This window comes from Schistocerca serialis, chromosome 12, assembly GCF_023864345.2.
Source record: "Schistocerca serialis cubense isolate TAMUIC-IGC-003099 chromosome 12, iqSchSeri2.2, whole genome shotgun sequence".
NCBI classification, from domain to species: domain Eukaryota; kingdom Metazoa; phylum Arthropoda; class Insecta; order Orthoptera; family Acrididae; genus Schistocerca; species Schistocerca serialis.
The window spans coordinates 119,644,740-119,716,828 of record NC_064649.1 but is presented as its reverse complement, the minus strand read 5'-3'; the positions used below and the strand labels follow the sequence as shown (position 1 = coordinate 119,716,828).

Below are 72,089 nucleotides of genomic sequence, written 5' to 3'. Positions count from 1 at the left end.
AATAAAATCCTGTCGTTGCCGTAGAAACGCCCTAGAGTTGGGAAAGAGAATGCATGGAACACAGAGTATTTCATTACGACGCAATTTCTGTGTTAATTCGTCAATGTGAGGTTGCAAGGGATACAGTAAAGATGAAATAGTTCATCGAAAAGGAGATACTCGACCCCAAAAGACAATCCTGTCGGTGCCATGGAAACTTTCATAGATTGGGAAAGAGAAGGCATGGAAACCAGAGTATTACATTTCGACGCAATTTCTGTATTGATTCGTAAATGTGAGGGTGCAAGGGATACAGTAAAGATGAAATAGTTCAACGTAAAAGAGATACTCGACCCCAAAAGACAATCCTGTCGGTGCCATAGAAACTTTCGTAGATTGGGAAAGAGAAAACATGGAACCCAGAGTATTTCATTTCGACGCAATTTCTGTGTTAATTCGTCTATGTGAGGTTGCAAGGGATACAGTAAAGATGAAATAGTGCATCCGAAAGGAGACACTCGACCCCAAAAGACAATCCTGTCGGTGGCATAGAAACTTTCATACATTGGGAAAGAGAAGGCATGGAACCCAGAGTATTTCATTTCAACGCAATTTCTGTGTTAATTCGTCAATGTGAGGTAGCAAGGGATACAGTAAAGATGAAATAGTGCATCGGAAAGGAGATACTCGACCCCAAAAGACAATCCTGTTATTGCCGTACTAACGTTCTTACATTGGGAAAGAGAATGGATGGAACGCAGAGTATTTCATTGCGACGCGATTTCTGTGTTAATTAGTAAATTTGAGGGTGCAAGGGATACAGTAAAGAAGAAATAGTGCATCGGAATGGAGATACTCGACCCCAAAAAAAAATCCTGTCGTTGCCGTAGAAATGCCCTAGATTGGGAAAGAGAATGCATGGAACACAGAGTATTTCATTACGACGCAAGTTCTGTGTAAATTCGTCAATGTGAGTGTGCGAGGGATACAGTAAAGAAGAAATAGTGCATCGGAAAGGAGATACTCGACCCCAAAAGAAAATCCTGTCGGTGCCATGGAAACTTTCATAGATTGGGAAAGAGAAGGCATGGAAACCAGAGTATTTCATTTCGACGCAATTTCTGTGTTAATTCGTCAATGTGAGGGTGCAAGGGATACAGTAAAGATGAAATAGTTCATCAAAAAGGAGATACTCGCCCCAAAAGACAATCCTGTCGGTGGCATAGAAACTTTCATAGATTGGAAAAGGGAAAGCATGGAACACAGAGTATTTCATTTCGACGCAATTTCTGTGTTAATTCGTCAATGTGAGGGTGCAAGGGATACAGTAAAGATGAAATAGTGCATCCGAAAGGAGATACTCGACCCCAAAAGAAAATCCTTGCGGTGCCATAGAAACTTTCATACATTTTGAAAGAGAATGCAAGGAACCCAGAGTATTTCATTTCGACGTAATTTCTGTGTTAATTCGTCAATGTGAGGTAGCAAGGGATACAGTAAAGATGAAATAGTGCATCGGAAAGGAGATACTCGACCCCAAAAAAAAATCATGTCGTTGCCGTAGCAACGCCCTAGATTGGGAAAGAGAATGCATGGAACACAGAGTATTTCATTACGACGCAATTTCTGTGTAAATTCGTCAATGTGTTGTGCGAAGGATACAGTAAAGAAGAAATAGTGCATCGGAAAGGAGATAATCGACCCCAAAAGACAATCTTGTCGGTGCCATGGAAACTTACATAGATTGGGAAAGAGAAGGCATGGAAACCAGAGTATTACATTTCGACGCAATTTCTGTGTTAATTCGTCAATGTGAGGGTGCAAGGGATACAGTAAAGAAGAAATAGTGCATCGGAAAGGAGATACTCGACCCCAAAAGAAAATCCTGTCGGTGCCATAGAAACTTTCATACATTGGGAAAGAGAAGGCATGGAACCCAGAGTATTTCACTTCGACGCAATTTCTGTTTTAATTCGTCAATGTGAGGTAGCAAGGGATACAGTAAAGATGAAATAGTGCATCGAAAATGAGATACTCGCCCCAAAAGACAATCCTGTCGGTGGCATAGAAACTTTCATAGATTGGAAAAGAGAAAGCATGGAACACAGAGTATTTCATTTCGACGCAATTTCTGTGGTAATTAGTCAATGTGAGGGTGCAAGGGATACAGTAAAGATGAAATAGTGCATCCGAAAGGAGATACTCGACCCCAAAAGGTAATCCTTGCGGTGCCATAGAAACTTTCATACATTGGGAATGAGATTGCAAGGAAACCAGAGTATTTCATTTCGACGCAACTTCTGTGTTAATTCGTCAATGTGAGGTAGCAAGGGATACAGTAAAGATGAAATAGTTCATCGGAAAGGAGATATTCGACCCCAAAAGACAATCCTGTCTTTGCCGTACTAACGTTCTTACATTGGGAAAGAGAATGGATGGAACGCAGAAATTTCATTGCGAGGCGTTTTTGTGTTAATTCGTAAATTTGAGGGTGCAAGGGATACAGTAAAGATGAAATAGTGCATCGGAATGGAGATACTCGACCCCAAAAAAAAATCCTGTCGTTGCCGTAGAAACGCCCTAGATTGGGAAAGAGAATGCATGGAACACAGAGTATTTCATTACGACGCAATTTCTGTGTAAATTCGTCAATGTGAGTGTGCGAGGGATACAGTAAAGAAGAAATAGTGCATCGGAAAGGAGATACTCGACCCCAAAAGACAATCCTGTCGGTGCCATGGAAACTTTCATAGATTGGGAAAGAGAAGGCATGGAAACCAGAGTATTACATCTCGACGCAATTTCTGTATTAATTCGTCAATGTGAGGGTGCAAGGGATACAGTAAAGGTGAAATAGTTCATCGAAAAGGAGATACTCGACCCCAAAAGACAATCCTGTCGGTGCCATAGAAACTTTCATAGATTGGGAAAGAGAAGGCATGGAAACCAGAGTATTTCATTTCGACGCAATTTCTGTGTTAATTCGTCAATGTGAGGTTGCAAGGGATACAGTAAAGATGAAATAGTTCATCGAAAAGGAGATACTCGCCCCAAAAGACAATCCTGTCGGTGGCATAGAAACTTTCATAGATTGGAAAAGGGAAAGCATGGAACACAGAGTATTTCATTTCGACGCAATTTCTGTGTTAATTCGTCAATGTGAGGGTGCAAGGGATACAGTAAAGATGAAATAGTTCATCGGAAAGCAGATCCTCGACCCCAAAAGGCAATCCTGTCATTGCCGTACTAACGTTCTTACATTGGGAAAGAGAATGGATGATACGCAGAGTATTTCATTGCGACGCGATTTTTGTGCTAATTCGTAAATTTGAGAGTGCAAGGGATACAGTAAAGATGAAATAGTGCATCGGAATGGATATACTCGACCCCAAAAAAAAATCCTGTCGTTGCCGTAGAAACGCCCTAGGTTGGGAAAGAGAATGCATGGAACACAGAGTATTTCATTACGACGCAATTTCTGTGTAAATTCGTCAATGTGAGGGTGCGAGGGATACAGTAAAGAAGAAATAGTGCATCGGAAAGGAGTTACTCGACCCCAAAAGAAAATCCTGTCGGTGCCATGGAAACTTTCATAGATTGGTAAAGAGAAGGCATGGAAACCAGAGTATTACATTTCGACGCATTTTCTGTATTAATTCGTCAATGTGAGGGTGCAAGGGATACAGTAAAGATGAAATAGTTCATCGGAGAGCAGATCCTCGACCCCAAAAGACAATCCTGTCGGTGCCATAGAAACTTTCATAGATTGGGAAAGAGAAGGCATGGAACCCAGAGTATTTCATTTCGACGCAATTTCTGTGTTAATTCGTCAATGTGAGCTCGCAAGGGATACAGTAAAGATGAAATAGTTCATCGAAAAGGAGATACTCGCCCCAAAAGACAATCCTGTCTGTGGCATAGAAACTTTCATACATTGGGAAAGAGAATGCAAGGAACCCAGACTATTTCATTTCGACGTAATTTCTGTGTTAATTCGTCAATGTGAGGTAGCAAGGGATACAGTAAAGATGAAATAGTGCATCGGAAAGGAGATACTCGACCCCAAAAGACAATCCTGTCATTGCCGTACTAACGTTCTTACATTAGGAAAGAGAACGGATGGAACGCAGAGTATTTCATTGCGACGCGATTTTTGTGTTAATTCGTAAATTTGAGGGTGCAAGGGATACAGTAAAGATGAAATAGTGCATCGGAATGGAGATACTCGACCCCAAAAAAAATTCCTTTCGTTGCCGTAGAAACACCCTAGATTGGGAAAGAGAATGCATGGAAAACAGAGTATTTCATTACGACGCAATTTCCGCGTAAATTTGTCAATGTGAGTGTGCGAGGGATGCAGTAAAGAAGAAATAGTGCATCGGAAAGGAGATACTCGACCCCAAAAGAAAATCCTGTCGGTGCCATAAAAACTTTCCGAGATTGGGAAAGGGAAGGCATGGAACCGATAGTATTTCATTTCGACGCAATTTCTGAGTTAATTCGTCAATGTGAGGGTGCAAGGGATACGGTAAAGAGGAAATAGTGCATATAAAGGAGATACTCGATGCCAAAAGAAAATCCTGTCGGTGCCATAGAAACTTTCCTAGATTGGGAAAGGGAAGGCATGGAACCGAGAGTATTTCATTGCGACACAATTTCTGTGTTAATACGTCAATGTAAGGGTGCGAGGGATACAGTAGAGAAGAAATAGTGAATCGGAAAGGATATACTCGACACCAAAAGAAAATCTTGGCATTGCCTTACAAACGTTCTTACATTGAGGAAGAGAATGGATGGAACGCCGAGTATTTCATTGCGACGCGGATTTTGTGTTAATTCGTTAATTTGAGGGTGCAAGGGTTACAGTAAAGATGAAATAGTGCATCGGGAAGGAGATACTCGACCCCCAAAGAATATCTTGTCATTGCCGTACAAATTTTCTTACATTGGGAAAGAGAATGGATGGAACGCAGAGTATTTCATTGCGACGCGATTTTTCTGTTAATTCGTCAATTTGAGGGAGCAAGGGATACTGTAAAGATGAAATAGTGCGTCGGAAGCGATATACTCGAGCCCAAAAGGAAATCCTTTTGTTGCCGCAGAAACGTTCCTAGATTGAGAAAGAGAAGGCATGGAACCCAGAATATTTTATTTCGACGCAATTTCTGTGTTAATTCGTCAATTTGAGGAAGCAAGGGATACAGTAAATATGAAATAGTGCGTCGGAAAGGAGATACTCGACCCCAAAAGAAAATCCTGGCATTGCCGTACAAACGTTCTTACATTGGAAAGAGAATGAATGGAAAGCAGATATATTTCATTGCGACTCGATTTTTGTGTCTATTCGTCAATTTGAGGGTCCGATGGACACAGTAAAGAAGAAATAGTGCATTGGAATGGAGATACTCGACCCCTAAAGAAAATCCTGTTGTTGCTGCAGAAACGTTCCTAGATTGAGAAACTGAAGGCATGACACACAGAGTATTTCATTTCGACGCAATTTCTGTGTTAAATCGTCAATTTGAGGGTGCAAGGGATACAGTAAAGATGAAATTGTGAATCGGAAAGGAGATACTTGACCCCAAAAGAAATTCCTGTCGTTGCCGTAGAAACGTTCATGAATTGGGAAAGAGAAGGCATGGATCACAGAGTATATCATTCCGACGCGATTTTTGTGTTAATTCGTCGATTTGAGGGTGCAAGGGATACAGGAAAGATGAAATAGTGCATCGGAAATGATAAACTCGACCCCAAGAGAAAATCCTGTTGTTGCTGTAGAAACGTACCTAGATTCGGAAAGAGAAGGCATGGATCCCAGAGTATTTCATTGCGACACAACTACTGTATTAATTCGTCAATGTGAGGGTGCGAGGGGTACAGTAAAGAAGAAATAGTGCATCGTGATTTAGTTACTCGACCCCAGAACAAAATCTTATTGTTGCTATAGAAACATTCCTAGATATAGAAAGAGACGGCATGGAACCCTGAGTATGTCATTGAAACGCTATTTCATTGTTAATTCATTAATGTGAGTGTGCGAGGGAAACAGTAAAGAAGAAGTAGTGCTTCGGAAAGGAGATACTCGACCCCAAAAGAAAATTCTGTCATTGCCATAGAAACGTTCCTAGATTGGGAAAGAGAAGGCATGGAACCGAGAGTAATCCATTGCGACACAATTTCTGTGTTAAAACATCAATTTCAGGGTGCGAGGGATACAGTAAAGAAGAAATGGTGAATCGGAAAGGAGATACTCGACCGCAAAAGAAAATCCTGTCGTTGCCATAGAAACGTTCCTGGATTGGGAAATAGAAGGCATGGAACCCAGAGTATTTGATTTCGATGCAAGTTCTGTGTTAATTCGTCAATTTTATTGTGCAAGGGATACAGTAAAGATGAAATAGTGAATCGGAAAGGACATACTCGATCCCTAAAAGAAAATCATGTCGTTGCCGTAGAAACGTTCCTGGTTTCGGAAAGAGAAGGCATGGAAGGCAGAGTTTTTCATTTCGACGCAATTTCTGTGTTAATTCGTCAATGTGAGGGTGCAAGGGATACAGTAAAGAAGAAATAGAGCATCGGAAAGGAGACACTCGACCCCAAAAGAAAATAATGTCGTTGCCGTAGAAACGTTCATAGTTTGCGAAAGAGAAGGCATGGAACCCAGAGTATTTCATTCCGTCGCAATTTCTGTGTTATTTCGACAATGTGATGGTGCGGGGGATATAGTAAAGCAGAAATACTGCATGGCAAATTAGATACTCGACGCCAAAACAAAATCTTGTCGTTACTGTGGAAACGTTCATCAATTGGGAAAGAGAGGGCATGGAACCCAACGTACGTCATTGACCGCAATATCTGTTTTAATTCGTCAATGTGAGTGTGCGAGGGATACAGCAAAGAAGAAATAGTGCATCGGAAAGGAGATACTCGACCCCAAAAGAAAATCCTGTCATTGCCATAGAAACGTTCCTAGATTGGGAAAGAGAAGGCATGGAACCGAGAGTAATCCATTGCGACACAATTTCTGTGTTAAAACTTCAATTTCAGGGTGCGAGGGATACAGTAAAGAAGAAATGGTGAATCGGAAAGGAGATACTCGACCGCAAAAGAAAATCCTGTCGTTGCCGTAGAAACGTTCCTGGATTGGGAAATAGAAGGCATGGAACACAGAGTATTTCATTTCGATGCAATTTCTGTGTTAATTCGTCATTGTGAGGGTGCGATGGATACAGTAAAGAAGAAATAGTGCATCAGAAAGTATATACTCGACCCAAATAGAAAATCCTGTCGTTGCCATACTAACGTTCCTAGATTGGGAAATAGAAGGCATGGAACCGAGAGTAATCCATTGCGACACAATTTCTGTGTTAAAACATCAATTTCAGGGTGCGAGGGATACAGTAAAGAAGAAATGGTGAATCGGAAAGGAGATACTCAACCGCAAAAGAAAATCCTGTCGTTGCCGTAGAAACGTTCCTAGATTGGGAAAGAGAAGGCATGGAACGCCGAGTATTTCATTGCGAAGCAATTTCTGTGTTAATTCGACAATGTGAGGGTCCTAGGGATACAGTAAAGAAGAAATAGTGCATCGGAAAGGAGAAACTCGACCCCAAAAGAAACAGTTATCGTTGCTGTAGAAACGTTACTCTATTGGGAAAGAGAATGCATGGAACACAGAGTATTCCATTGCGTCACAATTTCTGTGTTAATTCGTCAATGTGTATGTGCGAGGGATACAGTAAAGGAGAAATAGTGCATCGGACAGGAGATACTCGACCCGAAAAGAAAATCCTGTCGTTGCCACAGAAACGTTCCTAGACTGGGAATGAGGAGGCATGGAACCCAGAGTACTTCATTTCTACGCAATTTCTGTGTTAATTCGACAAATGTTAAGGTGCAAGGGATACAGTATAGAAGTAATAGTGAACCGAAAAGGAGATACTCGACCCCAAAAGAAAATTCTGTCGTTGCCGTACAAACGTTCCAAAATTGGGAAAGAAAAGCATGGAACCAAGAGTATTTCATTGCGACGCAATTTCTGTGTTAAATCGTCAATGCGACGGTGCGAGGGATACAGTAAAGAAGAAATAGTGCATCGGAAAGGAGATCCGTGACCCCGCAAGAAAATCCTGTCGGTGCCATAGAAACTTCCTAGATTGGGAAAGAGAATTCATGGAACGCAGAGTGGTAAATTGCGACGTAATTTCTGTGTTAAATCGTCAATGAAAGGATGCGAGGGATACAGTAAAGAAGAAATAGGGGATCGGAATGGAGATACTCAAACCCAAAACAAATCTGATTGGTAATGTAGATACGTTCCTAGATTGGGAAAGAGTAGGCATGGAAAGCAGAGTATGTGATTTCGACACAATTTCTGTGTTAATTCGTCAATGTAAGTGTGCGAGGGATACAGTAAAGAAGAAATAGTACATCGGAAAGGAGATTCGTGACCACAAAACAAAATCTTGTCGATGCTGTAGAAACGTTCCTAGATTGGGAAAGAGTAGGAATGGAACGCTGAGTAATCCGTTGCGACGCAATTTCTGCGTTTACTCATCAATGTGAGGGTTTGCGGGATACAGTAAAGAAGAAATAGTGCATCCAAAAGGAGATACGTGAACCCAAAGGAAAATCTTGTCGTTGCTGTAGAAACGTTCATATATTGGGAAAGAGAAGGCATGGAACCCAGAGTATTTTATTGCGACGCTATTTCTGTGTTAATTCGTCAATGTGAGGGTGCGAGGTATACAGTAATGAAAGTGCATCGGAAAGGAGATACTCGACCCCAATGGAAAATCCTGTCAGTGCCGTAGAAACGCTCCAAGATTGGGAAAGAAAAAGCATGGAAATCAGAGTATTTCATTGCGACGCTATTTCTGTGATAATTCGTCAATGTGAGGGTGCGCGGGATACAGTAAAGAAGAAATAGTGCACCGGAAAGGAGACACTCGTCCCCAAAAGAAAATCCTGTCGTTGCCGTAGAAACGTTCCACAATTGGGAAAGAGAAGGCTTGGAACCAAGAGTATTTCATTGCGACGCAATTTCTGTGTTAAATCGTCAATGCGAGCGTGCGAGGGATACAGTAAAGAAGACAAAGTGCATCGGAAAGGAGATACTCGACCCTAAAAGAAAATCCTTTCGTTGCTGTAGAAACGTTCCTAGATTGGGAATGATTAGGCATGGAACCCAGAGTATTTCATTGTGACACAATTTCTGTGTTAATTCGTCAATGTGGTGGTTCAAGGGATTCACTAAAGCAGAATAGTACATCGGAAAAGAGATACACGACCCCAAAAGAAATTCTTGTCGTTGTGGTAGAAACGTTCCTACATTGGGAAAGAGAAGGCACGGTAACCAGAGTATTTCTTTGCGATGCAATTTCTTTGTTAATTCGGCAATGTGAGGGTGCGAGGGATACATTAAAGTAGAAATAGTGCGTCGGAAAGGAGATACTCGTTCCCAAAAGAATATCTTATCGTGTCCGTAGAAACGTTCCTAGTTTGGAAAAGAGAAGGCATGGAATCCAAATTATTTCATTGCGACGCAATTTCTGTGTTAATTCACAAATGTGAGGGTGCGAGGGATACAGTAATGAATGTGCATCAGAAAGGAGATACTCGACTCCAAAAGAAAATCTTGTCGTTGCTGTAGAAACGTTCATATATTGCTAAAGACAAGGCATGGAACCCAGAGTATTTCATTGCGACCCAATTTCTGTGTTAATTCGTCAATGTGAGGGTGCGAGGGATACAGTAAAGAAGAAATAGAGCATCAGAAAAGAGATACTCGACCCCAAAAGAAAATTCTCTCGTAGGCGTAGAAACGTTCGTAGATTGGGAAAGAGAAGGCATGGAACCCAGGCTATTTCATTGCGACGCAATTTCTGTGTTAATTCGTCAATGTGACGGTTTGGATAAATAAAAAAGAAATAGTGCATCGGAAATGAGGGACTCGACCCCAAAAGAGAAACTTGCCGTTCCTATATTGGAAAGAGAAGGCATGGAACACAGACAATTTAATAGCGACGCAATTTCTGTGTTAAGTCGTCAATGTGAGGGTGCGAGGGATACAGTAAAGAAGAAATAGTGCATCGGAAAGGAGATAGTCTACCCCAAAGGAAAATCCTGTCGTTGCCGTAGAAACGTTCCTAGATTGGGAAACAGACGGCATGGAACCTAGAGTATTTCATTGCGACGCAATTTCTGTGTTAATTAGGCAATGTAAGGGTTCGAGGGAAAGAAGAAATAGTGCATCGGAAAGGAGATGATCGACCCCAAAAGAAGTTACTGTTGTAGCCGTAGAAACGTTCGTAGATTGGGAAAGAGAAGCCATGGAACGCATAGTATTTCATGTCGACGCAATTTCTGTGTTAATTCTTCAATGTGAGGTTGCGAGGGATACAGTAAAGAAGAAATAGGGCATCGGAAAGGTGATACTCAACCCCAAATGAAAATACTGTCGTTGCGGTAGAAACGTTCCTAGATTGGGAAATAGAAGTCGTGTAACCCATAGTATTTAATTTTGTCGCAATTTCTGTGTTCATTCGTCAATGTGAGGGTGTGTGATTTGCTGTAAAGAAGAAATAGTGCATCGGAAAGGAGATACGTGACCCTAAAAGAAAGTCCTGTCGTTTCCATTATAATTATCCGGGCTGTTATGCCGTGGTCGGTTGACGAATTCTGGGTCGATTCCCAACGTTTCGTCTGCGACTGCAGAGGACATCTTCAAGGGGGTCCGTAGCTCATTGGAAGGTCCAACACACACACTGGCTCGCTACTGACTGCCGCTAAATTCCGTGTCCGTGCGCCCCCGCGCCGCGGCGTGACGTCACGTGTTTTGAAAACGTCAGTGCAATTGGCCGCTGTCCGTCGCCGTCAATCGCCGTTGCCATCACCCAGTAGTGGGCGGGTGGTACACATCTTCTCTAACACTGGCATCCATATACCGTTTAATTTCAATCCCTCTTCCTTTCGGTTGAAATTATTAGGGTGTTTGGCGATTTCGATTGCCTCCCTGTAGAGCCTTTCGTAATATCCGCTTGTCGCCGCTAGTACTTGCGTCTCCTCGAAACGAATATTGTGGTTCCCTGGCTGGAAAGCATGCTCCGCAACAGCTGATCGTTCCGTTTCTCCTCTTCTGCAATTGCCCTTGTGCTCTTCCAAACGTTTAGAAACCGTTCTTTTAGTGGTACCCACATAAACACCACCACAGCCGCATGGGATCTTATACACACCAGCTTTTTCCAGTGTTTTGCGAGCGTCCTTGTTAGGCTTAAGGTATTCCTGTATCTTCCTGGTGAGCTTGTAAGTTACGGTAATATTCCGCTTCGTCAATATCCTCCGTATTCTTTCCGTTACATTTTTAACAAACGGCAGGTAAACCTTAGATCTTGCAGTAGCGTGTACGTCAGTTTGATTTCTGCGTGGGTGCCTCAACAACGTTTTATTTCGGTGGACGAATATCCGTTCTTCATTAGTGCATTGTGGAGATGTTCCATCTCAGCGTCGAGCAACTCAGGATCACAAATATTTCTAGCGCTGTCCGCTAACGTCTTGATAACACCCCGCTTCTGTTGTGGGTGGTGGTTCGAATCCCGGTGCAAATAACGGTCCGTGTGCGTGGGTTTGCGGTATACTGAGTGGCCCAAACTACCATTTTCGTTTCTAAAAACAATCACATCGAGGAAATGTAACTTGCCGTCTACCTCCTCCTCCATTGTAAACTGAATTCTCGAGTTTATACTGTTCAGATGGTCGTGGAACCAGCTTAATTCCTCCCTACCATGTCTCCACAGCACAAACGTGTCATCCACGTATCGGAACCATACATTTGGTTTTTTGCTGGCAGTACCTAAGGCCTGTTCTTCGAATTTCTCCATAAAGAAGTTTGCAATTACGGGACTTAGGGGGCTTCCCATAGCCACGCCATCCGTTTGCTCATAAAACTGTTCATTCCACTTGAAGAATGTGGTCGTCAAACAACACTTAAACAGTTCCGAAATATCGGCAGGAAAAATTCGATCCAGCTGTTCCAATACATCATTAAGTGGAACCATGGTAAACAGCGATACCACATCGAAGCTGGCCAATATGTCCTCCGGCTGGACCACTATGCCATTCAATACGCTGATGAAATGTGTCGAATTCTTTATATAAGAGTCCGAACGGCACACATGTGGATTTAGCAGCGTAGTCAAAAACTTGGCTAACGAGTAGGTGGGCGAACCAATGGCACTCAGTATCGGTCTTAACGGCACATTTTCTTTATGAATTTTGGGCAATCCATAAAGCCTCGGTGGTAGCGCAACCGAATTGCAGACACTTTTCTGTACACTCTCTTCAATGGAGGAGTTTTTTATTAACCGCGACACAGTTCTGAGAACGTTGTTAGTGGGGTCCTTATTCAGCTTCCTATATGCTTGCGGATCCAGTAGATCCGTAATTTTTCTCTGATAGTCGGCCACATCCATAACCACCGTTGCGCTTCCTTTGTCAGCTGGGAGAACCAAAATCCTATCGTCGTCATTCAGGAGTTTTAAAGCTCTTCCCTTACCCACAGTTATATTACTTTTCGGCGGTTTTGCATTGGCTAATATTCTTACTGTTTCTATACGGATTTCTTGCGACGCAATTTCTGAGTTAATTCGTCAATGTGAGGGTGAGAGGGATACAGTAAAGAAGAAATAGTGCATCGGAAAGGAGATACTCGACCCCAACAGAAAATCCGGTCGTTGCCATAGGAACGTTCCTAGATTGGGAATGAGAAGTCATGGAACCCAGAGTATTTTATTGGGGTCGCAATTTCTGTGTTAATTCGTTAATGTGAGGGTTCGAGGGATACAGTAAGGAAGAAATAGAGCATCGGAAAGGAGATACCCGACCCCAAAACGAAATCTTGTCGGTGCTATAGAAACGTTCCTATAATGTGAAAGAGAAGGCATGGAACCCAGCGTATTTCATTGCGACACAATTTCTGTGTTAAATCGTCAATGTGAGGGTGAGAGGGATACAGTAAAGAAGAAATAGTGCATCGCAAAGGAGATACTCGACCCCAACAGAAAATCCGGTCGTTGCCATAGGAACGTTCCTAGATTGGGAATGAGAAGTCATGGAACCCAGAGTATTTTATTGGGGTCGCAATTTCTGTGTTAATTCGTGAATGTGATGTTGCAAGGGATACAGTATTGATGTAATAGTGAATCGCAAAAGGAGATACTCGAACCCGAAAGAAAATTCGGTCGTTGCCGTAGAAACGTTCCTAGATTGGGAAAGAGTAGCCATGGAACCAAGAGTATTTCTTTGCGACACAATTCCTGTGTTAATTCGTCAATGTGAGGGTTCGAGGGATACACTAAAGAAGAAATAGTGCATCGGAAAGGAGATACTCGACGCCAAAGAAAATCCTGTCGTTGCTGTAGTAACGTTCCTAGATTGGGAAAGAGAAGGCATGAACCACAGAATATTTCATTGCGACGCCATTTCTGTGTTAATTCGTCAATGGTAGGGTGCGAGGGATACAGTAAAGAAGAAATAGTGCATCTGAAAGGAGATACTCGACCCCCAAAGATAATCCATTCATTGCCGTAGAAACGTTACTAGTTTGGGATTGAGATGGCATGGAACCCAGAGTATTTCATAGCGACGAAATCTCCGTGTTAATTCGTCAATTTGAGGGTGTGAGGGATACAGTAAAGAAGAAATAGTGCATCAGAAAGGAGATACTCGACCCCAAAAGAAGTTACTGTTGTAGCCGTAGAAACGTTCGTAGATTGGGAAAGAGAAGCCATGGAACGCATAGTATTTCATGTCGACGCAATTTCTGTGTTAATTCTTCAATGTGAGGTTGCGAGGGATACAGTAAAGAAGAAATAGGGCATCGGAAAGGTGATACTCAACCCCAAATGAAAATACTGTCGTTGCGGTAGAAACGTTCCTAGATTGGGAAATAGAAGTCGTGTAACCCATAGTATTTAATTTTGTCGCGATTTCTGTGTTCATTCGTCAATGTGAGGGTGCGTGATTTTCAGTAAAGAAGAAATAGTGCATCGGAAAGGAGATACTTGACCCCAAAAGAAAGTCCTGTCGTTTCCATTATAATTATCCGGGCTGTTATGCCGTGGTCGGTTGACGAATTCTGGGTCGATTCCCAACGTTTCGTCTGCGACTGCAGAGGACATCTTCAAGGGGGTCCGTAGCTCATTGGAAGGTCAAACACACACACTGGCTCGCTACTGACTGCCGCTAAATTCCGTGTCCGCGCGCTCCCGCGCCGCGGCGTGACGTCACGTGTTTTGAAAACGTCAGTGCAATTGGCCGCTGTCCGTCGCCGTCGATCGCCGTTGCCATCACCCAGTAGTGGGCGGGTGGTACACATCTTCTTTAACACCGGCATCCATATACCGTTTAATTTCAATCCCTCTTCCTTACAGTTGAAATTATTAGGCTGTTTAGCGATTTCGATTGCCTCCCTGTAGAGCCTTTCGTAATATCCGCTTGTGGCCGCTAGTACTTGCGTCTCCTCGAAACGAATATTGTGGTTCCCTGGCTGGAAAGCATGCTCCGCAATAGCTGATCGTTCCGTTTCTCCTCTTCTGCAATTGCCCTTGTGCTCTTCCAAACGTTTAGAAACAGTTCTTTTAGTGGTACCCACATAAACACCACCACAGCCGCATGGGATCCTATACACTCCAGCTTTTTCCAGTGGTTTGCTAGCGTCCTTGGCAGGCTTAAGGTATTCCTGTATCTTCCTGGTGAGCTTGTAAGTTACGGTAATATTCCGCTCCGTCAAGATCCTGCGTATTCTTTCCGTTACATTTTTAACAAACGGCAGGAAAACCTTAGATCTTGCAGTAGCGTGTACGTCAGTTTGATTTCTGCGTGGGTGCCTCAACACACGTTTTATTCCAGTGGACGAATATCCGTTCTTCTTTAGTGCATTGTGGAGATCTTCCATCTCAGCGTCGAGCAACACGGGTTCACAAATATTTCTAGCGCTGTCCGCTAACGTCTTGATAACACCCCGCTTCTGTTGTGGGTGGTGGTTCGAATCCCGGTGCAAATAACGGTCCGTGTGCGTGGGTTTGCGGTATACTGAGTGGCCCAAACTACCATTTTCGTTTCTAAAAACAATCACATCGAGGAAATGTAACTTGCCGTCTACCTCCTCCTCCATTGTAAACTGAATTCTCGAGTTTATACTGTTCAGATGGTCGTGGAACCAGCTTAATTCCTCCCTACCATGTCTCCACAGCACAAACGTGTCATCCACGTATCGGAACCATACATTTGGTTTTTTGCTGGCAGTACCTAAGGCCTGTTCTTCGAATTTCTCCATGAAGAAGTTTGCAATTACGGGACTTAGGGGGCTTCCCATTGCCACACCATCCGTTTGCTCATAAAACTGTTCATTCCACTTGAAGTATGTGGTCGTCAAACAACACTTAAACAGTTCTGAAATATCGGCAGGAAAAATTCGATCCAGCTGTTCCAATACATCATTAAGTGGAACCATGGTAAACAGCGATACCACATCGAAGCTGACCAATATGTCCTCCGGCTGGACCACTATGCCATTCAATCTGCTGATGAAATGTGTCGAATTCTTTATATAAGAGTCTGAACGGCCCACATGTGGATTTAGCAGCGTTGTCAAAAACTTGGCTAACGAGTAGGTGGGCGAACCAATGGCACTTAGTATCGGTCTTAACGGCACATTTTCTTTATGAATTTTGGGCAATCCAACAAGCCTCGGTGGTAGCGCAACCGAATTGCAGAGACTTTTCTGTACACTCTCTTCAATAGAGGACTTTCTTATTAACCGCGACACAGTTCTGAGAACGCTGTTAGTGGCGTCCTTATTCAGCTTCCTATATGCATGCGGATCCAGCAGATCTGTAATTTTACTCCGATAGTCGGCCACATCCATAACCACCGTTGCGCTTCCTTTGTCAGCTGGGAGAACCAAAATACTACCGTGGTCATTCAGGAGTTTTAAAGCTCTTCTCTCACCCACAGTTATATTACATTCGGCGGTTTTGCATTGGCTAATATTCTTACTGTTTCTATACGGATTACTTGCGACGCAATTTCTGGATTAATTCGTCAATGTGAGGGTGAGAGGGATACAGTAAAGAAGAAACAGTGCATCGGAAACGAGATCCTCGACCACAAAAGAAAATCCTGTCGCTGATGTAGCAACGTTCCTAGATTGGGAAAGAGAAGCCATGAAACCCATAGCACTTTATCGGGACCCAATATCTGTGTTAAATCGTCAATGTGAGGGTGCGAGATTTACAGTAAAGAAGGAATAGTGCATCGGAAAGGAGATACTCGACCCCAACGGAAAATCCTGTCGTACCCGTAGAAACGTTCGTAGATTTGGAAAGAGAAGGCACGGATCCCAGAGTATTTCATTGCGACGCAATTTGTGTCTTAAATCGTCAATGTTAGGGTGCGAGGGATACCGTAGAGAAGAAATAGTGCATCGGAAAGAAGATACTCGACCTCAAACCAAATTCTTGTCGTTGCCGTAGAAAAGTTCCTAGATTGGGAGTGAGAAGACACGGAACCCAGAGTATTTCGTTGCGACACAATTTCTGTGTTAATTCGTCAATGTGAGGTTGCGAGGGATACAGCAAAGAAGAAATAGTGCATCGCAAAGGAGATACACGACCCCAAAAGAAAATACTGTCGTTGACGTAGAAACGTTCCTAGATTGGGAAATTGAAGGGTGGGAACTCAGAGCATTTCATTGCGACGCAATTTCTGTGCTAATTCGACAATGTGAGGATGCGAGGGATACAGTAAAGAAGATACAGTGCATCGGAAAGGTGATACTCGACACCAAAAGATAATCATGTCGGTGCCGCAGAAACGTTCCTAGATTGGGAAAGAGAAGGCATGGAGCACACAGTATTTCATTGCGACACAATTTCTGTCTAAATTCGTCAATGTGAGGGTGCGAGGGATACAGTAAAGAAGAAATAGTGCATCGGAAAGGAGATACTCTACCCCAAAAGAATAACCTGTCGTTGCCGTAGTAACGTTCCTAGATTGGGAAAAAGAAGGCATGGAAACCAGAGTGTTTCATTGCGACGCAATCGCCGTGTCAATTCGTCAATCTAAGGGTGCGAGGGATACAGTAAAGAAAAAATAGTGCATCAGAAAGGAGATACTCGACCCCAAAAGAACATCTTGTCGTTGGCGTAGAAACGTTACTAGATTAGGAAAGAGAAGGCATGGAACACAGAGTATTCCATTGCGACGCAATTTCTGTGTTAATTCGTCAATGTGTGGGTGCAAGGGATACAGTAAAAAAGAAATAGTGCATCGGAAGGGAGATACTCGACCCGTAAAGAAAATCCAGTTGTTGCCGTAGAAAAGATTCTAGATTGGGAAATAGAAGACATGGAAGCGAGAGCATTTCATTGCGACGCAATTTCTGTGTTAATTCGTCAATGTGAGGGTGCGAGGGATACACTACAGAAGAAATAGTACATCGGAAAGGAAACATTCGACCCCAAAAGAAAATCCTGTCATTGCCGTAGAAACGTTCCTAGATTGGGGAAGAGAAGGCATGGAAGCCAGAGTATTTCATTGCGACGCAATTTCTGTATTTCTTCGTCAATGTGAGGGTCTGAGGGATACTGTAAAAAAGAAATAGTGCATCGGAAGGGAGATACTCGACCCCAAAATAAAATTCTGTCGTTCCCATTGAAACGTTCCTAGATTGGGAAAGAGAATGCATGGAACACAGGGCATATCCTTGCGTCGCAATTGTTGTGTTAATACGTCAGTGTGAGGGTGCGAGGGATACAGAAATGAAGATATAGTGCATCGGCAAGGAGATACTCGACCCCAAAAGAAAAACCTGTCGTTGCCGCAGAAACGTTCCTAGATCTGGAAATAGAGGGCATTCAAGCCTGAGTATTTCATTGCGACGCAATCTCTGTGTTAATTCGCCAATGTGAGGGTGTGAGGGATACAGTAAAGAAGAAATAGTACATCGGAAAGGAGATATTCAGCCCCAAAACAAAATCCTGTCGTTGCCGCAGAAATGTTCCTAAATTGGGAAAGAGAATGCATGGAAGCCATAGTCTTTCATTGCTGCGCAATTTCTGTATTTATTCGTCAATGTAAGGATGAGAGGGATACGGTAAAAAAGAAATAGAGCATCAGAAAGGAGATACTCGACCCCAAAAGATGATCATGTCGTTTCCTTAGAAACGTTCCTAGATTGGAAAAGAGAAGGCATGAAACCAGCCTAGTTCATTGCGCCGGAATTTCTGTGATAATTCATCAATGTGAGGGTGCCAGGGAGCTAGTAGAAAAGAAATAGTGGATCGGAAAGGAGATACTCCACCACAAAAGAAAATTCTGTCGTTGCCGGAGAAACGCTCGTAAATTGGGAAAGAGAAGTCATCAATCCCAGAGTATTTCATTGCGGCGCAATTGTTGTATTAATTCGTCGGTGTGAGAGTGGGAGGGATACATTAATGAGGAAATAGTGCATCGGAAAGGAGATACTCGACCCCAATAGTAAATGCTGTCGTTGCCGTAGAAACGTTCCTAGATTGGGAAAGAGAAGGCATGGAACCCAGAGAATTTAATTGCGCAGCAATGTCTGTGTTAATTCGTCAATGTGAGGGTGCGAGAGATACAGTAAAAAAGAAATAGTGCATCGGAAAGCTGATATTCGACCCCAACAGGAAATCTTGTTGTTGCCGTAGAAACGTTCTTAGATTGAGAAAGAGACGGCATGGAACCCAGAGTATTTCATTGTGGCGCGATGTCTGTGTTAATCCGGCAATGTGAGGGTGTGAAAGATACAGTAAAAAAAGAAATAATACATCAGAAAGGAGATAACAACTGAAAAGAAAATCCTGTCATTGGCCTAGATACGTTGCCGTGGAAACGTTCCGAGATTGGAAAACAGAAGGCATATAACCCATAGTAAATCATTGCGGCGCAATTTCTGTGTTAATTCCTGAATGTGAGGGTGTGAAGGATACAGTAAAAAAAAAAAATAGTGCATTGGAAAGGAGATACTCGACCCCAAAAGAAAATCCTGTCGTTGTCGTAGAAACGTTCCACAATTTAGGAAAGAGAAGGCATGGAACCCAGACTATTTCATTGCGACGCAATTTCCGTGTTAATTCGTCAATGTGAGGATGTGAGAGATACAGTAAAGAAGAAATATTGCAACAGAAAGGAGATACACGCCTCCAAAAGAAGATCCTGTTGTTGCCGTAGAAATATTCATAGATTGGGAAAGAGAAGCCATGGAACTTGTAGTATTTCATTGCGACGCAATTTCTGTGTTAATTCGTCAATATGAGGGTGCAAGGGATACAGTAAAGAAGAAATAGTGCATCGGAAGGAGATTCTCGACCACAAAAGAAAATTCTGTCTTTGCTGTAGTAACATACCTGGTTTGGGAAAGAGAAGGCATGGAACGCAGAGTATTTCCTTGCGACGCAATTTCTGTGGTAATTCGTCAATGTGAGGTTGCGAGGGATACAGTAAAGAAGAAATAGTGCATCGGAAAGGAGACAGTCGACCCCAAAAGAAAATTCTGTCGTTGCCGTAGAAACTTTCCTACATTGGGGAAGTGAAATCATGGAAGCCACAGTATTTTATTGCGACGCAATTTCTGTGTTAATTCGTGAATGTGAGGGTGCGAGAGATACAGTAAAGAAGAAATAGTGCATCGGAATGGAGATACTCGACCCCAAAATAAAATCCTGCCATTGTCATAGATACATTCCTAGATTGGGAAAGAGAAGGCATGGAACACATACTATTTCATTGCGACGCTATATCTGATTTAATTCGTCAATGTGAGTGTGCGAGGGATACAGTGAAGAAGGAATAGTGCTCGGAAAGGAGATACTCGACCCCAAAAGAAAATCCTGTCGTTGCCGTAGAAAGGTTCCTAGATTGGGAAAGAGAAGACATGGAACACATTGTATTTCATTGCGACGCAATTTCTGTGTTAATTCATCAATGTAAGGATGCCAGGGATACAGTAAAAAAGATATTGGGCACCGGAAAGGAGATACTCGACCCCAAAAGGAAATCCTTTCAGTGCCGTAGAAAGGTTCCTAGATTGGGAAAGAGAAGACATGGAGCCCAGAGTATTTCATTGCGACGCAATTGTTGTGTTAATTCGTCAGTGTGAGGGTGCGAGGGATAGAGTAATGTAGAAATAGTGCATCTAAAATGAGATACTCGACCCAAAAAGGAAATCCTGTCGTTGCCGTAGGAACGTTCCTAGATTGGGAAAGAGAAGGCATGGAACACAGAGTATATCATTGCGAAGTAACTTTTGTGTTCTTTCGTCTATGTGAGGGTGCGAGGGATACAGTAAAAAAGAAATAGTGCATCGGAAAGGCGATAAGCAAACCCAATAGAAAATCCTGTCGTTGCCGTAGAAACGTTCCTAGATTGGGAAAGAGGAGGCATGGAACCCAGGGTATTTCATTGCGACGCAACTTCAGTGTTATTTCGTCAATTTGAGGGTGCGAGGGATACAGTAAAGAAGAAGTAGTTCATCGGAAAGGAGATACTCGACCCCAAAAGAAAATCCTGTCTTTGCCGTAGAAACATTCCTAGATTGAGAAAGAGTGGCATGGAACCCAGACTATTTCATTGCGACGCAATGTCTGTGTTAATTCGTCATTGTGAGTCCGTGAAGGATACAGTAAAAAAGAAATGTGCACTGGAAAGGAGATACCCGACCCCAATAGAAAATCCTGTCATTGCCATAGAAACGTTCCTAGATTGGGAACGAAAATGCATGGAACCCATAGTATTTCATCGTGACGTAATTTCTGTTTAATTCGTCAATGTGAGGATGCGAGGGATGCAGTAAATGTGGTGTCACCGCCAGACACCACACTTGCTAGGTGGTAGCCGTTAAATCGGCCGCGGTCCTTTAGTATACATCGGACCCGCGAGTCGCCACTATCAGTGGTGGTGGTGGTTAGTGTTTAACGTCCCGTCGACAACTAGGTCATTAGAGACAGAGCTGATGCTCGGGTTAGGGAAGGACTGGGAAGGAAATCGGCCGTGCCCTTTCAAAGGAACCATCCCGGCATTTGCCTGAAACGATTTAGGGAACTCACAGAAAACCTACAGCAGGATGGCTGGAGACGGGATTGAACCGTCGTCCTCCCGAATGCGTGTCGCCCCTATCAGTGATTGCAGACCGAGCGCCGCCACACGGCAGGTCTAGAGAGACTTCCTAGCACTCGCCCCAGGTGTACAGCCGACTTTGCTAGCGATGGTTTACTGACAAATTACGCTCTCATTTGCCGAGACGATTGTTAGCATAGCCTTCAGCTACGTCATTTGCTACGACCTAGCAAGGCGCCATTATCATTTGCTATTTATCTTGTGATGCATGTACCATCAGACCGATGTTCACCAATTATGGATTAAAGTTAAGTATTCCGTAAATCACTTACTATTTTCGCTACTATAAGACCTTGACCTGTTCCAGACCTCACGCCAGCCTGCGTGAGCTAAACGCGTGCCTTTCGGTTACCCGTCACTGTGGATTGACTGTCTTGCCAGTCTACAACAAACGACGATGAGGATTTTGCGTTCGTATTGATATATTGATTTACCTTTCATGGCTTCGCCACAATCTCCAGATGTACTGTCCGAATTTTATCGCTTACAGAATCAGCAGACACAATCCTTATTGGATGCCCTTGGACAGCTCGTCCAGGGTCAACACGCACTGCAAAACGATGCGGCCGCCGCCGACCCACCGCTACCGCAGCCACAACACGCAGTTGCACCACCTTTTCGTCCTTTTGATGCTGCACTGGAAAGCTGGACTGAGTGGTCACGCCAATTTGGATTCCATCTCGCCGCCTACAGAATTCAAGGTAACCAGCGGCAGCCTTTTTTGTTGGCGTGCGTCGGCGTCCAAACGTACCGTGTGATAGTCAAATTGTTTCCCCGACGCAATGTAGCAACTCTGTCCTACGAAGAAATTTCGTCTCCATTAGATGCATATTTCCAAGAATCAGTCAATGTAGTTGCAAAAAGGTATACGTTCTTTCGTACAAAACGTACGGCTGGTCAAACTAATCGGGAGTGGGTTGCAACTTTGCAAGGCCTTACTAGGGATTGTTCTTTTGAGTGTCAATGTGGACTCCCTTATTCAGATACTATGGTACGTGATGCAATTGCACAGAACGTTTCTGATGTTCGTATACGAGAACATATTTTGAAACTAGTCAATCCCTCCCTTCAACAAGTGATGGACATATTGGATCGGCAGGACACACTTGACTTTGCTCAGGAATCATTTCAAAACTTCGCCAGCCGTGTGTCAGGTTAACCGGCCCGCCGGGCGAGCTGCACAGAACAGTAAACAGTCCTCGCGCCCGGCCGCGCCAAAGCCGCCTGGCTCTCAGCCACGTGTACCACGCCAGCAAGCAAATGCAGTGAAATCATGCCCGTGGTGTGCTACTAGACATTCGCGTGGGAATTGCCCGTCACGCCAGGCTATTTGCTTTTTCTGTAATAAAAAAGGACATGTTCTAAGTGTTTGCCAGAAAAAGCTCTGATCGGAAGCTCAAAATCATTCCAGGCCCTTTGCTTCACGCCGGAATCGGAATCGAACCAAGGATACTCCCGCTCGTGAAACTTCGCCCATGGAAATTCATGTAGTTCATTCCACTTCGCCCAATGGCACTCTCTCTAACAGTGACTGTGTTCGTCCCACAAATAGTGTGCGTCGACGTCGCCGGAAATCACGTCAAGTCGCAAGTGCTTCTGTACCAGTGTCTGTTCACGTTGCACGAGACAGTCGCTCTTGTCGTCAGCAGGACAATAAACTTTTTGTAGACTTGGACATTAACGGCAACGTGATAACATTCCAGCTCGATACCGGAGCTGCAGTTTCACTGATCAATCAAGACATGTACAAACGGCTGGGCACACCTCCGCTGCATGCCGCAAATGTTAAGCTAACTGCATATTCAGGTCACGGGCTCCCTGTGTTAGGACAGTGCAGCCTTCTTGCAACATACAAGGGACAAACAAAACTTGTGTCATTGTACGTCCTTCGTTCTTCTTCTGCAGTGAACTTGTTTGGTTTCGATTTGTTTCAGTTGTTTAACTTGTCTATAGTCAGTCAGGTCCTATCAGTGAACCAGACTGTGCCTTCAGACAGTGTTTCTCGTCTATGTGAAGAGTTTGCAGACATTTTTGCACCGGGCCTTGGTTGCGCTAAGAACTATAAAGCACATTTGGAACTGAAAGTAAATGCGCAGCCGAAATTTTTCAGAGCGCGCAATGTTCCCCACGCATTGCGTGATGAGGTAGCAAGAACATTACACGATTTGGAATCACAAGGTGTGATTGAACGTGTGCAGGCTTCTCTCTGGGCATCACCCTTAGTAATTTTGTCAAAACATTCCGGAAAATTGTGTGGACTTCAAAGCTACAGTGAATCCACAACTAGTGACTGCAACTTTTCCTTTACCCCACCCGGAAGATCTTTTTGACAAAATGTGACCGGGTAAATATTTTTCGATGTTGGACATAGCAGATGCGTACTTGCAAATACAGGTGGACGAAGAATCCCAGCGCGTTTTGGTGGTTAACACGCATCTCGGTTTGTATCGCTTCAAACGACTGCCATTCGAGTGTGCATCCGCCCCTGCATTGTTTCAGCAATATCGACAAACCTTTTGTGCGTCGGTCCCTACTGCAGCAAACTATCTGGACGATATTGTGATCTCTGGAAAGATGGACGAAGAACATTTAGCCAATCTCAGAACATTATTTCAGGTCTTGCGACAAAATGGTCTTCGCTTGCGGAAGGACAAATGTGTGTTTTTTGCTCGTGACTTACCCTACCTGGGACATGTACTCAATGCCCAAGGCATACATCCCAGTCCAGAGCACCTCCGTGCCATACAAGACTTGCCTTCGCCGCAGAATGTGAAGCAGCTACAGAGTGTGCAGGGTAAAATTAATTATTACAACCGATATATGCGCCACGCCTCTTCCATTTCAGCTCCGCTTCATCGCTTACGCCGTAAGGGTGTTCTGTTCGTCTGGACGACGGAATGCGAACGCGCCTTTCGCCAGTTGAAATCGGCGTTGCTTTCCAATACTTGCCTTACGCCATTCGATCCCCAGAAACCCCTTTTGTTGATGGTGGATGCATCGGATTTCGGGATCGGTGCTGTGCTTGCGCACAAAGATGGTTCGCACGATCGCCCTATTGCCTTTGCGTCCAAATTGCTCTCGTCTGCGCAAAGAAATTATTCACAGGTCGAGAAAGAAGCATTGGCTCTCGTATTTGGTGTTACAAAGTTTCATGATTTCTTGTATGGTCGTCACTTTACCATCATCACAGACCACAAACCTTTGACATCGCTTTTTCATCTGAACAAGCCTGTACCTCCACGTACAGCACAGAAATTCATTCGCTGGTCTATTTTCCTCTCGCAGTACCGCTACGATATCTCGTATCGGTCCACTGCTAAGCACGGAAACGCCGATGCGTTGCCCTCTTTGCCTGTTGCTGAGGATAGAGCATTCGATTCCTCCGAACTTGCTTGCATGTTCATTGATTCGGAAACCGATGACGTGGTCGAATCGTTTCCGATTGATTTTCGTCGTGTAGCTACAGCCACAGCTGCAGACCCTGTCCTTGCTCCCGTTCTGCGTTTTGTTGCTACTCAATGGCCCTTGTCAAAGTCACGGATCGCGGATCCGTTGGTTCGCCGATTTTTTGCTCACAAGGAGAGACTTTTTGTACGCCGTGGTGTTTTGCTGTTGCGTTGAGATAATTATCAGTCCAGGGCCGTGGTCCCACGTTCGTTACAGTCCTCTGTCTTACAGCTTCTCCACCAAGGACACTGGGGTATAGTGAGAACGGAACAACTTGCTCGTCAGCACTGTACTTGGTTCGGAATCGATGCCGCGATTACGAATATGTGCTCTTCTTGCATGACGTGTGCCGGACAACAATCCGCACCACCGCGGACGTTCTTTGCATGGCCAAAAGCCACTTCCCCTTGGCAACGCTTACACATCGATTTTGCTGGTCCATTCTGGAATGCTCTATGGTTGGTTGTGGTAGATTCATTCAGTAATTTTCCTTTTGTTCTCCGGATGTCTTCCACAACGTCATCTGCCACCATCCAAGCGTTATCCGCTATCTTTTGCATTGAAGGTCTTCCACAGACTATTGTTTCCAACAATGGCCCACAATTCATGTCCACAGAATTTCAGTCATTCTGCAAGGCCAATGGTATTCAACATCTGACATCCGCGCGGTTTTCGCCACAGTCAAACGGTGCCGCTGAACGTTTGGTCAGGACTTTCAAGTCACAGATGTTGAAGTTGAAAGAGTCTAATTCTCGGGAGGACGCGTTATTGCTCTTATTGTCCTCGTATCGCTCTCAGCCCCGAGATGGTCGCTCGCTGGCTGAGTTGCTTCACGGTCGCCCTCATCGAACCTTGATGTCTTTGCTACATCCGCCGCATCAGGTTCCTGTGCAGCGGCAGACACCTGCTTTTGCCCCAGGCGACGTTGTCTACTACCGCAACTATCGAGGTTCACGGCGTTGGCACGAAGGGCGCATTCTTCGCTGCCTCGGCCGCGCTATGTATTTGGTTTTGGGGGCCTCTGGTGAGGTGCGTCGGCATCTCAATCAGCTGCGCCTCTGTCGTCGCACGGAATCTGCCGCTCCCCATCTGCTTTCAGCGACGTTGCCGTCCGGTCAGCGCCCTGGGGATCCATCTACTGGCTCGCCTCAGCCCCAGGTGTTACCGACGCTGCCTTCCATTTTGCCCCATGGCGGCGCGCCGCCGTCGCCGCCGCCGCCTGTTCTCCCGCCGGCGACGCCCGCAGTGGACGCGTCGCTGCAACCGCCGGGCGCCTCTCTGGGTCACGCGCCGCCAATCGCTTCCCGTGACCAGTTGTCTTCCGCCTACGGGCGCATACACCGCATGTTGGCGTGCACCCTGGACTAGGTTTTCAGGTGTTTCCTAGCTCCCCTCGGACCGAATGGCAGGGTGCGGGTGGCACAGCCTCGCCTGTTGTTAGGCTCCCCACCTCGTCGCATACGCCAACATGGGGTCCTCTCCACGGCGGGCGGAAGCCTTATGCCACAACCGTCCGCCGATTTGCGGGGGAGGAATGTGGTGCCACCGCCAGACACCACACTTGCTAGGTGGTACCCTTTAAATCGGCCGCGGTCCATTAGTATACGTCGGACCCGCGTGTCGCCACTATCAGTGATTACAGACCGAGCGCCGCCACACGGCAGGTCTAGAGACACTTCCTAGCACTCGCCCCAGTTGTACAGCCGACTTTGCTAGCTATGGTTCACTGACAAATTACGCTCTCATTTGCCGAGACGATAGTTAGCATAGCCTTCAGCTACGTCATTTGCTACGACCTGGCAAGGCGCCATTACCAGTTACTATTGATGCTGTAAAACATGTACCGTCAAGAGCGATGTTCACCAGTTATGGATTAAAGTTAAGTATTCTAGAAGATACGTACGTTTTTTGCTAGTCTCAATTCCTTGTCCTGTTCCAGACCTCACGCCAGCCTGCATGAGTTTAAACGCGTGCCTTTCGGCTTCCTTATAGTGGATTGGCTGTCTTGCCAATCCACAACATGGTGCTACAGAAGAATGCTGAAGATTTGATGGGCAGGTCACTTAACTAATTAGGAGGTACTGAACAGAATTGGGGAGAAGGGGAATTTGTGGCACAATTTAACTAGAAGAAGGGATCGGTTGGTAGGATATGTACTGAGGCTTCAAGGGATCACCAATTTAGTACTGGAGGGCTGTGTGGAGGGTAAAAATCGTAGCAGGTTCAGAAGGCTGTAGGTTGCAGCAGTTACTTGGAGATGAAGAATCTTGTACAGGATACAGTAGCATGGAGAGCTGCACCAAACCAGGCTCTGGACTGAAGACAACAACAATTGAAAACCGTCCTGAGTACGAAATTCGTACAGTGATTCGTCTTCTCTCTGCGAAAGACGTTACAGTGCAGATTATCACCGGCAGACAAATGAAGTTTATGGGGAAAACTGCGTGACCTGTGCATTGGTAAGAAGGGCGTTTAGAGACGGCAATGCTGATGTTTGACGTATTCTGAAGTGGGCAACCATCTGTTCAAATCTTCGTATATCCGTAATTGAAACGGGTGACTTGGGACGTCAGCTAGTATAACATACCGGGTGATCAAAAAGTCAGTATAAATTTGAAAACTGAATAAATCACGGAATAATGTAGATATAGAGGTAAAAATTGACACACATGCTTGGAATGAGATGGGGTTTTATTACAACCAAAAAAAGTATTGCTAGACGCGTGAAAGATCTCTTGCGCGCGTCGTTTGGTGATGATCGTGTGCTCAGCCGCCACTTTCGTCATGCTTGGCCTCCCAGGTCCCCAGACCTCAGTCTGTGCGATATCTGGGGTTACCTGAAGTCGCAATTGTATCGTGATCGACTGACATCTCTAGGGATGCTCAAAGACAACATCCGACGCCAATGCCTCACCATAACTCCGGACACGCTTTACAGTGCTGTTCACAACATTATTCCTCGACTACAGCTATTGTTGAGGAATGATGGTGGGCATATTGAGCATTTCCTGTAAAGAACATCATCTTTGCTTTGTCTTACTTTGTTATGCTAATTATTGCTATTCTGATCGGATGAAGCGTCATCTGTCGGAAATTTTTTTGAACTTTTGTATTTTTTTTTTTTTGTTCTAATAAAACCCCATGTCATTCCAAGCATGTGTGTCACTTTGTACCTCTCTATCTACATTATTTATTCAGTTTTCAAATTTATACTGACTTTTTGATCACCCGGTATGTTAAAAAATGACGAAATTCCTCCAGCTGTATTAAGGTGTTGCTTTTATTGGCAACTAGTTTATGTGTTGTTACAACATCATCTTCAGGTGCATACTTGTTGACAGCAACCGTATGTGTCTACACTAGTAGTCACTGGTGACATAGGTATGTTGCATGCGGAAGCCAGGTAGTAACCGTAGCGGTCGCGCGGTTCCAGACTGAAGCGCCTAGAAGCGGTCGGCCACACCGGCCGGGGAAAACATATGTCATTACCAATATTTTGTGCAGGAAGTCGACGGCGAAGCACAACGGTGCATTTCGTCCACGTCTAGTGAGTTTTCTGCAGGTTCAAGGTGTGTTCGTTTTATCTCAAGAAAATGACGATAACCTCACAACGGTCATTCAGTGCTGCTCGAGAAGTACGGTCGCAGATTTCTATAAGGAAGAATTTCGGGTGCCTTTGTTTGTAGTCATAAGTGCCTTCATACAAGTGAAAAATTTTATTGAAATTTAAATTACAGTACAAGCTTTGGTGCAAGTATAAAATGTTTTAAAATACACATGTGTTTTTTTGTAAACAAAGGACACATACTTGAAAAAGTCATGCCTCCTATATATAGGAAAGCAATAAAGAAACAGAATCTGTTTGCTAGCAATAAGGCTAATATTTCCATATTTCATGTCATGGAAAAATGTTTTTTTTTTTTCACTGTAAAGTGACACTATGTTTAACACGTATGCGCCTTCTGCCTGTGTTGTGAGACAGGCGGTGTTGTTTGTTAGTCTGGAGTCTGGTGCAGGGTGCAGGGTGCACCTATCGGGCCTGGAACTCGACCCACAGGGCGGGCGGCGTCTCGACCACCCCCGGGATGTTGCTGATGCACGGGGGCGGCACCCCGTCCGACCGGATGAAGAAGTTCTGCAGGATCGTCGCCAGCATCAGGAACATGTTCTGCCGCGCGAACGTCTCCCCGGGGCACACGCGCTTGCCTGCCAACACCAAGACCCGTCAGTGCAGTGACTTTCCTTAGAGGTCCCAAAACAGTAGCCGACAGATGTAATCACACATGTGTGACAAAAAGAGACGATAACAAAATGGTTCAAATGGCTCTGAGCACTATTGGACTTAACTGCTGTGATCATATGTCCCCTAGAACTACTTGAACCTAAATAACCTAAGGACATCACACACATCAATTCCCGAGGCTGGATTCGAACCTGCGACCGTAGCGGTCACGCGGTTCCAGACTGCAGCGGCTAGAACCTCTCGGCCGCTCCGGCCGGCAGACGATAACACATTAATATGGAAAAGTGTGGCATAAATGTTACATTCCTAGCAGGTGTTTGCTTGCTGAACTTCATGTAAAGACATGTCACTCTAAAGTTACTGCTCAGTGCAAGCCACTATGGAAAACACCCAATGTCGATGTTATGAAGTGCTGTGACTACAAAAAAATGGAGGAAGACGGGGAGATTCATTATCCTATCATTTGTTTAATATACAGGGTGAGTCACCTAACGTAATCACTGGATATATTTCGTAAGCCACGTCAAATACTGACGAAACGATTCCACAGACCGAACGTGAGGAGAGGGGCTAGTGTAATTGATTAATACAAACCATACAAAAATGCACGGAAGTATGTTTTTTAACACAAACCTACGTTTTTTAAAATGTAACCACGTTAGTTTTGTTAGCACATCTGAACATATAAACAAATACGTAATCAGTGCCGTTTCTTGCATTGTAAAATGTTAATTACATCCGGAGATATTGTAACCTAAAGTTGACGCTTGAAACCTCTGACGTTCAGTTGCGTGTTGTAACAAACACGGGCCACGGTCGGGGAGCAGCATCTGCAGGGACATGTTTACGATGACGACCGAGTTTACGAGTGTGGCTGTAGTGCACTGTTGTGGTTTGGTCTAGCTGTCGCAGTGTCCGCATGTAGCGCTTGCTGCTATTGTTATTCTGCATTCGTCTCCGCACGCAGACTAACTGTAGTACACCGTGTTACCAGACGTCTGTGATAGTGTAGTGTTGTAGGAACTGTGACCATGGTGTAAGGCGGAGAAGATACTCATCTATGGCGAGTGTCGACGAAATGCAGCTGAAGCCTGCAGGGTGTATGCAGAACGGTACCCGTACAAAGAGCCGCCCTTTGCAAAACATCTACCGCCAACTGTATGCAACAGGTATGGTCGTAGCACGCAAACGGGTCCGTAACAGGCCCGTCACAGGAGAAGCGGGTGCAGTTGGTGTGTTAGCTGCTGTTGCCATGAACCCACACATGAGTACACGGGACATTGCGAGAGCCGGTGGACTGAGTCAAAGTAGTGTCATGCGCATACTGCATCGTCACCGCTTTCACCCCTTTCATGTGTCGCTACATCAGCAATTACATGGTGATGACTTTAATCATCGAGTGCAATTCTGTCAATGGGCATTAACGGAGAATGCGTTGCAGTTCTACCTGTTTACCGATGCAGTGGGTTTCACAAACCACGGGGCAGTGAATCTACGGAACATGCGTTACTGGCCCGTGGACAATCCTCTCTGGGTCAGACAGGTAGAGCGACAGCGACCGTGGACTGTAAATGTATGGTGCGGAATCATTGGCGACCACCTCATTGGTCCTCACTTCATTGCAGGGGTCCAAACAGCTGCAACATACATCGCGTTTCTACAGAATGATCTGCCAACGTTGCTCGAAAATGTCCCACTGGAAACGCGTCGACGTATGTGGTATCAGCATGATGGTGCACCTGCACATTCCCTGCACATTCCGCAATTAACACTAGGCTGACCCTTGACAGGATGTTCGACGGGCGTTTCATAGGACGTGGAGAACGCATAAATTGGCCAGCCCGTTCTCCTGATCTTAGACCTCTCGGCGTCTTTCTGTGGGGTACGTTAAAGGAGAATGTGTACCGTGATGTGCCTACAACCCCAGAGGATATGAAACAACGTATTGTGGCAGCCTGCGGCGACATTACACCAGATGTACTGTGGCGTGTACGACATTCATTACGCCAGAGATTGCAGTTGTGTGCAGCATATAAGGGCCACCACATTGAACATCTATTGGCCTGACATGTCGGGGCACACTCTATTCCACTCCGTAATTGAAAACGGAAACCACGTGTGTACGTGTACCTCACCCCTCATGGTAATGTTCATGTGCGTCAGTGAAAAAGATCAATAAAAAGGTGTTAGGATGTGGACGTAATGTGCTGTTCCAGTCTCTTCTGTACCTAAGGTCCATCACCGTTCCCTTTGGATCCGTACGTAATTCGGTGCTCTCCGATACACACGATCGAACAGCGGAGGAGTGGTACTCAAGATTCAACTTTAGATTACAATATCTCCGGATGTAATTAACATTTTACAATGCAACAAACGGCGCTGATTACGTATTTGTTTATTTGTTTATATGTTCAGATGTGCTAACAAAACTAACGGGGTTCCATTTAAAAAAACGTAGGTTTGTGTTAAAAAACATATTTCCGTGCATTTGTTTATGGTTTGTATTAGCCAATTACACTAACCCCTCTCCTCACGTTCGGTCTGTGGAATCGTTTCGTCAGTATTTGATGTGGTTTACGAAATATATCCAGCGGTAATGTTAGGTGACTCACCCTGTATACACAAAGCCATGTCAGTGCAGTGACTTTCTCTCGACGTCCCAAAACAGTGGCTGAGAGATGTAATCGCACGTGTGACAAAAAGCGACGATAACAAATTAATATGGACAACCGTGGCATAAGTGTCTCGTCCCTAGCAGGTGTTTGTTTGCTGAGTTTCATGTAAAGAGATGTCGCTTTAAAGTTATGATTATTCCACTGCTACCGTTACTGAGGACTGCTGAGTGCAAACCACTATGGAAAATACCCAGTGTCAATGATACAAAATATGTTGTGATGTGCTGTGACTACAAAAAATGGAGGAAGGTGGGGAGATTCATTATCCTGCCTTGTGTTTAATATTAACGTTGGGAAACGTCATAAGAGGTACAGACATCAACAGGAGGGAAACTGCCCTGGGCACATCAGTTCAGGGGTTGCTATAGCAGTTGCAATTGATATAATTACAACAAAAAAAAGTACACTCTAGAAGTCTCGAAAGAACTGCTAGAAAGATAAGCCTACATATAAAGCAAAGGAAAACTTTGTACGAGGGACATTCAATAACTAGGGGTCAATTGATGTAGAAAAAAACAGTGTTTTTGTACGAAACATGATCCCCACCCATATTAATACGTTTCTCCCAACGATGAACTATTTTTTTCGTACTACCTGACGCAAAGAAGTCCCTGTCTTGTTGTTTGAACAACTTCCCCACAGATTCTTTTACCTTCTCGTCGTTGCCGAACTTTTCCTCAACGTAATGCTCCTTGAGTGGACCAAACAAATGAAAATTATGTTTGCAGAAAAAAACCCTTCGTTTTCATAGCGTTTTTCCAAGTCTGTGCACGCTCTGAATCTTGTTTCCTTGTGTCGTTGCGTTAACTCTTTCGGCACCCACTTTGCACTTGTTCTGTTGTACTTGAGCTTGTTATAGATTGCGTTATGAACTGTGCCAACACTTCCTGCAACTGTCTTTGCTATACGTTAAACTGTTATACATCGGTCCTTAGCAATAATGTCGTCATTGAAGCTTTCTAGCGAGGCAATTGACATTACAACTGGCTGTCAGTCACTGAGGATCGACCGTTTTTGAACTGTTCCACTTGCTTAGAAAAGTTTCCGTTGCTCATATAGCTTTCACCATACTGTAAAATCATTCGAGAAAAGACTTTAGGCGGTTTTTCGTCTTCAGTAAGCAAAGTACTGATCACTGAACACTGTTCGACTAATGCGGAGACTTCAAGGATGAGTGGGTTTACCTCAGAATCCTATTTTCTATGTTTCACAGTACCTGCAACTTAGTATAATTCAGCAGGTGACATATTTACAAATACTGTCGAGAATCGCTGCTGTGTGACATTTATTTTTGTCTATCTTTAACTATAGGTTTGTTTCAGATGAACTGCCATTATCGAATGAACTGCAGTACAGTGTGGGTGACGTTATTTTCATTATACATACTCATTATACATATTTATGTTATGGTACGACATTGAGCATGGATTACTACTTACATATATATTGTCTAGATAGATTGACATGTATATATAACATCGTTCTTAGCTGTATTTTTACTGTCGTTCTATATTTGTTGAAGTAACGCAGTAAATACTTTTATTATGAGAGTAATTTGACAGTTTTGGAGCTATGATGTCATATGTTTACAAAGTATAAGCACTTTTATACAGGTGATTATGGTTCTAGATGTAGGATGTGCATTCAAGTTCTAAGGCCTCCGATTTTTTTTTCTCCAGACTGGAAAGAGATAGAAACATGCGCATTGTTTTAAAATGAGGCCGCGTTCATTGTCAATACGTCCCAGAGATGGCAGCACCGTACGGCAGATGGAATTTTACCGCCAGCGGCGAGAATGAGAACTGTTTTAACTTAAAATGGCGATGTTTTCCTTACTTGAACAACGTGCAATCATTCGTTTTCTGAATTTGCGTGGTGTGAAACCAATTGAAATTCATCGACATTTGAAGGAGACATCTGGTGACGGAGTTATGGATGTGTCGAAAGTGCGTTCGTGGGTGCGACAGTTTAATGATGGCAGAACATCGTGTGACAACAAACCGAAACAACCTCGGGCTCGCACAAGCCGGTCTGACGACATGATCGAGAAAGTGGAGAGAATTGTTTTGGGGGATCGCCGAATGACTGTTGAACAGATCGCCTCCAGAGTTGGCATTTCTGTGGGTTCTGTACACACAATCCCGCATGACGACCTGAAAATGCGAAAAGTGTCATCCAGGTGGGTGCCACAAATGCTGACGGACGACCACACGGCTGCCCGTGTGGCACGTTGCCGAGCAATGTTGACGCACAACGACAGCACGAATGGGACTTTCTTTTCGTCGGTTGTGACAATGGATGAGACGTGGATGCCATTTTTCAATCCAGAAACAAAGCGCCAGTCAGCTCAATGGAAGCACACAGATTCACCGCCACCAAAATAATTTCGGGTAACTGCCAGTGCTCAAAAAATGATGGTGTCCATGTTCTGGGACAACGAGGGCGTAATCCTTACCCATTGCGTTCCAAAGGGCAGTACGGTAACAGGTGCATCCTACGAAAATGTTTTGAAGAACAAAGTCCTTCCTGCACTCCAACAAAAACGTCCAGGAAGGGCTGCGCATGTGCTGTTTCACCAAGACAACGCAGCTGCACATGGAGCTAACGTTACGCAACAGTTTCTTCGTGATAACAGCTTTGAAGTGATTCCTCATGCTCCCTACTCACCTGACCTGGCTCCTAGTGACTTTTGGCTTGTTCCAACAATGAAAGACACTCTCTGTGGCCGCACATTCACCAGCCGTGCTGCTATTGCCTCGGCGATTTTCGAGTGGTCAAAACAGACTCCTAAAGAAGCCTTCCCCGCTGCCATGGAATCATGGCGTCAGCGTTGTGAAAAATGTGTACGTCTGCAGGGCGATTACGTCGAGAAGTAACGCCAGTTTCATCGATTTCGGGTGAGTAGTTAATTAGAAAAAAAAATCAGAGGCCTTAGAACTTTAATGCACCTCGTATCTATGGTTGCCGCATTGACGAAGTAGTCTGTTTATATGATATCGTAGCTCCAAAATTGGAAATACTGGAAGAAGGAGTACGTACCAGTGCTAAATGGCAGAGTGTAGTCCTTGTTGGTGATCTTCCCATCTGGGCCAAGGAACCTGTCTGGCCTGAACCTATCTGGGTCTCCCCACACGTCCTTGTCCATGTGCATGCTCCACAGGTTGGTCACCACTACAGTTCCCTGTAACACAGAACTACTCTGTCATTTATTGCATTACCCAGGGTTACCACTTAAAAATACCAACATTGAGAGACTTGGCAATTTGAAGAAAACATGTTTTGTTATGAAATAAAAGTTCTTACCATCGTCTTGCCATCCTTTTAGTGACGCCATTTCTTTGTTAAGCTAGTAATATCTGACGATTACATGACGCAGTTAGTTTCCTCGGAATTGACGTTTATGTTCCGGTTTCCGTCCTAAGACTGGTTTAATGCTGTAATGCATGCTAATCAATCCTGTGCAAGCCTCTTCATCTCTGCATACCTATTGCGACCTACATTCGTTTGAGTCTCCATACAGTCTTCACGCCTCCCCCTTCAAACGTAAGTCCTCCCTCCCACTCCCCCCACTTCAACACACACACACACACACACACACACACACACACACACACAATTCACTGCATTATCAGACTAATCTCCGAAGCCTGACGATGTGTTCTGTCAATCGATTCCGTCTTTTAGTCAAAATGCCCATAAATTTCTTTTTTCCCCAATTTTGTCCTGTAACTCCCTATTATTTACTCGATCTACCCATCTAATCTTCAGCATTCTTCTGTGGCACCACACTACAAAAGCTTCTGTTCTCGTCTTGTCTGAACTGCTTATTTACCGCAGTTCACTTCTGTGCATGGCTACCCTGCAGCAAATACTATCAGAAAAGACTTCTTAACATTTAAACTGATATCAGATGTTAATAAATTCCCCTTTTGGAGATATGATTTTCTTGGTATTACCAGCCTGCATTTTATATACTCTCTACTTCAGCCCTCATCAGTAATTTTGCTGACTAACTAGCAAAACCCATTAACTACTTTGAAAGTCTCGTTTCCTACTCTAATTCCCTTCACATCGCTTGATTCAATTCGACTACCTTTGCTTCACTTTTAGTTATTCATCTTATAACCTCTCACATCCTTTGCTGTCTTTGACAGAATTACATTGCCATTGGCAAACGTCAAATCTTTTTATTTCTTCTCTTTGAACCATAATTTCTTCTCCAAATTTCTCCACGGTTTCCTTAACTGTTTATTTGAGTGTACAAACTGAATAACATTGGATGTAGCCCACAACCCTATCTCACTTACTTCTGAACTACTGCTTCCTTTCCGTGCCCTTCAACTCTTACATCTACAGTTTGGTCGGTGTACAAGATGCAAATAAATTTTCGGTCCCTATATTTCATCCCACATACCTTCAGAATTTTCGGAATTGAACCGATCGCTAGTAATGTTGTAATTAATGTTTTCACGCAGCAGAGACTTTGAAAAAGTACTGTGAGTTGAAGTTGTTGATGTAAGACATCAGGAATTTGTGTCAATGAAATATTTCAATATTTGGCTCAGATACGCGATTCATCTGCATAATTTTGAAACTAATATGTTTGAGACAGTCAACGTACTGTTACAAGAAATTAATGTATTTTAACCATCTTAATACTTTTCACAGTAAAAACTAACTCGATGGGTATACTTAGTTCAGGAGGTTTTTAAGATGCGCTAATGGTAAGCAACTACACAGTAACTTTGAATTTCTCACATTTACATTTTACTGGCATAGTGGGACAGATTACAGAGCTTTGCATTTTTTTGTTATGTTTTCACATATTTTTGTCTGGGAGGGGGGGGGGGGCGGAGTGTGTTGCATGTCTCAACACTTTCCGTCTAGCTTTCGGCACACCATCTTGGATTTCTTCAGTGTTTCCCCATATTTCTCACATATCAACTGGATGATCTCGTTCCTTAACAGCGGATTGACCCAGACCGAAAATATGATAATAGAAATAACGTATCTGAACGTAATGAAGGGTGTGCTGTTATGTTGATGTGAGACATAAGGAATTTGTGTCAATGAAATATTTCAATATTCATTTTCGACCGCCAGTCTCTCATCTAAAAGTACTTGGCTCAGATTCGTGATTCATCTGCATAATTTTGAAACTAATATGTTTGGGACAGTCAACGTGCTGTTACAAGAAATTAATGTATATTAACCATCTTACTACGTTTCACAGTAAAAACTAACTCGATGAGTATCCTTAGTTCAGGAGGTTTTTAAGATGCGATAACAGTAAGTAACTTTGGATATCTCACATTTACATGTGACTGGCATACTGGCACAGATTACAGAGCTTTGGATTTTTTTGTTATGAATTCACATTTTTTTGTCAGGGAGCCCCCCCCCCCCCCCCTCACCCACCCCCCTCCCGCCCCCTGTTGCATATCTCTACACTTTCCGTCTCGCTTTCGGCGGCACACCACCTGGGATTCCTTCGGTGTTTCCCCATCTTTCTCACATATCCACTGGATGATCTAGTTTCTTAGAAGTGGCTTGACCCAGACAGAAAATATGATAATAGATAAACGTTTCTGAACCTAATGAAGGGTGTGCTGATTTGAATCTTCCCAGCAGGCTGTTCTGTGCTGCACACGGACTCCGACTCAAGACCTTCCATTGGCTCTTACCTACTCAGCTATCCGAGCATGACTCACAACCCGCACTGACAGGTACACTTCCGGCATCCCCTTTTCTCCTACTCTGCAAACCTTACAGCAGTTCTCCTGCATATCAAGTGAAAATAACTCTACTGAAAGAAAGAATATTGAGGGGGAAAGGTGTTGCTGCAACCTAGGGGTTGCAAGTTTAATGTGTAAGGGAGTTTAAAAAACAGCGAACATTTCACTGTAGTGTGGACGATTCGTCCTGGAAACGTTCCCATGTGCTGTGGATAAGTAATTGTCTCTAGAATGCTAATCCCACAAGGTATTCAGTGTCCGCTCATAGAATAACCGTCTCTGGAGTTCAGAAAGTAGGGGTCAGTTACTGGTGGAAGTGAATATGAGAGTGGGTTGTGAGTCACAGCCTGACTGCTCAGTTGGTAGGTCCATTGTCCATGAAAATCAAGGTCCAGGTTCGAGTCTCGATTTGGCATACAATACTGATTAGATAAATGTAGGCTGCTCTTCTCTCCAAATGTCACTCTGAATTAAATAAACTTCCCTCTCGGGTTGAAATCCATTGTTGTGTAGTAATACAACACTGGGCTTCTCTTGGCCATAACGAAACTGTCAAAACATAAAGTTCCCTTCATACGTTTGGAAGAATGTTGAGAAAATTCTGAAGTTGCGTGTTATGTTTCTCGACGTTTTTAACTTCGTATTCTGTTGATCAGGCAGAGCTGTTCTTGTCGAGCGGTCTGTTGCGAGGCTGCACCACTGAGCACGTGTGCCCGAGCGCCGTGCAGTTCTTCCGCTGACTGTGGTGCGTGGTGTAGGCAACCCGCAAGGCAGCCAGTTTGCATGTGTTGTGAGCATGTGTGACCTGCTTGGTCATCTCTAATCCCCTAAGCTTGGCCAGTGGACTATGCTACGGCCCAGCTGCAGTATCGCCCCATGTGTCATCCTTTTCCCCATTCCTACCTGCCTTCTATCTGTGCCCATTCAGCCATCCTTGTGGATGACATCGCAAGTTCACTGAGGCTTTTTGCGGATGATGCTATGGTATATCGAGAGGTTGTAACAATGGAAAATTGTACTGAAATGCAGGAGGATCTGCAGCAAATTGACGCATGGTGCAGGGAATGGCAATTGAATCTCAATGTAGACAACTGTAATGTGCTGCGAATACATGGAAAGATAGATCCCTTATCATTTAGCTACAATATAGCAGGTCAGCAACTGGAAGCAGTTAATTCCATAAATTATCTGGGAGTACGCATTAGGAGTGATGTAAAATGGAATGATCATATAAAGTTGATCGTTGGTAAAGCAGATGCCAGACTGAGATTCATTAGAAGAATCCTAAGGAAAGGCAATACGAAAACAAAGGAAGTAGGTTACAGTACGCTTGTTCGCCCACTATTTGAATACTGCTCACCAGTGTGGGATCCGTACCAGATAGGGTTGATAGAGGAGAGAGAGAAGATCCAACGGAGAGCAGCGCGCTTCCTTACAGGATCATTTAGTAATTGCGAAAGCGTTACGGAGATGATAGATAAACTCCAGTGGAAGACTCTGCAGGAGAGACGCTCAGTAGCTCGGTACGGGCTTCTGTTTAAGCTTCGAGAACATATCTTCACCGAAAAGTCAAGCAGTATATTGCTCCCTCCTACGTATATCTTGCGAAGAGACCATGAGGATAAAATCAGAGAGATTAGAGCCCACACAGGCGCATACCGACAATCCTTCTTTCCACGAACAATACGAGACTGGAATAGAAGGGAGAACCGATAGAGGTACGCAAGGTACCCTCCGCCACACACCGTCAGGTAGCTTGCGGATTATGGATGTAGATGTAGATGTAGATACTTGAACAGCCTGGTGTGGAGATTCAAATCCATTCACACATCTTTGATTGCTGTTGTTATATGCTACATTGTCTATCACTTCGAATTTATTCTATGCCCACTTCACATATAGGAAGACAATTATTGAACTATATGAAATGAAATAGTCATAACTCCTGAATGGTTTGCGTTAGGACGTTCAACTGTACGGTTGCCCAAGGGGTATAATGGGAATTGGTATGCACATGCACACACACCTTGCCGTTGTCGTCCACTTGCACATGAAAAGTGACAGTACAGCATGTCTGAGCATATTTGAGGGACTAAGAATCCGCATTTCGCGGTCGAGGAGTCTCTTTACACTCAGTGACTGACTCAGTGATGTACAGTGTCCAGTCATGCAATATTGGTGCGATATTCCTTGATCGCACAGTGGCCACCGAATGGTACGTGAAGGGTTTGGAAGGTGATTTCTTCCCTATTATGCAAAGTGATCCTTATTTCGACCAGATGTGGTTCGTGCAAGATGGAGCTCGACTTCATCTGAAAGAAGAGAGTGTTTGACGTCTTGGAGGAGCACTTTGAGGACCCAGAGGCCACTGGCATGGGCGTCGATTGGCCACCATATTGTCCAGATCTGAACACATGCGCCTTCTTTTTGTGTGGGCCTATTAAAGACAGGGTGTACAGAACCCCAAAACCATTGCTCAGCTGAAAACAGCCATTCAGGAGATCATCGACAGCATCGATGTTCCGACATTTCAGCGGGTCATGCAGAATTTCGCTATTTGTCTGCATCACATCATCGCCTATGATGACAGGCATATCGAATATGTCATAACCTAAATCCAAATATCTGCAGTGACATTTACATTTTGAATAATGTGTAAGCACGCTGTAGTCTGTAGCTAATTTACGTTTTTTTTTTCTTTTTGGATAGTTCAATAATTGCCACCCCGTACCTGTTTCATCGCTGCATGGTATCAGCAAGTTTTGTCTCCACCTCGTGGCTATTCTTGAAGTAACACATTGATCTCAGTTCATAAGCTCCCCCCATGTACTTCCTTTCTGCAGTCATACACCCTACCACTGATCCGCGAGTAGTGACTGGGACTGACCTTGGGTATGTTGTAGCCCTTGACCTTGGCGTCGTCCAGCGCCATGTGGGGAATTCCGATCGGCAGCAGCGTCTGGAACCTCATCGTCTCGCGTAGCGTCGCCTCCGTGTAGGGCAAGCTGTGGAAGACAGTAATATAGTCAGAGCAGAGCATCATGAAAGCCCACCTCTCCAACCAATCACCAAAAGCTTTCTCACATAGCAGAAACGTTTCACTCTTGATCTTTCCTTGAGTTCTGAGGACAGGAATGAAAGTGTTTTGAACAAGTAAGTTCCTTACAAAACAAAGGTGTAGCAAATTAGAAAAACTGGAAATGCGAAGAATATCACAAATCTCTATCTCCAAAAATGAAAATACATGTCTATGTCTTTTCCAACATAGGTGTTGAACACCTTCAGCAACTTCATCTTGGTTTGGTACATGTGTGACTCTGATACATTTGTGATTTACCATCAGATGACACTTACCATGCTGATGAAACACCTCTAGCACCGCAGTTTGTGGGAGAAATGAGGGGTGGGCTGTAATGGTTGGAAAGTGTAGCCCTGAAAGCTCAACAATGGAATGCCTACAGTGGAGGAGGAGGAGGAGATTAGGGTTTAAAGTCGTGTCGACAACGAGATCATCAGAGACAGAGCCCAAGCTAGGATTAAGGAAAAACAGAGAAGGAACCATCCCAGCATCTGCATTAAGCGATTTAGGGAAATCACCAAAAACCTAAACCAGGATGTCCAGACACGGGTTTGAACAGATGGCCTCCCAAATACGAGTCCATTGTACTAACCACTGCTCTAGCCAGCTTGGTAATATTTACAGTAAGTTCATATATATATGATACATATGTATGAGTTACAGTTCGGCTTTGAGTGGAGGAGGGGGATAAATGCACCTGAGCCAGAGGGGCATTTCTGACATTACTCGTATTTATGGGAGCACTCCTAGGATTTGTTGATACAGAGAAAACCATTCCACAATGTAAAATTGTGCAAGATGTTTGAATTTAGAAAAATGTATGTTAGTTGAAGGAAAAGCAAGTAATATCCAATATTTACAAGAATTAAGTGAGAACAATAAGAATGAAAGACCGTGAATGAAGTGATTCGATTAAAAAGGGTGATATGCAGGGATGCAGGATTTTGCCGCTGCTCTTCAGTCTATACATCGAACAAGGAAAGGTGGAAACTAGAACTTCGGATTACAAGAGGTCAGTCACAAGACTGACTGATGACATTACAGCGCTCATTAAAATGGAACAAGAATGCACAAGACCTGTTGAATAAATGAACAGTTTAATGAACACATAGTACTGAGTGACAGTAAACAGTAAAAGCGAAAGTAATGGTGAACCCCAATCAGATTCATGATAAGCTAGAGAACCATGAAGTAGGTAAAGTGTAGGGATTCTGTTTTCTTCCATACAATATTCGTATGATGGAAGAAGGATTTAGGAAACGGATCAGCACAGAGAAAAATAAACTGGCAAAATTGATGAAGAGTGCAAAAACAAATGTGTTAAGGCATCATCAGGCGAGTTGGTTACAAGAACACTCCACTAATTTGGACCACAGGATGGTTTGATCCACTTTGAGCTATAGTCAGAGGGTTGTCCGGAGAAGAGTTTAGCGAGGGACTCACTTTGGGCGGTCGTTGAGGTTGGGCAGCCTGGAAGGCCCGATGACGGAGTCGAGCTCCTGCTGCACCCGTTTCTGCACCTCGGGGAAGTAGGCGACGTACATGAGGGCCCAGGTCAGCACCGTGGACTGCACCATCGACGAGGGCAGGAACGTGTCGAACATCATGACGCCCAGCTGGTCGGCTGTAAACACGACACGGGCAGATGGTTAACCACACACCTCCACCAGTACAGCAGTCATAACTACTTGTAGTTTTGTGTCCTCACCAAACGGTGATGTCGATCTGGACTCCGCAAGCTAGCGTAGATACTGTAAGTCTTGTAACACAAAGAAAAAAGTAGTCTGTGTGCTGGGCTACTGCGCTGTCTAGTGCTGTTACACACTGAAGAGCCAAAGAAATTGGTACAGCTGCCTAATATCGTCTAGGGTCCCTGCGAGCACAAAGAAGCGACACAACACGACGTGGCATGGGCTCGACGAATGCCTGAAGTAGTGCTCGAGGGAACTTACACCATGAACCCTGCAGGGCTGTCCATGAATCAGTAAGAGTATGAGGGAGAGGAGATCTCTTCTGAACAGCACTTTGCAAGGCATCCCAGGATATGCTCAATAATGTTCGTGACTGGGAGTCTGGTGGCCAGCGGAAGTGTTCAAACTCAGAAGAGTGTTCCTGGAGCCACTCTCTAGCAATTCTGGATGTGTGGGGTGTCGCAGTGTCCTGCCCGAATTGCCCGAGTCCGTCTCAATGGAGAACGTGAATGGATGCAGGTGATCAGACAGGACACTTACGTACGTGTCACCAGTCAGAGTCTGATCCAGACGTATCAGGAGTCCCATATCACACCAAGTGCACATGCCCCACACTATTACAGAGCCTCCACCAGCTTCAACAGTCCCCAGCGACATGCAGGATCCATGGATTCATGAGGTTGTCTCCGTATCCATACACGTCCATCCGCTCGATACAATTTGAAATGAGACTCGTCCTACCAGGCAACATGCTTGAAGTCATCAACAGTCGGTGTTGACGGACCCAGATGAGGTGTAAGTCTTTGTGTCGGGCGGTCATCAGGGATACACGAGCGGACCGTCACCTTCGAAAGCTCATATCGATGATGTTTCTTTGAATGGTTCGTACGTTGACACTTTTTGATGGTCCAGTATAGAAATGTGCCGCAATTTACGGAAGGCTTGCACTTCTGTCACGTTGAACGATTCTCTTCACTCCTCATTGGTCCCATTCTTGTAGGATCTTTTTCCGGCTGCTGCGATGTTGGAGATTCGATGTTTTACCGGATTCCTGATATTCATGGTACACTCGTGAAATGATCGTACGGGAAAATCCCCACTTCATCGCTACCTCGGAGATGTGTGTCCCATCACTCGTGCACCGACTGTAACACCACGTTTAAACTCGCATAACACTTGATAACCTGCCATTGTAGCAGCACTAATCGATCTAAAAACTGCGCCAGAGAGTTAGTCTTATTTAGGCGTGGCCAACCACAGTGCCGTATTCTGCCTGTTTACACACCTCTGTATTTGAGTACGCACGCCTATACCAGTTTCTTTGGCGCTTCAGTGTATGTCTAAAGCCCACACAGGGAATAATGGAGGTGGAGCAGTGCCATTGTGAATAGAGCGTCGCAGATACTGCGACTGCTTTGCAGTTTTTCTCACACGATTTTAAAGTACAAAAATCTGAAAATTTTAAATGCTGTAGCATCATTCGTCAGCTTCATGGTGAAGTGTATCATTTCGTTAGTGGTCTTAGTGTGTAGTTAGAATTGATTACAATAAAAAATAGGAGTCACCATGAGTTTACGATTGGTGCATGTTAGGTTGTACATTGCTGCATATGAAATTTAGCTAAAATGTTGAAGTTTTCTTTAAACTTGTGGGGAGATCTATATGTAAGTCCAGTCTTGAAAAAAGAATTGTATGTAGTGGGTTCACTTCCGCTCTCACGCACGCTAACGATAAGTGAAAATGAAAATATTACTGACATCCATTGTATCTCCTAAATTGTTCAAGAATTTGAAACGAGTTTTTCCCAAAGTGTTGCATGTAAGATGGAGATAATTTTTCCATTAAGTTAACACGTGTAACTTTCTTACTAATATGGTGCTGTTTCAGGTTTCTGTCAAAAGTGCAACTGAATTGACATGATTGTAAGATGACATTGTGCGAACTCCGCTGCGTTCCGGCAACAGAAGCTAACTTTAAAATGTCTGTAAAATATATTTGCGTGTTACTCAACATTCGTCACAGATCACGCTTCGCTGAAAGTAAAAATTTGTTAACAAGGCAGGCGAAAATAAGTAGCTACCTTTGTAGCAATTTCGGCTGAATTCTGTTGCCCAGTGTGTTTTTAATAATGAACAGCTAGTACTGAAAATTACGTAAGTATTTTCTTTCTGCTCCTCAGTGATGTGAGAAATATGAAAAAATTCGCACTAAATTGGACACCATCTTTCCGATCCTATGACTGAGTGACTCGACTTATTCACCTCAGCCGTCTTACAGTTTCTCAAAGACGCTGCTAACCAGTATCTCTCTTGATGGGTAACTGACAAGATTCTTCTGGCTGTCAGCGTGATGTCAGCTCCAAAGCTAGGAAACGCATTGTCTCAACAAGAACTACAATTTCAGTGTTTTCCTGCCACTAGAATAGTAAATGGACTTATTTTTCGAAAACTACTGGTAAAAATTTACTTCTATACTGTATAACAGAAACTTGCCTCCATATTGCATTAATAAAGTATACATATACTTACCATTTCTTCGTGAGGATTTTTGAGGTTGCTGTTCCTCTGACCATAATGGCTACAAATACAATACACTTCTTAGCTGTAGTTTAGTAGTGTATCACTAAGTTTTGGTTTACTTACTGGAGTAAGTGCTGGGTTCGCCTGTCTTCTGTCTCTCCTTTATCTCCTTGAGGTATCTGTCGATGAAGTCCCTCATGTGGTCATCAGAGTATGTCTTCTCGTGTTCTTGGATGACTTTCTGTAAAATGTAGATAAACGATAAGTTGGACTAGCACGAACTGATAAACGGAAGATGAAGGGAAGATATTTCAAGCATAACTTTTAAAATTATCAGACATCGAATATCAATGATACGTTATAACTGTCACAGCACAATGACCATCTATGGGAAAGTAAAGACTCATTCAGAAACAAGGCGGTAATTCTCTCAGTGACAGTGAAACAGACCAAGAGAGAAGACAAATGTGTCACACAAACTTTGCGACACCACCACTTTTATTTTCAATTCGTTTGATACCGTTTTAGTTTGAGAACGCTTGATGAATATTTGTAAAGGAATATACGATAGAATTGAGTTCCTGTGACAATATTTTCGTATATGATTATAAATTATGCAAATAAATTTTAGCTGTCACAACACATCATCATAATAGTTTTAAGAGGTTGTCATGCTATTAGTTCTATTTCAAAAGAAAAAAATATGATTGCGAATATAATTCTGAAGGTAAATGTTTCTTGAGAAACATTGTAACTTGCTATCATTTGATTAGTTCACATAATACAAAATGTCAAGTAAATTATGACATTTTATTTCCGCTGTTCCATTATCTAAATTGCATCACACTATTGCTTCACTACACTAGACATATTAACCAAAGTGTGGGACGAATTGGATTTTAGACTGGATGTGTGCCACCTATAATGGAGTGTGCACATGCTGAACATTCGTAAGAGAAACTAATTTAGTTCACCTTCAGTTTGATGTATTATTTGTTTTAAACAGTCTAAACTAGTTTGGCACCCATTGTTTCACTTACATAGGCTCTATGGTCTGCAGAGATTTTTTTGTTTTGTTCTCCTTTAACGTAATTTTGTGTTAATCACAAATTACAACAGCTTTTAAACTTTTCATGTTAATTAAGGTCATAGAAGCATTATCTTTTCCGAATGTATTTCTGAAAAAAAGGCGATTCCGGTAACTGCAGTCCAAAGTTTAGTTACACATGTTGTTTGCTTTCTTGTGGTGATATTTCTGCAGAAACTTTAACCCCATAACAAATATTTCATTACATATAAGCAAGAAATGAAAAACCAGTTCTTCATAGAATCAGATTTTTAAAAAATTTTAATGTAACGAAACATCTCCTTAAAAATTTTCACCTCCTGTTTTACCCTCTTAGGTGTTGAATTTCCGAAAACAGTGAAATGCCTATTTTTTTTATTTCTGAGAGAGAAGCCAAGCACAAATTTTCTTAGTTTCGAGAATGCTTGTATAATAAAATATTTCCATAAAAATTTTCATTTACTCTTTCACCCCCACAAGGGTTGAATTTCCAACAAACAGTGAAACATGTATTTATATTTCTAACTGAGAAGTTTTCACCTATGGAACTTTAAAAATACTTTAGTAGTTATATATAAGTGTAGGTTTCTGTGGCCATTGTCACAGTCAATAAAATTTTTCTGTGTTTGTAACTGGATTGTCAATACGTAAAACTACTTGTTGCGAGTGAACTTCTTCAGGGTGTTTTTGTTTACTGTTGCAAGTGACCTTCTTCAGGGTGTTTTTGTTAACTGTAAACAAAAAAACACGAAGAAGGTCACTTGCAACAGGACCGAAACGTCAGTAGTTTTACATATTGATATGCAGTCACACATGCATAAAAATTTTTTTGACTTTAGTAGGTCTTAAATAATGACTTTCTTTCAAAAAGCCCCATAGGGGCTAAATTTCAAAAATGGTGAAACATGTATTTCTTTATTTCTTACTGAGAAACCAAATACCAATTTTCTTAGGACCAATCTTAACTGCGACAGATTTTCACAAAGATTTTCATCCCCTGTTTCACCTTCTAAGGAGCGGAATTTGGAGCTATCCCTTGTTAAACCATGCTTACAGTTAAAGATCACATCTTCTCCAAATTTGAACTTTCTATCCTTAGTGGTGTGGGCTGGGTGACGATAATTCAGTGAGTGAGTAAGTGAGGACATTGCCTTTTTTGAAGAGAGATTAAACTGTTTTAACATACTTAGAAAGTGGGACATTCTTTTTCTTTTATTTCGCCATTGTGGATTGGAGATCTCTCATACATACTCTTGATATCGTTCTGTTACATTCACTTTACAAACATAGGGCTTTCTGAGAGATCAGAGTAACAGGTACACCAGTACTCACACGGAAGTAACCCAAGATCTTCTCGGCAGACTCGACCGTGTCCCAGTAGCCGGACATCTTGGGGGCGATGCTGCTGAGTGTGGGGTGCAGCGTGAGGAAACCACCAGTGGCGTCCCCAGCCCTGGCTGCCTGCAGGCCTGCCAGCCCAAGATGGCGGCACGTCCCGTCAGCGGATCGTGGCAGCCGGCTGCCAGCCACCACTGGCATGAAGCCATTGATGAAGCCGGGGAACAGCGCGTCGGGCAGCAGCACACGCCGGCAGCCTTCTCCGTATGATGACGGTTGCATCACAGCCTGTCGAAACGTCACCAGTTACTTTCTGCCCTTCCGCTGTACAGTGCTACATGCTTAATCCTCCATGTTTCATTGTACACAGCAGTGTTAGGTGAGAGATTGACCCCTTCATGATCTAAAGGAAATCTACAAGTGTGAACTGTAAATATATAGCGAATAAATCAACCTGATCTGAATGTTGCTTTAGAAAGGCAAGTGTGTCCAAAAAAATCACTACCTCATAGCTAATGGTCTCCCAGTTTCATTATTCAAGGGTTTCTGGAGGAAAACGTATTGAGATGGGCTAGTAATTTGTTCGAGGTTTGAGCCATTTCATGAGGCACGCTAACATGTCCCAAATGGCACCAACTAAATGCAGGTAACTACATTCTAACCATCCTCCAGCATACTGCTTCAGCTTGTCACAGCTGCTCACTTGTGTATGTACCTCATTAAGGTATGGCAGCAAGTAATCTCAGTAAATTATTATGGTTTCATTCCTTTGAAATCCACCCATACCAAAGAACAGCTTTAAACTGAACAGCAGTTACTCTGTTTGCAACCCTACGCTATCCAATAGTTCTTCACTGCTTGAGATATTGCCCAATCCTTAGCTGTCTAATAGTCTGCTCAAGAAATCTCAGTGTCTGGCTGTGGAGGTACCTATTTTATACCCTGTAGAACATCTATAAATGAGTCAAGAACAATATGCTAAATCACTAATCTCTAGTTAACAGTCCTATTAAGGGCAAATGTAGCTGAATTTAAAGGTTTCAGCATATACACTATACAAATTTCCAGTTGCTAGTTTTCATTCACACATCCAGTAAAGAACTCATACCTACTCCCCCTGTCCAAGCTCTTGTTTGTACACAGCTTTTTATAAAACTGTCTTATCCTTTTTACTTTATAAAACTGAGTGGGCATTATTTTATTTTCTAAGCTTACACAGTGTTTTTTACGCAAAATAGGTTGGTAACTTCCTGACAGTTTTTGTTGGATCTATCTTTTTTTGATAACGCTGATATCATCTGTGAAAAGGATTAGTATCACCTCTAGATCTGACATAAAATAGGATCTCATACCTACAGATATAAGAAGCACTGGCAACAGCATTGAACCCTACGGAACAGTCATTGTAGCTTCTCACAGTGTAGATAATGTGGTGACCCTCTGAAAATTTCCTGAATATTTTTACCCCACTCCTATATAGCAAAATCCTGTATGAAGTTAATGATAGCTTTATTTCCGACTCTGCCTTCACTGGTGAGTAATATGTCTGTACTATGGCGCCACCACCAAGTTCTCTCAACAGACTTGGCAGACACAGGGAGGCACATTTCCAACCACTAAAGTTTCGAAAAAGACCAGACCATAGCTTTCTCACACCAGCTGACCCAGGTAACGACGGTTCAAAAGAGGTGCTAACCAAAACAAAATGATTTGTATCTCAACAGGACCGAAAATGTACAATATTAGAGAAACTAAACAATAAACAAAAGTGAATACTATTAGAATGGAACATTTTTCACGTATGTGTGTTTCTTTTACATTGGGAAATATGATTGTTACACAATAGCAATTAAGGATGCTAACAAATTATTTGAGTGGCAAGAGAGACAATCAGAGCTGGTTAGTCAGATATAAGGACAATCTCGGACAAAATTTTGGAGACCTCTGAGAGAGAGAGAGAGAGAGAGAGAGAGCATCCTAGATGCAGATAAATTTGTAAATGTATGTGAAGATGTAAATGTACATGTAGGTGTGTGTGACACTTTGGTTCTAAGCCTGATATGACACACTTCCAGTTCTGCTAGGAGGTTGCTCAAGACTTTGTTCTGCGTACAAGCAGTGACTGCCACCAACAGCTATTACTAGTTGTTGGCCGAGTCCAATGCAGGTACTGAGTGCATACTTGACAAACGTTGCAGATGCTGCACCCCAGTAAAGGTATGTCTGCCAATAGTCTGCATGCTTTGAAGTGACACCTAGGAGGGTGGTCCTGAGATTTCCAGTAATATAGTGGTCTTACTGCTCTTTTCATTTTAATTCTAGTTTGTGAAAATGGTGTGTAAATGCTGTGTTTTGTGAAGAGAGGCTGCTGTGATTTTTAACCACAGTCCAAAAGTAAGTAAATTCGATGCTACTAAGATAGTCTTAACATAAAAATTGCTGGCGGATTAAAACTGGGTGCCACACTAAGAGTCTAACTCGGGACTTTTGCCTTCTGCAGGGAAGTGCTCTATTAACTGAGCCACCCAATGATGACTCACAGCGAGTCTTGAAGGTACAGACAAGATACAGGTGGAAATAAAGCCCTGAGGGCGACAGGAGGTGTCATGGTTTGTTAACCAGTCATGCTTTTGTAACTCAGTTGGTGTAGCACTTCCCACTTGAGGCAAAGGTCCTGAGCTAGAGTCTCGATCTGGCACATAGCTTTAAATTCACAAGAAGTTTCCTATCAGTACACACTCCACTGCAGAGTTAAAAATTCATTCTGCAGGTGTAATATATTTTAAGAACATTTATTAGTCGCCCATAGCATTCTTATCTGTTTTTGATTGATAAATGAAAAACTTATATGCTTCAGTAATGGTGTTCTATAATTACTAAAGTTTTTTTCATTTGACATTAATCTTGAATACTCGCATTTTTACTTGATTAGTTATTTAAAAAACGTTATTTCTTTCAAGAAATTGTGTTCTTACTACTGAACATTGTGTATCATGACAGCAATAAAATTGAAATGGATCTGTATGGAGAAGTATATAACCAGCAACCCTGAGACTTATACAGTGGACTGTCCCATCTCACACGCCCACAGGCATGCAGCCCATGGGAAAATGGGCACATGGAATCAGCTGACCTGCAGGCTGTGGGCTCAGCCAGCTGGGCAGTACTGCACTGACTGAAAGCACGTTGCCTTGCAAGTACAGAAAGAGTGCAATTTCGGTTACCTGGAGGGTGTCCTATACTAGTTGCACTTGTCAGCAGGTAAGATGGGGTGAGGGGAAAACGTTCAGGAGATCCTCTGCACTATGCGGCAGTGTTGGACCAACCAATTATCTGCAATGTACTTGCAATAAGCAGCTCTGTTACAAACGTTTTATACTTTTACACTAAAGAGCACATGCAAACTGTTTTCGAGAAGTGTGACACACAGCATTATAAAACTGATGTCCTGGCACTTACTTTCAAGTCACCTTAGAATGAACAAAATCGATGACTACAGAGCACTCTGTGAGACATTCTCACAATGCCTGGACTTTTTGTAAACACTGCAACTAATCATCATCATCTGTTACCAGCCCGAGGCTGGGTCTGTTTGGGGTATAAGCCTCACCATCTAGTCCTGTTTTTCCACCCTCTTAATGTACTCACTCTGTTTCTGACTTCACCACTTTTTTTCAAAACATTCCTTCACATCTTTCAGCTGTACACCCCTTTGTCATTTCGTGTATCTTCTTGGTAATCCGCTTGTTTTCCATTTTCTTTAGGTCACCATACCACATTACTCTTGATATTTCTATCCTGCTCTGCAAATGGTGCCTCCTTCATTATTTCCCTTACCACTTCTTTCCTCACCCTATCTCTCCTTTTTAATGCCATATGACTTCTGAGGAACTTCATTTCACATGCCTGTAATCTATTTACTTATCTTGTCTTCATTATCCTTGTTTCAGATGCACAGATCAGTATTGCAATGTAGTAACTTCTACATATCGCTTCTTTGTTTTTTTCCTGGGACATCTTTCTTCCAAACCAGACTCCTAAAATTTTGCAGCAGTGCTTCTGCCTGTCTGCCACTTTCACGCATCTCTGATTTCTTCCATTTTCCTCTGTCACGTTTCCCAAGTAACTGACACTTTCCATCTTCATTAATTGTTCACCTTCAAGCCTTTTTATCTTTTTTTTTTAGTTGTAATTTAAGATCTGTTTGCATTAAATTTCATTCCGTAGTGTCTCAAGTTTCCTCACCAGCATGCAGCAGTTCCTGAATGTCTTCCTCCTTGTTTCCGCAAATCATCCCTTCGTTTCAAAACATTATTGCTTTCATCTTTTCTTCTACAGTTTTTTCTGCCACCTTATCATTATCTCATTCAAGATCACAATGGAGAGGAGAGGTGACAATCCATTGCCCTATTTCACACAACTCCTTTGCTGGAACCAACCCATCCTTTCATTTGCCACTTTCACACAATTCAGACCTACACAATACACCTCCTCCGCTCTCTTTCTTGTCTCTTTTTTTCACTCTCTTCTTTTCCAATGCTTCCTAGACCTTCCTTCTACAGACACTATCAAATGCCTTTTCTATACCAAGGAAGGCCATGATGAAGTCTTCCCCAAATTCATAATGGTGCTCCTGGAAATCCCTCATTGGAAAAATGAGGTCAACAGTTTGCCTCCCAGATCTGAAACCACGCTGTTCCTCTCTCAATTTGTTCTTGACCCTCGTTCAGAGTCTGCTCTCCAGGATCTTTTCATATACCTAGGTACAGTGTGCTATCAATGTGACTCCCCTGTAGTTTTTACAATCCCTCCTTCTTTCTCTCTTGAATCCACAGCTGATTAGTGCCCTCTTACAATCCCGCAAAGTCTTCACCTCATTTCATCACACCACCCTCATCATACAATACAGCCAATGCTTCCCAACCTCCCATGCCAGTTTCACCATTTCGGCATTTATTTCTTCCACACCCAGTGACTTCCTCCTTTCGTCTTGTACAAAGCCATTTCTATTTCTATCCTCGTGAGGTCTTTGACCCATCCTTAGTCTACTTCTACCTCCTTCAGTCCATTATCCTCATCTCCCAGACCATTTGGGCTAGTAGTCAATATAACAGTTGTATAGTCATTCTGGGCTATTATGCTATAACAGTTGATGTGCCGTCTCCCTGTACCTCTCCCCTGGGGCCAGATCGTTTTTAGCCCTACAGTGTGTGCAGTGCAGTGAGGCAGGACAAGTAGGACAGCAACCTTGTCTCCGGTGCCACAGCGGATGAGCTCCACCAGCTCCCTCATCTCGGACTCTATCTCCGCTTCCAGTCGGTCGGATCGCCGCCCGAAGCCGAAGTCACGCAGGTACCTCAGCATGAAGCGGCGCTGCTCCATCGCCTCCTCGCCCTCCAGGAAGTTGATGCCTGCACAGTGGAGAGCCCGACAGTCAGAATCCACACCAGATTTTTTAGTATCCGATGCAAAAAATTTAACTATTAGTTTAGTTTATTTACGATTAAAATATTTAATTCAAGAGTTTTGAATATATTAGGACTGTGTTGCAGAGCTGCCTCGAATAAAATGTCGCTGACATGGAAAGACAACAGTGCAAGATACCTCTCTAGCACCCCTTCACAGCAGCATAGAACGTCAATACTGTGCAACGCCACATAAATATTATTTTGGTCATCGTTCTAAATACCTGAATAATATCCTAAATATCTTAATAGAAAACATGACCTAGTGATTATCAACAACAATGAGTGATGTAAGGTTCACTACAAATAAGTAACAATATATTTTACCTCTAATTTTTTCCATACGATGCATAGTTGTTCAACATCTATAAGACTAGCTGCTCAGTTTAATAGTGCAACAGCACATAAATATACTTTTCCGCCTCTGTAGATGAGCACTCATCACAGCTGACTGGCAAGCAGTGGACTGGGTTCGATTCCGGGTACCGCCATGGGTCGTTCCTTGGTGGGTGGACAGGTGCAGTGTGCACTCAGCCTCGTGAGGTCGACTGTAGAGGTGCTCGACCGATTACTGTCGGTTCCAATGTCAAGAAACCACACGCCCCTCCATACTACATCCGATGACGCGTCTAGTCACTTTCTAGAACTCTCAAACCTTTCCTTCCTTCGTGCTGATTACTCACTCGATCCCCATAGTCTCTTCCGACACACTGCACTCATCATCCACCCCATATGCCCTTTTTGCTTTTTATTCTTTTGATTTGTTATCTCAGAAGTAGCCATAAAACCATGCTCCTCTTGGACGTTTGTGTACCTTCTACTCCTCTGCGGTGATAGGTCTTCTGATATAGCTGACATAGCTATCTTCCAGATTGAATATCAAGTGAGTAGGCTCTCAATCTGCAGTGGCAGTAATATCTGTTGCTGCTATGATAGGAATCCATAGAGACTTTCCGTGTGACTTTCGAATCTATATACTCTTTTTTTTTTTTTTTTTTTTGCTCACGCCATTACGAAAATTTTAAAATGAACATCCACGTCTAATAACATGTCCATTTTGCTCTGCTCTCTGAGAGAGCTGGAAAGAACACATGTACCACATGTACGTATTGGCACCCACATACATTATATTGTGATCCGTAAGCTAGATGGTGAACTAGTAAAAAATAAGTGACTTATTTTTTTTCATTTATCTTACATGCTTCAGTTAACTATTATTACTTTTTATCTTTTTGACTTTATGGTTGGGAATTGGACGTGTTCTTGTAATGTATGATATTTGTGTGTCTACCTGATGCTGCAACAAATCAAGACGTGGAACACTCGTTCCTTTTTAGCATATTTATGCAGCTACAACTTCCTGACTCTTTCTGAGGATTAATTTTATTCTAACTTATCTAATTAATATTTGAGACGTTTGTATCTATCTGACACAGCAACAAATTTAAACGTTGATTGCTCATTATTTCTTTGTATATTTTGGAATCTTCTACTTTGTGTTTATTATAACTTTCAACATATTTATTTATATTATATTGTATAAAATATGTGTGACTTCCTAAGGGACCAAATTGCTGAGATACCTACACTTACACACTACTTAAACTAACTTATGCTAAGAACAATACACACGCCCATGCTCGAGGAAGGATTCGAACGTCTGGTGAGATCATTGTATAACTCGTCAGGTAGTACACATAATTTTTTTCTCATGTCACACACAAAACCTACAAAGCTTAATTTTGAACATGAAAAATAACACCTTTCAGCTAGCAACTCACGTCCATTTGGCATTAACAAATTGTTCCCAGAACTCCTACAGTTCCATAACTATTCCAGATATTGAATAGGGATCGCAGTAAACATCACCGTTGGCGAGTTTAGTTTGCTGTGTCCAGTGTTTGCTAGCCTCTTGTACTTCAGTGCATCAGCAAGCCTGCCCTCCACCTCCATCATGCTACTGTATAATACACATCTCTTTAACTGGGGCTATTCCTAATGGAGAAATATTTTTCACTGATAGATGAATAACATAAATGAACCCTTTCAACTAAGTCATTTACATTATATTTCAACTATTAACAATGTTGCTTGCATCATTTACAAATAAGAGGTATTTTAGAGCCATCTTAATGTAATGAACAGATTTTTTAGAAGTTTTATCAATGAAAGCTGTGGTCTGCAGAGAGAACACTGTGGTAGCCGCACTTCAAAGGGGCCCAACAGTTTCATAGTTCATAATGATAAATTTTAGTAGGAAACTCTAAAAGCTTTTATTGTTGTGTGTGGATAATTCACACAACAACATATGATAATAGATACTGGTGTGTAAACAGTATTCTATTAGATGAATTACTTAAGAATATTATTACAGACCAGAGAAGGTATTGTGAGTTAAATCTGCACTTACCAAGTTCCTTATGTGGCATTCTGTGCTTGATGGCGATATTGGATATCCGGCCCTGCAGAGCGGGGTTGTTCAAGGCCTCCTTGGCGGCCTCGTAGTCGCTGATGACCACCACGGGAAGAGGCCCAAAGTAGAAGCCCACCAGTTTGGACTTGTAGCGGCGCGTGAAGGCGTGCATCACTTTATACGGGAACTTGTAGTTCTCCAGAAGCAGCTGGATGTAGCTGCCCCATATTGGTATTCTAGGGGGACCTGCAAGATTGAGTATGTATTACATATGTGTAGCAAAATATTGCGACAGTCAGATGGACTGCACTACAATAACATTTTTGTCTTCACCATAGTTCTTATAGGTTTCTTTACAGATCGTGCATTTCGGTATTATGCCATTTTCAAAGGATCCAATATGTGAATCATTGTATTGTGGCTCAACAAATCGAATTTCTCAACAAAAACTGCAGTCAAGCAAACAGTTATTACAGCCCAACACCTCATAAAGCATTTAAACAACGTGTCTCTAATATGGACTGCCCTGAAGAATTCCTGTCTGACAGATGGGACTTGCGTGAGCGATGGATGGATGGGTGAGTGTACCAGTGAATGGTCTCTGTAGGAATTCTTGATAATTATTATATATTGAGACACTTCATTAGAAAAACATCGTTTATTTATTTATTTACGTGATCGATGAGCTTTGGAAGACGTTTTCATGGAGGCAGTTATAATGAGCCCATATAACATTGTGGTATGCTTCGAATATCTGAGATATACAACATGGCCAAAACAGCGAACATCATCGTCCAGGTATTGTGATAAATTTTAGACAGAATTTCTAAGAAAGTGTACTTGCCTATTTGATGTCTACAGTCTACCTCTTACAGACTTTCGTATCAGGCTTCCTTTTGTAAGGTATTATTGGCTACTGCATAGCCATCCTAATTATTCATGAATTATTGACATGTGAAGTTGCAAAATCATTTATGAGTGAAGGGAATATGCAGACACAACATTAGTAATTCATGGTAGTGTATCAGTGACTCAGAAAAAGTCACAGATGTAGAACATTTTGGCGAAAATAAGAACTGTGGATGCTCCGAAGTTAAATGAAACGAAACAAATTTGACTATCATTTACATCTTTCAGTTAGCGGATAGTAAGGACAATAGATAAACTAAAATCACAAATGTTACGCAAATTTTTGAAGAATAATTAGCACACTCATTATATACAGTAGGAAGTTGTTATTACATTAAAAGATTGTCCTTCCCATTTCATTCCTGAAAGCTGTCTTTGTTAAGAAATGTAGTGGTCCAAGAATAGAATCTCAAGGCACACTTATTTTAAGTAATATTGTAACAAGGGATTGAGGTGACTTTTAAATATACTCGAAACACTTACGCTAACTTCCTTCAACTTATCAATTAGTGTGGAAGGGGCTCATGTTTGTAGATTAACTTCTCCATTTATAAAGACTATACTGAACAAAATTAAAATTATGAAGTTATGAAAACCACAGAGAAAGACAAACTGGAGACTTCATTTAGTATTACTCAACAAATTTACTATAGGTTTGGAAAACAGAGCTATTAATCTAATAGTTTGTTTAAAAGCGTTATAAATTGGGGTTGTAGTCTGTGTATTGACCATTACTGAGCACCAGTTAAATGCAGCAGTAGCAATATTAAATGTTGATGATTGTCATTTAGCAGCTCCCACTGCAAAAGGAATACTATGTAAGGAGGATCTGCCATACATGGGAGAAACATTCCTAAATTCAAAACAACACAACTATTTTGGAAAAAAAATACTGAAGGGTAGGCATGTAAAAACATACTGCTGAAAAGCACATGTATAATTGCTACACCTGGTGGATCCCCAATATGAAAACTTAGCTTTCTGATAAATACAAATCCTGGGGTAGCAGGAGTCAGACAATAAGACAGGAAATTATGTTTTGTGGTTATATCGTTGTCCATTTCTCTTGATGGCTCAGAGATAAAAAAGCTTAACTCTTACATTCTCACTTTTAATATTCTCCACTAGAATTGTGTTGGAGGAGATTGTCATAATTAATATTCTCGTAGATGAACTTAGCTGAACTACTTCCATTTTTAAGCAGGCACTGCTCTTGTACTCAGCCACACACGGGAATCGTCACTTTCTCAAGGTAACTTCCCTAACAGATTAAAACATATGAGAATGCAGGCTTTCTCCGCGAATGTCGATGATAAAATCTTCTCGGGTTGACAGCCGAGTCAATGTGTTGTTCTCCAGCAACGTTTCAGCAAGTTTCTTATTTGCCATCTTCAGGCGAAGTGTCGGGTTCACGTCCCCTCCGCGCCGATTCCGCTCGCTCCTGATTGGCTCGACCGGCGTCGAGGATGCAGAGAAGCCAGTGGCTATAAAGATCCGGACGAGACGTGAACCTGACACTTCGCCTGAAGATGGAAAGTGAGAAACATGCTGAAACGTTGCTAGAGAACAACACATTGACTCGGCTGTCAACCCGAGAAGATTTCATCATAGAGTAAAACATGCTCTTATTCAATTAATAATTTATGACAGATATTAATTATAAATGATCTGATTCACTTACTTCATTCTCAAAACCTTCTAAAAAAATAATTTTTATATAACTGTTGGACTGTAACTGAAAATACAAAAGTCAAAACGAAGAATTTTGTTAGATCTCCCATCGAGATTTCGCGAATTTCTACTGGCGTTATACAGGGTTCAATGTTCTGTTGTATACACAAGTGACCTTCCAGGTTACAGCAATAAACCAAAACCAATGCTATTTACTGATGACTCATGCACCATAACATATCCAATAAGGATGTAGCCGCAGAAGAAAGAAAAATTGAAGCACGTGTTATGAATAAAAGTCGGTCTGCTCACTATATGTTGGTTTGTATTCACCAGCATGTGCATCAGATCTGACAGAGTTTATCCATAAAGTAAATAGTTTTCACTGGCACTGTGTTACAAGTGAAACCGCTCGAGATTGGTTAAAACGTTAATGACGTACATAGAAAAGCACTGCATTATTCGTCATGATGCTACATCACTTAACTTGGAAGCCGGCCGGAGTGGCCGTGTGGTTCTAGGCGCTACAGTCTGGAACTGCGTGACCGCTACGGTCGCAGGTTTGAATCGTGCCTCGGATATGGATGTGTGTGTTGTCCTTAGGTTAGTTAGGTTTAAGTAGTTCTAAGTTCTAGGGGGCAGTTGAGTCCCATAGTGCTCAGAGCCATTTTTGAACTTAACTTGAAAGATTCTCAGTTCATCCAGTTCTCTGCTAGGCAGGATGTATGAGCAACATTAACAACAGACAATGTAGGAAAGAAAGTACGCTAAATTGACTGTTCAGGATTCCTGCATTGAGCAGAACTTGAGTTGGAAATCACATTTTATTATAGCTGTGTAAGTGATGACTTTGGTGTTGAAACCAACAGGTAATTGGATTACTTTGTGTACTTCCAGTCATTAGCATTACTTTGGGTAATTGTATGCAGCAGTATGCAATGAGCCATGCAGTATTCATTGTACAAACATATGCTATAGGGAATCTGTCTGCTGTTGTCCGCAGCCTTCATGTAAGTTACTGTTAGAAAAATTAAGGCAAAAGCCATTTACCCTTGTATGATGTCTGTTGTGGGGAATCAGGCATTCTTTGAAAACAAAGGCAGAGTACATAAATGTAAGACTAGAAGTATAAGCCGATTTCTCAGCTCACATCTTAATCTTTATCTTGCAAAGAATAGAGCAAACGCATGTAGACATAAAAATTAGTTGACCGCCTCCCTCGTGAATTTCAGGTGATGACAGATATTGGAAACGGTTTTAAAAACATATAGAATTCATACTAGTGGATATATCCTTCTACTGTATAGGTGAATTTGTGAATACGTAGTGTTCATACGCGATTGGTTTACATTTTAGTAAAGTGTTACTATATATTAAAGTGGAACACACATAGCCATAATAGCACTGAGAAGATGTAAGTTAATTGTCACCTACCAAAGAAGTGTTACCGAACTGCATGTTCCCTGATGTTTGTGGTTTGGACGAACCAAAGTAGCTCTTCTTAACATCAAGTTGTGACGTAAAAGGCACTTTAATGTAGCACCACATTTCAAATGCCGTCTTTTCTACTTTTCCCATATTGTTTATAGTCCATATTTTACTCACAAACGTGGTTACAACCTACGCGAATACCATCAGAAAATACTTTCTGGCAGTTGAATTGTATTTCCGACGGTAACACACTTCTTTTTGTCAGAAGTAAGCTTCTTTTGCTATTTTCTGTGAACATTTTGTATTCTCCTGATTCATGTAGCTGTCGGTTTATTTGCTGGTCAGATACCAAATCTCGTGTACTGTTTTTAGCGTCTCATTTCCTAATCTAAGTTTCCCAACATTATCTGGCCTAATTTGCCTACATTCCATTGCCTTTGTTTCACTTATATTGGTGTTCATCTTCCAGCCTGTTTCTGAGATGCTTCTTCCGGACAAGACACTACAACCGAATACATAAAGGACGTGTTAGTACCGGTTACTGGCCAGCTATGAATACTAAGTGATGAAAACAGACGCACCTGGACCATTACCGCTGCTGCATTACTACAGGATGTAGCAAAACAGAGAAACATCGAAAATACAACGAAAACTTCATAAGATATTTTGTACTAAGTATGCCGTATTATTTTATCAAATTTTAAAACAATTGCGGCATAAGAAAGTAGAAAGTATAATCACAGCCAAAAGCGGTCGACATTATCGACTTTCAGATGTCGTACATGAACGGTGGTAACAGACTCCCTTCTCAGAGTTGGTAAACAAGTTGTAGCTGGACAATTTAGATATTAAAAACTGAAGTGTCTACATATTAACAATGTATGTAATCATCATGAAACTGAGTTTTTTCCATTACTTTTAATTCAGTTGCGCTAAATTTTTGTTTTTGTGAAATAGACTGTTGTTCACAAAAGAGACATGATCTATACCGCTAAACTAATATTCAACGTCATTTGCTGTAACTGAGAATTGCGCCTCACATGATTTATGAAACATGCAAATGGATACTAAGTGACAATAAACCCACCTTTATTAGATAATGATAAACAAGATTTTTTAAATTTTTAAATAAAATATAAATGTCGTGTGACTAGGGCCTTCCGTCGGGTAGGCCGTTCGCCGGCTGCAAGTCTTTCGATTTGACGCCACTTCGGCGACTTGCTCGTCGATGGCGATGAAATGATGATGATTAGGACAACACAACACCCAGTCCCCGAGCGGAGAAAATCTCCGACACAGCCGGGAATCGAACCGGGGCCCTAAGGATTTATATTCTGTCGTGCTGACCACTCAGCTACCCGGGGCGGACATTTTTAAATAATAGTGTTTAGAGACGTAAAGTGTGACTAATCAACGCAGAAGAAATTCATAATTTTTATATTTATTAATTTATTTCGATTTCCTTAACGGGTAGCAGAATTTTCGAACAAGCAATTTCTTTATTGGCTTAAAATATGCTTCGAACCTTCTAAAATATGAGGCAAAAATTCTAATCCTTGAATAATAAGTATTCTATGGAATTCCAAACCGCTCCTCTAGCTCCTCGGATGACCCAAAACTACCTACCTGTGCCAACTCGAGACCCCGTGTAGTGTCTGGGTATAGTTACAAGCATTTCAGAGCAATGATACGTAGCTTGGTGCAATCAGGGATCAATGCGTGTACGAAAAAACAACTCATTCGCTTCGAATTTTGATATTTATGTGCAGTATTTTCGAATGATAGTTTATTTGTGATCTCATAGTGTACTTTTTTGTCTTTCAAGTAAGAATGAGTGATGAGTAAGTGTACTCGGACAGAAAAGGTGCGGAAATATCGTATCCGACGCGTCGTCGAAGAAGTATGTCATCAAAGCGTCCGAAGAGTACATATGAGGCTGAGAGAAGTTCAGAGAATGACTCAGCGCCTCTGCTACGAAATTGAAAGACAGTGACAAGGATATTGATGTGCATTACGGATTGAGCTATAGGATTATAAATGTTCTTGCTGTTTTCTTTGTTATTTCTCAACAGTTATGTCCTGCAAAAACTGCATTGCAGAAATCACGTTGCAAGAACGAAGTCTTCGAAGCTTGGGCTCCACGATAATTATTGCTTGTTCAGACTGTCCAGAGCCGTTATACCAAGTAGTAAGTTTATACGGAACGCATATGAAATCAACCGTCGAATCGTCCAAGCAATGCCGTTGCCTGGAGCAGAGCTAACGGGATTGTAACGTTTTGTTCGCTCATGGAACTGCCTCGGCCGAAATTTCAACCGTTCTGTGGTAAACTACTGGATATGTTTTCGGTCGGATGTGCATTTCGGATTGAGCTATAGTATCGTAAATATCCTTGCCGGCTGCTCTGTTATTTTTGAATACGTGAAATGCAAAACTTCCAATGCAGATATCACGTTGAAGGAACGAGGTACTCGAGGCTTGGGCTCCATGATAATTGTCGCTTGTCCAAATCGTTCACAAGTTGTTATACCAAGTAATAAGTCTATGCGGAACGTATGTGAAATCAACTGTCGAATCGTCGTAGCAATGCGCCTGTCTGGAGTGGGGTTAAATGAAATAGTACAGTCTTGTGCCTTCATGGAATTGCTTCGACCGATATTTAAACCGTTCCATGATAAACTACTGGATATAATTTCTGTCGGAACGGCAACAGTACGACAAGCCAGTACTGGAATAGCGGATTACTAGCAAGAGTTTTCTAACAGTAGAATTTCTTCATCTGTTCATGTCTATAACACATTTCAAAACTTCAAACACGTTTTTCTCGCAGTACAATTTTTCGAAACGACACGTAGTATAACTCCAACAATTTTTAATCTTTTTAACTGAAAATTTAACCACAGCTTTGAAATAACAACGTAGGGAATTTTCGATTAGGTAAATTTAAACAATATTTATTACCAAATGACTGTCCGTTTTTTGGTGGAAATAAAATGACTTTATTCAAACACTCGCCAAGTACACAAAAATAAATATTTCTAAAATCCCCTGTGTGGTTCACTAGCTACATTCATGTAGATTACTTAGATTTTTTTTTCCTTTTTCCAGATTCAAAGTGGCACCGGTTAGAGTGTATGGCGCAGATCACCTCAAGCTCAATAGGATAATCTGTAATATTTCCCGACAAACTCCTTTGTGATAAAAAAAAAAGAAGCGCTTTTCTTAGGCCGTCACAGTGGTGTTACCCCTTAAGTATGTTACCCCTTAAGTATATATTAAATGAGATATACTCTTTGAGCTTCTGTAGGTAGCCGGGTAAACTACAAGGAGCGAATGTATACCTACTACTTGTACAGGACTTGAACTGTAGTTATAACAACGATGGACATGGAGGGGAGGTAATAGTTGAGAAAAAAGTTAGATAGGGTTGTAGCTTAGCCCTGATGATATTAATACAATGAGGAAGCTCTGAAGGAAACCAGCGGTAAAAGTGAAAAGAGGATTAAAGGCCAGGGAGAAGAAATAAAAAAAAACTTCAAGTCCTGCCTATGACGTTCTAATTCTCTCTGAGAGGGCAATAGACTTGGATGAGCAGTAGAAGCGAATAGGCAGTATCTTGAAATGATGTTATAAGATGAACGTTACCAGAGGAAGACAAAGGTAACGGAATGAATTTAGTCAGGTGGTTCTGTGGAAACGAGATTAGGAAATGAGGGATCAAAGTTTTGCTATTTGGGTAGCAAAATGGCTGCCGATGTTCGAAGTAGGGACGATGTAAAGTGCAGGCTGCCAATAGCAAGAAAATCATTTTTGAAATGGACGAATTTGTTAGCATCGAGTATAAATTTAAGTATCACCAAGTTTTTTTCTGAAACTATTGGTCTGTAGTTTAGTATTGTACGGAAATGAAACGTGAACGATAAACAGTTCAGACAAGAAGGCAGTAGCAGCTTTCGAAATGTTGTGCCACCAAAGAATTATAATGGTTAGACAGGTACTTCCAATAATTAATGAGCGGGTACTGAATTGGATGGAGAAGAAAGAAATTTATGGCGCAGCGTAAGAGAAGGGGTCGGTTAATGGTGTAACACATTTTGTGTGCTATCGATCTTTTCATTTTATAATCACATCGGCTGCCAATGCCCAAAAGTCGACGGGCTAGGATAGAGAAATCCAGTCAATATTTTTACACTATGGGTTATAGATTAAGACTCGTAATTGGAATGACAACCTTCTCTATACTATCCGGGATACTGACATAGAATTAACCTCATCCAACTGGCAATGTCTGATTACAACCTAAAATTTTCTAATATGGTTAAAACTACGTAATAATTCAATACTGATAGACACCGAAGCAATTAGATGCGCAGTGATTCATAATCTAATCTCTTATTGGCCACGCCTCGCAAATAACCTGCACTGAACGGTTCAAATGGCTCTGAGCACTATGCGACTTAACTTCTGAGGTCATCAGTCGCCTAGAACTTAGAACTACTTAAACCTAACTAACCTAAGGACATCACACACATCCATGCCCGAGGCAGGATTCGAACCTGCGACCGTAGCGGTCGCTCGGTTCCATACTGCAGCGCCTAGAACCGCACGGCCACTCCGGCCGGCACCTGCACTGATCCACAATCTAATCTCTTATAGACAGCAGTTCGTAAATATTCTGCAGGGTTACCAGAACATGGAAACAACACTGATATTCAAGAAACACATAATTTACGAAAACTCGAATTACAAAAATGATTGATCCTTTATGATATTGGTATCCCACTACAAAGCACAGGCGACGGAGATGCAGCAAAACTTCCTTTCCAGCACACTTGCTGGATTGGGGATTAATTGAAGTATGTAACAATTACATAACAACGTAGATAACATTTGCAAAACACTACTGATTTGCCTTGATGTTAATACCAGCATTACACCCATATTTTTGTACTATTAAAATAACTGAAGAGCTCCGAAGGTCATGGCTTTAAGAAAAGTAGCTTGAAATCGTAATGTTGTCAAAAAGGTGCAAAATTTTTCTCTCTAGTCAGACTACGTGTACTGTTAACAAAGGAAATCGTGTAAGGGGCGCCGAAAAAGTTTCCTGTCGAAGGCCGCACACCCTATAATCGATATGCCAATGAGGCAAAATCACCGTGAGCATTGAGGCAATAATCCCACCGATACACCAGATTGAAGATACCCGTTTGGTAAAAACCGTGTCCTGCTGTGTGAAGAATTCGGTAACTGCTTGCTGCACATCCTCGTCCACTAGGAATCGTCGACCCTTCGAGACCTTTTTTAAGGGATCGAAGTCGTGATACTTACGTAGGGAGAGATCAGGGCTACAGGGCAGATAATCGAGTGTCTCCCAGTTGAATTGTTGTAACTCATACGTAACATTTGCGATATTGGGAAGTGCGTATTCAAAAAATGGTTCAAATGGCTCTGAGCACTATGGGACTCAACTGCTGTGGTCATCAGTCCCCTAGAACTTAGAACTACTTAAACCTAACTAACCTAAGGACATCACACACATCCATGCCCCAGGCAGGATTCGAACCTGCGACCGTAGCAGTCGCACGGTTCCGGACTACGCGCCTAGAACCACGAGACCACCGCCGCCGGCAAATTGCGTATTCACGAAGCAGCAGCAACCCTTGTCGCAATTTTCCACAACTGTGGTTTTCGACAGAAATGCTGCCCCAGACACATTCTTCATTCTTCGGTGGATATCTGCCGGTGTTTGTCCTTCGGCAGCCAAGAAAAGAATAACAGCACGTCGGTTCTGTGCGTATGCATTTGGTAATAACGTCGTCATAGTAAACGCTTCCTCATTTGCGGCACACACGTCGGAATGACACGAATATTACACTAATCCCTTGCCTACGTGTCGATGCTTATATATCCGCATTGGAGTTGTACTACTTAGCATATATACTGGGGCAACGCCCACAAATGCAAAGTTTTGGATCTCCCGCCCCTTATAGGGACATATTTTTATAACTAAGATTCTACAAGGTGTACAACTTTGCTTCCGCCGTTTGCCGATAGGTGGCGACAACGGTAAGTAGCGGTCGAAAGAAACAGATCGCAGAGGTCAGGCAGTTAGCTTGGACCTCGGTCAACATAACCTCATTCAAACATTAGTCAATTTGTGTCTGCATCATAAAGTTGTTCTTGATTGAAAATGTCAGTTTACGAGCCCAATTCTCGTCATTTGCGGGACGTGTTACTGTTTTGTTTCAATATCAAGAAAACAGCTGCTGAGTCTCATCGAATGCTCTCAAGTATGTATGGTAAGGATGCTATTAGTGAAAGAATGTGAGTGGTTTCAACGCTTCAAGAACGGTGATTTTAACGTCGTAGACCGGCATAGTGGTGGAAGAGAGAATGTTTTCGAAGATGCAGAATTGGAGACACTGCTGAGTGGAGACTCGCGTCAAACTCAAGAGGAATTGGCACGATTAGTGGCAGTGACACAGCAAGCCATTTCAAAACGTCTCAAGACTATGGGCATGATTCAGAAAGAAGGAACTTGGCTCCCGTGTGAGCTGAAACCAAGAGACGTTGTGTGTTTGTGAACAGTTGCTACAGAGGCAAAAACGGAAGGGATTTCTGCATCGCAGTGTGACTGGGGACGAAAAATGGGTTCATTACGATAACCCTAAACGCAAAAAACCAGGGGGATATCCCGGCCAAGCTTCCACGTCGACGGCCAAACCGAATATTCACGGCTTCAAGATCATGTTCTGCATTTGGTGGCACCAGCTCGGCGTTGTGTACTATGAGGTGTTAAAACCAAGTGAAACAATCACAGGCGCTCGTTATTGAACGCAATTAATGCGTTTGAGCAGAGCATTAAAAGACAAACGGACGCAATACAGCGAGAAGCACGATATAGTGATTTTGAAGCACGACAACGCTCGACCCCACGTTGCAAAAGAGGTCAAAACGTACTTGGGAACGTTAAAATGGAAAGTCCTACCCCACCCGCCGTATTCTCCAGACATTGCTCCCTCTGGCTATAACCTGTTTAGATCAATGACGCATGGTCTGGCTGACCAACAAAATGTGGTTCAAATGGTTCTGAGCACTATGGGACTGAACTTCTGAGGTCAACAGTCCCCTAGAACTTAGAACTACTTAAACCTAGCGGTCGCGCGGTTCCAGACTGTAGCGCCTACAACCGCTCGGCCACTCCGGCCGGCTGACCAACACTTCCGATCTCATGAAGAAGTCACAAATTGTATCGATTCGTGGATCGCTTCAAAAGATGAAGAATTTTTTCGAGGCGGAATTCGTACACTGCCTGAAAGATGGGAGATAGTAGTGGACAGCGATGGAAAATACTTTGAATAATACCAGTGTAACCAATTTGTTTCATTAAAGCCTCAAATGCTGGGGGAAAAAAGGCGGAAGCCAAGTTGTACACCTTGTGTATAAAAATATTTAATTTATTTAAAGACCCACTAATATCTGTTCTATTTTTATCAGCAATATTGTTCTTTGATAAATACGTGAGTGTAAGAAAGTAAGTTTGTGACACATTATTTGGTATCGGAAGTTTTCTCTTAGGAATAACTGATTTGCAATGTGTACACTCTTGAGCACAGATGTGTCTATATAGAGTTCGTCAATTTAATACTGGTGGGTAAAGATTGCAGAAGGAAAAACGAGGATCGAATGCAGTGAATCAAATGGACGTAGGCTGGAGTAGCTATTTGGAGGCAAAGATGCCTGCACAGTGTAAGGTGGCGCGAAGAGCTGAATCAAACAAGTGTTTGGACTGGAGACCACAACAACAACAACAGCAACAACAAACCTCAAAGCTAGCTAGTGGTTCTACATACCGAAGCGAAATAATAATAAGTTGGATAGGAAGGTTGACTGTCATACTCTGCAGCAGCTGTACATTTCCCATCTTATTTCTGTCGTGTTTCGCAACAGATAATGACATTTCCGAATTGTGGAGCTTACGACCACCTAGTCAGAATAATTCACCGCCGTGAGACTGGGTACGTACCTGGTGGGAAGTTGGGGGGCTTGTCATAGGCCGCCTTGATGACGTAGTAAGCGAGCAGCCCCACGGCTATGACAGCGAGCAGGATTCCGGCAATCGCCATGGCCGACAAGCACAGTGTCTGCACGGTACAGTCCTGCGAGATACTCCGACGCAACACAACTTAACCCACTAGCAGCTGGGCGGGTGGTTTTAAAGGCAGAGCCGACCGAAATGTCCATCCATCGCCCTAACCGTATCGTACCCCCACCACCACCCACTCCACCTCCTCCCTCCCTCGCCCCCCCCCCCCCCCCCCCACCACCACAAGACCTATCTCGCTACCTATGATGAGTAAACACACTTCTGGAGTACCAGCATCTCTACACGATGCTGACGTCATCACACGCGGCAGTTCGGGAGGAAGCGAGGCTGTCATTCTGCAGAAGCGAAACCAACACACGCCTGCAGCGTAAGAATCGCTCTCCTTTCTCATTCTTGTTTTGCATGGCTCGCGACTTATCTCGCTACCTGTGATGAGTAAGCAAGCATCTGGAGCAGTAGGCGTTTCCCAGCGACCTTCGCGTCATCGCGTGCGGCGTGTTGAGGCACCGCTGCCGTATCGTTCGGAGGAAAGGTAAACACGGGACGCAAGTCACGTGGTATATCATTATCGGCTCATATCACAAGAAAAAGCTATTTGCGTCGTCTGGAAGTTGAAATAACTTCACAAAACCGCTTACATCTACATCTACGTGATTACTCTGCAATTCACAATAAAGTGGCTGGCAGAGGCTTCAATGAAGCCGGCCGGTGTGGCCAAGCGGTTCTAGGCGCTTCAGTCTGGAACCGCGCGACCGCTACGGTCGCAGGTTCGAATCCTGCCTCGGGCATGGGTTCTAAGTTCTAGGAGACTGATGACCTCAGATGTTAAGTCCCATAGTGCTCAGAGCAATTTTTTTGGTTCAATGAATCAACTTCAAGCTGTCTCTCTACCACTCCATCCTCGAACGGCCGTCGTAATTTAATATATTATTTATCGGTAATGTTGATAGTTGCCGACTTACGTGGTGGGCCTTAATCAAATGGTTCAAATGGCTCTAAGCACTATGGGACTTAACATCTGACCGAGCGAGGTGGGGCAGTGGCTAGCACACTGGACTCGCATTCGGGAGGACGACGGTTCAATCCCGCGTCCGGACATCCTGATTTAGGTCTTCCATGATTTCCCTAAATCGCTCCAGGCAAATGCCGGGATGGTCCCTGTGGTGTCACCGCCAGACACCACACTTGCTAGGTGGTAGCATTTAAATCGGCCGCGGTCCGTTAGTATACGTCGGACCCGCGTGTCGCCACGGTCAGTGATTGTAGACCGAGCGCCGCCACACGGCAGGTCTAGAGAGACTTCCTAGCACTCGCCCCAGTTGTACAGCCGACTTTGCTAGCGATGGTTCACTGACAAATTACGCTCTCATTTGCCGAGACGATAGTTAGCATAGCCTTCAGCTACGTCATTTGCTACGACCTAGCAAGGCGCCATTATCATTTGTTATTTATCTTGGGATGCATGTACAGTCAGACCGATGTTCACCAATTATGGATTAAAGTTAAGTATTCCAGCAGCTACGTACTTTTCTTGATAGTATAATTACTTTACCTGTTCCAGACCTCACGCCAGTCTGCGTGAGCTTAAACGCGTGCCTTTCGGCTTCCTCCAAACCCCGTGAATTGGCTCCTGCGAATTCACAACAGTTCCTTTGAAGGGGCACGGCCGACTTCCTTCCCCATCCTTCCCTAATCCGATGAGACCGATGACCTCGCTGTCTGGTCTCCTTACCCAAAAACAACAACAACAACAACTTAACATCTGAGGTCATCAGTCCCCTAGACTTACAACTATTTAAACCTAACCAACCTAAGGACAGCACACGCATCCATGCCCGAGGCAGGATTCGAACCTGCGACCGTAGCGGCTGCGCGGTTCCAGACTGAAGCGCCTAGAACCGATCTGCCACTTCGACCGGCGGGCCTTAATCAAAATGATATTTCGTTCAATTTTGATTTACAATTAAATGCTTTTGTGAAGTTCTCTTTTTTAACAATATTAATCTACAGTACAAATTATTTGTTACGTTAATGAACGTTAGACTCGCTAAAACATGAACATATAAGTTGAACAACGGAATAAACTTTTCATATTAATTTCCTCGGCTAGTCGGCTCACTTTAAAGCAAAAAATCTTTAGTTATTATTTAAAATTGCAGCCCACACACGCGCGAGAGTATTTTTTCTTGCCTCCGTTAACCACTGCATTGTAGTCGGAGTCCTGGCTCTGGCTCTCGTCTGTGGTACTGAAAATAAGAATGTTAAAGCTACGGATTTTCTGCAACGTCAGGCGGCTGTGGAGAAAAATGTATATTATGTTAATAGCGGACAAGTTTTTCGCTTCCGCTAATTTTATAAGTTAATATCGCCACGTAATGGCGTCGTTGGCTGCATCGGCCGCTGCGTTTGTTGCACTGTAAATTACTCGAATGCAGGTTAATTCAAGGAAGGCGGACGTGAAATCGGAATCATCTCTTACAAATAAAAAGTGAACAACAATATTAAATCAATATATTATCTGCTTAATTAGTACAAAAATGCTTACATTTGCCAGCACTCGCAAGATGTCAGTCTACACGCAACCAAGACAAGCGAAGAAGTGAAGACGACTAAAAAATTAACAAAAGAGAGTATCTTGTCGTCTCTTTAGATCATTTTGTTGTATTTCTTTGCCCTCGAAACTTACAAAGAGAAGGTATTATAATGCAGAGAAAAATGTATGTTCGCCTGAGTGGCTCGTGTCCACTTATTATTCAAATTTTAAATGTCTCTTCTTTAAAAATATTGTTTTTTAAGTCTTTTCTTATTATTTCACTGGGGACGTTATAACCGTTCCACGCTCGAACGGCGCGCGGGAGAAACGAGCAGTTAAATTTTTCTGTGCGATCCCTGATTTCTCTTATTTTATCGTGATGATGATTTCTCCCTGTGTAGGTGTCAACCGAATGGTGATTGAAATATCATGAGAAGATCCCGTCGCAACGAAAAACGCCTTTGTTCTAATGATGGCCACTCCAATTCAATTATCGTGTCTGTGGCACTATCTCCGCTATTTCGCGATAATACAAAACGAGCCGCCCTTCTTTGTACTCTTTCGATGTCATCCGTCAGTCCCACGTGATGCGGATCCCACACCGCACAGCAATACTCCAGAATAGGGCAGACAAGCGTGGTGTAAGCAGTCTCTTCAGTAGACCTGTTACACCTTCTAAGTGTTCTGCCAGTGAATCCCAGTCTTTGGTTTGCTCTACTCACAACATTATCTATGTGATCATACGAATTTAGGTTATTTGTAATTTTAATCCTTAAGTATTTAGCTGAATTTACAGCCTTCATATTTGAGTGAATTATCGCGTAATCGAAATTTAGCGAATTTTTTTAACTAGTCATCTGGTTTACTTCACACTTTTCTTTATTCATGGTCAATTGTCACTTTTCGCACCATACATATATCTTATCTAAATCATTTTGCAATTCGTTTTGGTCATCTGATGACTTTACAAGACGGTAAATGACAGCATCATCTGCAAACAATCTCAGACGGACTATCAGATTGTTTCCAATGTCGTTAATATAGATCAGGAACAATAGGGGGGCTATAACACTTCCTTGGGGAACGCCGGATATTACTTCTGCTTTACTCGATGACTTTCCGTCTATTACTACGAAATGTGACCTTTCTGATAGGAAATCACGAAGAAAGTCCACAACTGAGGCGATATTCCATAGGAACACAGTTTCATTAGTAGACGCTTGTGAGGAACGGTGTGAAAAGCCTTCTGGAAATCTAAAAATATCGAATCAATTTGACATCCCCTGTCGATAGCACTTATTACTTCATGAGTATAAAGAGCTCGTTGTGTTTCACAAGAACAATACATTCTGAGTCTGTGTGTCAATAAATCCTTTCCTTCGAGGAACTTCACAATGTTCGAAGACAGTATATGTTCGAAAACCCTACTGCAAATCGACGTTAGTGATATGGGCCTGTAATTCAGCGGATTACTCCTACTTCCCTTTTTGGGTATTGGTGTGACTTGAGCAAGTTTCCAGTCTTTAGGTATGGACCTTTCTGTGAGCGAGCGGTTGCTAAATATGGGGCTATTGTATCAGCATACTGTGAGAGGAACCTGACTGGTATACAATCTGGACCGGAGGCCTTGCTTTTATTAAGTGATTTAAGCTGCTTTGCTACACCGAGGATATCTACATTTTTCATCTTGGCAGTTGTTCTTTATTAGAAGTCAGGAATATTTACTTCGTCCTATTTGGTGAAGGAGTTTCGGAAAACCGTGTTTAATAACTCTGCTTTAGTAGCACCGTCATCAGTGACTTCACCGTTGCTATCGCACAGTGAAGGTATTGATTGTGTCTTGCCATTGGTGTGCTTTATGTATGACCAGAATCTCTTTGGGTTTTCTGCCAGATTCCGAGACAGAGTTTCGTTGTGGAAATTATTAAAAGCATCTCGCATTGAAGTACTCTCGCATGGTTTTCCAATCTCCCTGCAATGCGGAGTTCTGCATCTAAAACACTGCTACACCTACATCTACAAGCTAGCTTACGGTGTGTGGCATAGGGTAGTTCAGGTACCAATACAAATCCCTGTATTCTCAGTTCCACTGGCGCCTGGTTACTTACAAGTAACACGACTCAAATGCCACTCGCCCATTCTGATACACTTCGAATATCTTGTAGTCTAGCTCAAAATATGAGACACGTATCTTTTTATAGGTGACCATACGACCGCTGGTGAAAATTCTTCCGAAGAAAACTCGGTTTCTTTCTGAGCACACGTGGTCGAAACATTAGAAGATATAACAAAAATGTTGGATCATAATATTCATGGTTGCCACTGTACTTTACAACTGTGCAATCGTATCTTCAAACATTTTGATATATTTCGAAACACTCCACTCACCTCACAATTTTTGAAATGATAAAAAGTTTATGTGCAGTAAATCTAATAGTACAGGGTGATTCAAAAAGAATACCACAACTTTAGGAATTTAAAACTCTGCAACGACAAAAGGCAGAGCTAAGCTCTATCTGTCGGCGAATTAAGGGAGCTATAAAGTTTCATTTACTTGTACATTTGTTCGCTTGAGGCGCTGTTGACTAGGCGT

General features: G+C 42.8%; 1 protein-coding gene across 1 annotated transcript; it reads right to left on the bottom strand.

Moving 5' to 3' along the window:
* Positions 1-28,364: 28,364 nt before the first annotated feature.
* Positions 28,365-67,028, bottom strand: LOC126428216 (probable cytochrome P450 304a1). The gene is made up of 9 exons (XM_050090132.1): positions 66,883-67,028; positions 54,843-55,091; positions 52,215-52,378; positions 46,962-47,255; positions 44,687-44,804; positions 41,797-41,977; positions 40,162-40,279; positions 34,579-34,720; positions 28,365-28,827 (listed from the first exon to the last, which is right to left on the bottom strand). The coding sequence occupies exons 1-9, from the start codon at positions 66,980-66,982 to the stop codon at positions 28,652-28,654; spliced, it is 1,542 nt and encodes a 513-aa protein (XP_049946089.1). The 5' UTR covers positions 66,983-67,028; the 3' UTR covers positions 28,365-28,651.
* Between the last annotated feature and the right edge of the window lie 5,061 nt (positions 67,029-72,089).

What these genes read in the sequence shown, in the direction of transcription:
- LOC126428216 (XM_050090132.1), bottom strand. Translation starts at nt 66,982, where the DNA reads ATGGCGATTGCCGGAATCCTGCTCGCTGTCATAGCCGTGGGGCTGCTC. An exon ending in CGAACCCAGCACTTACTCCA is followed by an intron (nt 41,978 to 44,686) that starts GTAAGTAAACCA and finishes TCGTGTTTACAG; the next exon opens with CCGACCAGCTGGGCGTCATG. An exon ending in AACCTCAACGACCGCCCAAA is followed by an intron (nt 40,280 to 41,796) that starts GTGAGTCCCTCG and finishes TGTCTTCCACAG; the next exon opens with CTTGCCCTACACGGAGGCGA.